The sequence below is a fragment of the Moschus berezovskii genome, chromosome 20 (assembly GCF_049115385.1).
Source record: "Moschus berezovskii isolate FMDL1 chromosome 20, NW_MosBer_1.0, whole genome shotgun sequence".
NCBI lineage: Eukaryota > Metazoa > Chordata > Mammalia > Artiodactyla > Moschidae > Moschus > Moschus berezovskii.
This window is the reverse complement of record NC_142479.1, coordinates 14,020,259-14,092,347: the sequence shown is the minus strand read 5'-3', so window position 1 is coordinate 14,092,347 and position 72,089 is coordinate 14,020,259.

Genomic DNA, 72,089 nt, shown 5'->3' with positions numbered 1-72,089 from the left:
TTCATGGGCAGTACATACTCTCAGCTGGTTATATATAGTCACAATACAAAATCAAAATTCTTCTAAGATATTTTGCAGCACAGTGTTTTGCATATAGCAAGAACTCAACACTACGAACAGAGCTAGTGGAGGTGATGGAATTACAGTTGAGCTATTTCAAATCCTGAAAGATGATGCTGTGAAAGTGCTGCACTCAATATGCCAGCAAATTTGGAAAACTCAGCAGTGGCCACAGGACTGGAAAAGGTCAGTCTTCATTCCAATCTCAAAGAATGGCAATGCCAAAGAATGATCAAACTACCGCACAATTGCACTTATCTCACACGCTAGTCAAGTCATGCTCAAATTTCTCCAAGCCAGGTTTCAGCAATATGTGAACAGTGAACTTCCAGGTATTTAAGCAGGTTTTAGAAAAGTCAGAAGCACCAGAGATCAAATTGCCAACATCCGCTGGATCATGGAGAAAGCAAGAGAGTTCCAGAAAAACATCTATTTCTGCTTCATTGACTATGCCAAAGCCTTTGACTGTGTGGATCACAATAAACTGTGGAACATTCTGAAAGAGATGGGAATACCAGACCACCTGACCTGCCTCTTGAGAAACCTGTATGCAGGTCAGGAAGCAACAGCCAGAACGGTACATGGAACAACAGACTGGTTCCAAATAGGAAAAGGAGTACGTCAAGGCTGTATATTGTCACTTTGCTTATTTAACTTATATGCAGAGTATATCATGAGGAACGCTGGGCTGGAAGAAGCACAGGCTGGAATCAAGATTGCCGGGAGAAATATCAATAATCTCAGATATGCAGATGACACTACCCTTATGGTAGAAAGTGAAGAGGAACTCAAAAGCCTCTTGATGAAAGTGAAAGAGGAGAGTGAAAAGGTTGGCTTGAAGCTCAACATTCAGAAAACAAAGATCATGGCATCTATTCCCATCACTTCATGGGGAATAGATGGAAAAAGAGTGGAAACAGCGTCAGAGTTTATTTTTTTCGGCTCCAAAATCACTGCAGATGCTAATTGCAGTCATGAAATTAAAAGACGCTTGCTCCTTGGAAGGAAAGTTATGACCAACCTAGACAGTATATTAAAAAGCAGAGACATTACTTTCCCAACAAAGGTCCATCTAGTCAAGTCTATGGTTTTTCCCGTGGTCATGTATGGATGTGAGAGTTGGACTGTGAAGAAAGCTGATCACCGAAGAATTGATGCTTTTGAACTGTGGTGCTGGAGAAGACTCTTGAGAGTCCCTTGGACTGCAAAGAGATCCAACCAGTCCATTCTAAAGGAGATCAATCCTGAGTGTTCATTGGAAGGACTTATGTTCAAGCTGAAACTGCAATACTTTGGCCACCTCATGTGATGAGTTGACTCACTGGAAAAGACTGTGATGCTGGGAAGGATTGGGGGCGGGAAGAGAAGGGGACACCAGAGAATGAGATGGCTGGATGGCATCACCGGCTCGATGGAGATGAGTTTGAGTGAACTCCAGGAGTTGGTGATCGACTGGAGGCCTGGGGTGCTGTGATTCATGAGTTCGCAAAGTGTCAGCCAGAACTGAACTGAACTTAATTGAAGAACTCAATAACTACTTACTGTTAAATTAATAAATAATAATCCTTTATGGTTTACCATGACTGCTAACAAGGTTTACTTCAGGAATTCTTATTCTATATGGAAGAAGACTTAGGAAGAGGAGGAAGGGAGGGAGAAGGAAAAGCAATCTTTGTATCTTATTTAAGGAGAAAATTGGATTCTAATTCCAGTCATAATAACATACTGCTGTTTGAATACGATCAGGTTATTCTTACATCTTGAATCCCTGCAATTTTGTGAACTGTGTCCCTGTAAATATTCTTTGGATTTTGAGATCATTGGTCATAATGAAAGAAATACTTCATTTTATTAAATTATTGATGAAAAGTTTGAAGACAGGCTAAAACTTTTATTCCAGTTGTAAAAGTAATGCATATTTGCTGCAGATAAAATAACTTAAAGCCCAAGTATACAGAGACAGATGTATGAAAGCATTAATTATAAATTATAATTTATGAAAGGGAAAATTTCACACCCTAAATTTTGCAGCTCCAGAACCCTTAAGGGTATATCATTATTTTCTTTTTAGTTAATTATGGTTGGTAGTGAGAGACATGATTTTGACTGTACTTTAGACTAGTAAGGTTTTGAGTGGTTCTATTGTTAGCACTCTGAGAATTTCTTTCCTTCAACACACACACACACACACACACGTAAAGACTGATTGAATATAAAAGGTTGCCTTTCCTGGAGATCCATTAATTTCTCTCCAACAAGGCAAACACATGAATCTATTTATTCTAAGTGCTTGAACTTTGTGAGAAAATAAACAGGACGACTAAACTAATGTTCATGGAGAAAGGTTAATTTACCAAGTTCAAGTGATAGCAATTCTTGGTTTTTTTTTTTTCTTTCATAGATGTGACTCCTGAATAATTTGAAGCAGAATGTTGGATAGACTACTACTCTCTGTTTGCTTTTCCCCCTGGGCATTTCTGTTCCTGTCTTCTGAAGGCATTCCCTGAAATAAGCATGCCAGTTGTTTTCACTCACAGGAAGGGAGCTTCCTCTGCAATTATACCAATTGGTCTATTGACAGGCAAATAAGTGAAATGTTTATACCCTGAGAGGAAGCCCTTGCATTGTTCTCAAAATTACAGGCCTTCAGATCATTACTGAATGTCTGGCTCTGGAAAATTCGCAGAGATAGACTAATAATAAGGGAAAGAGAACATAACAGGTTTCAGTAAACAGCTGTATTTGTGGCATTGTGTCATAATGGAAACATCAATCCTGTTTTTTGTGGAAACTACTGAAAATCTTAACCATAATATTGTCTTCTACTCAACTGCCAAGTTGGCTTATAACTTATTCTTTTGAAAAGCTAAAATATAAATTCATAGCACCATACGGAGTACAACCTGAAGATGAAGTTGTAAACAATTTTCAAGGTTCATTTAATACAAAAACTGATGTATTCAGTCTTCAAACCATCAATTCTGAGGTTGGATTATGAGCAGTGCTCAGATGTGATAAATAAATGAGATGGAAGAGAACTCCAGTACCCAGCCTAATATTGGACACATAATAAACAACTATAACATTTATTTATTTAAAGATTCTAAATGTGAGATATCACAGTTAATTCAAAATTTGGCCATTTGTGCAACAAAAATTTCTGAATCACAAACTATTTGAGAGATTCTTCTCTTATTTCTTGTGTATGAAAAATAATTTGGAATAAACTTTAATGTTGTTTATGCTTGGAAATACAGTTTTCTTTCTTTTCTTTTCCAATCAAAAATTTTCAATCTAATCAGGCCAAAGACAAGTTCAACATTATAGTGTTGATAGTAATTATAATAAGCAGTCTCTAATGACTTCATCTAAATATCTTGCTTTTAAAATCACTAATATCTTTGCCTTTTTTTCAAATAAAATCTATCTCCAAAATTTCATCTAATACATACCTTAGTTGCCTCCTGCTGAATCCAGCTTTGCCTTTCCTCCTGTATTTTAGACTTCGAGCAAATCAGTACTTCAGCATTATAGTTCACCATTTGTCCTTCCTCCATATTCACCCCTGATCTGTACTTTATTCTTTATACTACAGCTTAAATACTTTGCACACGTTCCTTGCTCTCCAAATTTAAAAGGTTTGATCACTTCAAATTCATGTTTATCTACTCTTATGCAGAGTGATTTCATTAGTCCCCAAGTTTTATAAATTATACCCTTTAAACACTTCTCTGATATATTTCCCACCTTCGACATGCTCTATCTCTGCTCTAATTTTGTTCCATACTGGTTTATATTCTTCTGCATTTCCTTATTTTTCATTGTTCATCTGTTAAAGTGACAAGGTTTAGAAAAAGGAAAGAGATATATTAAAACCAAAACAACATTTTTAGGGACATGTGGGAAACTATCAAAGTGTCTAATGAATAATATGTAACAAGAAGTTATAAAATATTTGATTAGAAAGAATATTTCAAGAAATAATGGATGAAATGTTCTCAGATTTTTCAAAATGACACATATTTGTAGGCTGAAAATTCAATAAATAAATCATGAACAGAATAAGTTAAAATGTGCTTAAACTTCTTCATATAAAATAAACTGGTTGAAAAACCAAGGTGAAAAAAAAAAAGAAAGAAAAGAGACAAAAATTAAAATGATAGTAGATTTTAACTCAGAAATCACGGTGTTTGTAAAATGGTGGGAAATTTTAAGAAAACAAATAATGTTTTTTAAAATGGGTAAAATAAATTTCTACCCTAAAATCTATATTCAGATTAAAAAAAAAAAAAAACTTTTCACAAATAAAATGAAAATTAAGACATTATCACATGAAGAAAAAAAATAAGAAAGTATGATGTCAGAGACATCTTCTACAAGAGAAAAAAAAAAAAAAAAAGTACGTTAACAAGGCCAGGAAAGACGGCATATTACACAGAAATTTTCATGTTTGAGGGGAAAAATTGCCATCAGAGAAGGTAAACGTTTCAGTAAATACAAAATCTTCATTTTCTTGTTTAGTGTAAAGAAAAAAAAAGTGGTTGAATTTGTTGTTCTAAGCCGACACACACACACACACAATTTATTGCTTTTGTATGTGGATCCAATCATGCCATTCACAAACTTAATTAAACTCCAATAGCTTTTTTCTATTAGATGAAACCCTTTAGACTATCACCCATTCCCTTCATAGATAAATATCAATGTAAACCTACTAGAATGCAAGCTCCATGTTAGTGAACAGTTTTACATTATTGTTCACTGCCATATTTCCAGTGCTTGAAAGAATGCCTTTATATTATGTAGTCTGTAGTATCGGTAAGAATGAATACTTCCAGCTACCTTTCCTTCTAGGTTGCTAATGCTGATTGTTCACATGGCCTACTCATACCCACTGCCTTTTATTCTTTGATATTCTCCAACTCACCTTAAAATTCCAAGTTTTAATATTAATCATTTATGTGGAATTCTCCCCACCTTTTTCAGTAACACTTATACAAAGTTTTCCTCCCCAAATATTCTGTGTATACATGAATTATCCTACTTAAACATTTCACTTGACATATTTCAAGTACTGTTTTGCATGACCAGCTATTTTCAAATGTTAATTAAAATCTAGATACATAATAATAATTCAACAAATATTTTTTGAATGGAAGAATAAATATGCATGGTTTCAGAAATCTATGAAAATATGGAGGATCCTGCTGTGATTTATGTCGGAGAGTGTTTCGCCGATGTTCTCCTCTAGGAGTTTTATAGTTTCTGGTCTTACATTTAGATCTTTAATCCATTTTGAGTTTATTTTTGTGTATGGTGTTAGGGAGTGTTCTAGTTTCATTCTTTTACAAGTGGTTGACCAGTTTTCCCAGCACCACTTGTTAAAGAGATTGTCTTTTCTCCATTGAATATTCTTGCCTCCCGTGTCAAAGATAAGGTGTCCATAGGTGAGAATTGCATTGAAACATGTATATTATCATATGTGAAACGAATCACCAGTCCAGGTTCAATGCATGATACAGGATGCTCGGGGTTGGTGTACTGTGATGAACCAGAGGGATGGGATGGGGAGAGAGGTGGGAGGGGGGTTCAAGATGGGGAACACACGTACACCCGGGGCAGATTCATGTCAATGTATGGCAAAACCAATACAATAAAGTAAAGTAATTAGCCTCCAATTAAAATAAATTAAAAAAAAAGAAGTCTATAAAAATAATTATTTTTAAAAAAAATATTTGAGTGAAAATAGAAAAATGTAGGTATGGTTCTTATTTAAGGGAAAGCACAAAATATATTTATAAAAATTATATAAAATCCCCCCCCAAAAAAAAAAAATCTTTACTTATTTTGACTCTTGAATGTCCTATGATAGATTTAGGCAGAGGGAGAATACAGCACTGACATTTAAAAAGAATGATAGGGAAATAATTTAGCAAATATTTCTAAATAGGCTCTATTCCAAAAGCTATTTTCTAAATGAATCATATAGTGTTTGAAAGATATTTCTTAAAGGAAGAGAAGATGGGAGGGAGGAAGAAAATATAATGGCTATATTGTCAGATCATTTCATTAAATATAATTTAATCTAAAATATGCCTGAGATGACAAATGTGGTTCTGCTGAAAAATTAAAATTGTGTATTCCTCCTACAGCCTGTATATTGTCTACTACCTAGAGAAATGTTCTGTGACTGAAGTTGTATATTGTAAATGGCACTCTACAGATTTGGATTTGCTCTGAAATGCAGAATAAATGGGAAATAGAAAACCAATAATCCATAATTATCAAGAAGGTGAAGGGGAGTAGAGACTTAAAATTTTCCATCCACATGGGCACACATTTACCTACATTGGGTTCAGAGTGCATCTGACTATTCTATTACCATTTTAGTCGCTACACCCCACTAAAATAGGATAAAATGGTTTAGAATTCCTCCTAACTCTTGGTGGGGGATTTAAAGCAAAAAAATCCAGAGAGCATGTTCCAACCCAATTTTTATATGTTCTCTTTCATAATAGCTTTTGCTGGATGTGGTAAAAACATATAGAGGGTTTTATTTGATTACTAGGATTGTTCGTCAATTTTGAACTGTGTTAATTATGCTTGGGTTCTGTTGTGATAATAAGAGTCACTCACTGAAAGAAAATTGTGTCTGCTTTTTCTGCAGGTTTGTAATTGGGTTAATCAAGTATATAGAGAATTTTTAAATAGTTCTCAAATAAGGGTACCAAATCAAGAGATACTTGATAACAAATTTACATTAAATATGTTCTTTCTACTTCTTTATTTTGTGTGCTCTTTTATTTTTATATCTGAATTCATTCTTGTGACTGTACTTACTTCATTTAATGAGACAACTGTAATACTTGCACTCTACTCTCTCCTTTTTTAAAGAAGATTGGTCAGGGAAGAATCAAGATGGAAGAATAGAAGGATGCAGAATTTGCTTCTCTTCACAAATACATTAAGAACACATTTACAAATTTGGAACAATTTTCATAGAGCACCTGCTGAACACTAGTGGAAGACTTCAAACACCTTAAATGACAAGAGAAATCCCTTCACAACAGGGTAAGACAAAAGGAAGAAGAATCAAAGAAGGAACCAACAAACCCTGGTGGGAAGCTGAGGGTCCCCACTTCCAGAAAACTCACACACAGTGGGAAAATCAACTGGGACTGAAAAGGACTTTCAGGGGATCAAAGGAGAATACAGCAGCCTGTAGAAGGCAGGACAAGTAAGAACTGCATACATGTCTTTGCCACAGCACTGTGGACTCCAGCCTTTGTCCTGAGTCACCTGTTGTGAAGGAGGACTGGATGCTAGAAAGTGGGGCTTGGAGCACAGACCCAGGCAGGGGATAGACAGCAATTGGCTTCAGAAAACCTGAAGCCACAGCAGTAAGGAGTTCCACAACCAGAAAAGTCTGTGGAAAAACATTGGGATTCCATAGAAGCAAGGAGTCATTGTTGAGTAGCACACAAAAGGTAGAGCTGATATTACAAATCCTTCCCCAACCAGCCAGTTTCTTTGGCAATCACAGGTTGTGCTCCCTTCTTAGCAGTGGTCCACTTGCCCCACAAGCCTGTGTCTCCTCTGCCCTGAGAGCACTCCGGGGGTCCTCAGTGTTGCCCATCCCTAAACCTATATGGGAATTAGCCCTAGGTGTCCTTGCCTAGGATGAGAGTTCTCCAATGCTGGTGAGGGCTGAGTGTTAAAGCATGGGATTGGAAGAACTGATCCAGGAAAATGAGCTCTATTGGCTGCAAGGATAGAACAGTGCGAGGAGGGGATGCATGGCTGGGGATGCCTCAAGAACTGCCTGGAAAGCAGATGCCACTGTCCAGAGGTATGTGGAGGGTGGGGTCATCACTAACCTTACACACCAGGTCCTGCCTCCTTGGTCACTGGGAGGAATTTCCACCAGAGCGAGCCGCCACACTTGATTACAACTGCCTACCAGTCCCCATCTCAATAGCCAACTCACACTTATCCTGGTCTGAGTAAGTAAACATGCTGCAAGCAGCCTCTGCTTTTGTTACATCTCACCTAGACATGGAACAGATGCTTAAGGGTAGCAGAGAGAGGTGGGGTAAAAACCAAAGCTGAGCCTGGGGCATGCAACTACGGAAGAGGAGTAGAAATCTGTCCATGCAGTTGCACAAGCTGGGTGTTAAATCTCCAAGTCTGGCTTAGTAAATCCCACATATGTTGAATATCTGAATAAATAATGAGCATTCCCACAATTGAGAACAGTCTAGCTTCCAAAGCAGTGGACTTAGTGAACAGATACACACGGGAAATGGGTCAGATCAGAGAATGAGACGTTCCCACATTGCCCATAACAGGTCCAGAGACTTGCCTAGAGTTATTGGATGGCTTACTGGGGAGGCAGGGATTGACTCTGGCTCACAGTGGAAGCAAGAACACTGACAATGGAGGCCAGAGGAAAATGTTTTTACAACTTTTTTTTTTTTTTTTGCTTGTTTCATTTTGTTCAGTTGTTGATGGCATTATTTATATTATATTTATCTTCATATTTTAATATACATTTATTTATGTTATTTATTTTCTATTTTTACTTTATTTTTTTACTGTTTCTGTTTTGTTTTCATGTTTTTGTTCTTTGTTTCTTATTTATTTCATTTTTATGTGGATTGGTTTTTATATGCATATTTTATTTTCTTCTTTTGTTGCTTACTTTCAGTTTTTAGTTTTCTTTACTTTTTTTTTTTTTTTTCTGGTTTTTGTTAGTTTAGTCCTTGTTGCCTGTTCCCATTTTTAAAATTGCTTGTTTATATGGATTTTTTTGTTTATTCTTTTTTTTTTTTGCTGTTGTCACATGCTTATTTGTTTTATCCTTTCTGTGTGATCATGTTGCTGTTTTTGCTGCTATTCGTTTGCTGATGTTTTCTTTGTTTGTCCTGGGTGAAATCTGTCTCTTTTCTTTTACTTTTCTTTTATTTTTCCTGCCACCGGGTGCAGGTTATGTGTACTTGAGTCCCCAGTGAGAGGTCAGGCTTGGGCGTCCAGGGTGGGAGTGCTGTTACAGGACATTGGACTGGCAGAGATTTTCTGGACTAGGGAGTATTAATTAGTGCATGTGCTCCCAGAAGTATTCATACCAGCACAAAGACCCTGCTCCACACAACTACTGGCAGGTTTCCGTGCTGGGTACCTCTTGACAAACCACCAGCAAGACAGGAACAGACCCCCGTCAATCAGCACACAGGTTGCCTAACGTCATATTAAGCTCACAGGCCCCCAAACAAACCACCCGATGTGTCCCTGCCTTTCAGAGGGAAATACTCAGCTGTGCTTACCAGAGATCAGGTATTTCTGAAGGTATATCAAGTCCCTCCTATCAGGAAGTTTACAGAGACCCCAGGAGCAACTTCATTTTCTCAGGGAAGACAATTGAAGTAAGAGGAAATATGACCTTGTACCTTAGGAAAGCAGAGCATACTAATAGCCTAACATAATAAGTTAGACAAAATTAGAAGAAATTATAGTCGAAGACATCTCTAACATGGGAAAGGAAATAGTCAATGAAATCCAAGAGGTACAGAGGGCCCCACACATAATAATGCAAGGAGAAACATGCCGAAACATGTATTAATCAAACTAACAAAAAATTAAATAAAAATAAAAATATTAAAAGTAGCAAGGAAAAGCCAACAAATAAACTACGAGGGAAAACCCATTTGGCTATCAGCTGATTTAATGATCTTAGACGTACTGAATGGATACAAAAATAAGACCCATATATATGCCACACGTAAGAGACACATTTTGGACCTAGGTACACACACAGAATGAAAGACAGGGGATCGAAATAATATTTGATGCAAGTAGAAATCAAAAGAAAAGTGAAGTAGCAATGCCATAAATGAGTGATATATATCAGAAAAGATCTTAAAATAATTGACAAGGAAGGTTACTACATAATTAATGATCATGATATCAATCCAAGAAGAAGATAAAGCAATTTAAAATATTTATGCACCCAATATAGGAGGAATTCAATACATAAAATAAATAGTAACAACTATAAAAAGGCAAATTGATATAACACGATAATAATGGGGATTTTAACACATCATTTACACTACTGAATATGTCATCCGAAAGGAAAATAAATGGGAAAACACAAGTTTTACATGTCATAATTAACCAGGTGCCTCAAGTGATAAAGAATTTGTTTGCTAATGCAGGAAACCAATGTTCAAACCCTGGCTTGGGAAGATTCCCTGAAGTAGGAAATGGCAACCCACTGCAGTATTCTTGCCTGGAAAATGGGCAGACTACACTCTCTGGGGTCTCACACATTCTTATAAGACTGAGCACACATGAGCATGCCCACACCAAATAGACTTAATTGATATTTTAAGATATTTCTCCCAAAAGTGACAGAATACATTTTGTTCTCAAGTGCTATGGAACATTCTTCAGGAGAGCTGACATCTTGGGTCACAAGTCAAACTGCATTTAATTTAAGAAATTTGAAATTGTTTCAAGTATCTTTTCTTTCTGCAATGCCATGACAATAGAACTCAATTCGGGGTGGGGGGGCGTAAAAAATGCAAGTACATAGAGGTCAAACAATACAATGCTAAATAACCAAGAGATCACTAAAGAAATGAAGGAAGTAATAAAAAAAGAAGAAGGAAAGAAAATACTTAGAAGCAAATGACTATGAAAAAAAAAAAAAAGGTACAAAATCTAAGTGATGAAGCAAAAGGAGTTGTGCTAGGGAAGTTTCAGTTCAGTTCAGTTCAATTCAGTCTCTCAGTCATGTCCAACTCTTTGCGACTCCATGAATCATAGCACATCAGGCCTCCCTGTCTATCACCAACTCCCGGAGTTTACTCAAACTCATGTCCATCCAGTAGGTGATGCCATCCAGCCATCTCATTCTCTGTCTTCCCTTTCTCTTCCCACCCCAATCCTTCCCAGCATCAGAATCTTTTCCAGTGAGTCAACTCGTCCCATGAGGTGGCCAAAGTATTGGAGTTTCAGCTTTAGCATAAGTCCTTCCAATGAACACCCTGATTGATCTCCTTTAGAATGGACTGGTTGGAACTCCTTGCAGTCCAAGGGTCTCTCAAGAGTCTTCTCCAGCAGCACAGTTCAAAAGCATCAATTCTTGGGCGATCAGCTTTCTTCACAGTCCAACTCTCACATCCATACATGACCAGTGGAAAAACCATAGCTTTGACTAGACGGACCTTTGTTGGTAAAGTAATGTCTCTGCTTTTTAATATGTTATCTAGGTTGGTCATAACTTTCCTTCCAAGGAGTAAGAGTCTTTTAATTTCATATCTGCAATCAGCATCCGCAGTGATTTTGGAGCCCCAAAAAATAAAGTCTGACACTGTTTCCATTGTTTTCCCATCTATTTCACATGAAGTGAAGGGACCAGATGCCATGATCTTTTTTTCTGAATGTTGAGCTTCAAGGCAACCTTTCACTCTCCTCTTTCACTTTCATCAAGAGGCTTTTGAGTTCCTCTTCACTTTCTGCCTTAAGGGTGGTGTCATCTGCATATCTGAGGTGATTGATATTTCTCCCAGCAATCTTGATTCCAGCTTGTTCTTCTTCCAGCCCAGTGTTCCTCATGATGTACTCTGCATATAAGTTAAATAAGCAGGGTGACAATATACAACCTTGACATACTCCTTTTCCTATTTGGAACTAGTCTGTTGTTCCATGTCCAGTTCTGACTGTTGCTTCCTGACCTGCATACAGGTTTCTCAAGAGGCAGGTCAGGTGCTCTGGTATTCCAATCTCTTTCAGAATTATCCACAGTTTAGAGTAACATAATATTATGTCAAGAAACATTTCAAATAAACAACCTAACCTCAAATTAAAAGACTCTTACTCCTTGGAAGGAAAATTATGACCAACCTAGATAGCGTATTAAAAAGCAGAAACATTACTTTGCCAACCAAGGACCATCTAGTCAAGGCTATGGTTTTTCCCGTTGTCAAGTATGGATGTGAGAGTTGTACTGTGGAGAAAGCTGATCGACGAAGAATTGGTGCTTTTGAACTGTGGTGCTGGAGAAGACTCTTGAGAGTCCCTTGGCCTGCAAGGAGATCCAGCCAGTACATTCTAAAGGAGATCAGTCCTGCGTGTTCATTGGAAGGACTGATGCTAAAGGTGAAACTCCAATACTTTTGCCACCTCATGTGACGAGTTGACTCACTGGAAAATAGTCTGATGCTGGGAAGGATTGGGGGAGGGAGGAGACAGGGACGACATAGAATGAGATGGCTAGATGCCAGTACCAACTTGATGGACATGATTTAGAGTGAACTCTGGGAGTTGGTGATGGACAGGGAGGCCTGGCGTGCTGTGATTCATGGGGTCGCAAAGAGTCAGACAGGACTGAGTGACTAAACTGAACTGAGCTGAACCGAACCTCAAATCTAAGGTAACTAGAAAAAAAAAAAAAAAAGAACCAATTAAACCCAAAATTAATAGAAGAAAAGAAATCATAAAGATGAGAGCAGAAACAAATGAAATAGAAATAAAGAAAACAATACAAATATCAATAAAATGAAAAACTGGTACTTTGAAAAGACAAATAATATTCATAAACTAATAGTGTTGTTATTGTTTAGTTGATAATCATGCTTGACTCTGCCACCCCATGGACTGCAGCACACCAGGCTTCCCTGTCTTTCACTATCTCCTGGAGTTTGTTCAAACTCATGTACATTAAGTCGATGCTGCCATCCAGTCATCTCATGTTCTATCACCTCCTTGTCTTCCTGTCCTCAATCTTTCCCAGCATCATGGCCTTTTCCAATGAGTTGGTTCTTCACATTACATGGCAAAAATATTGGAACTTCAGATTCAGCAGCAGTTCTTTCTTAATATTCCTGGTTGGTTTTCCATAGGATTGACTGGTTTGATCCCCTTGCAGTCCAAATGGCTCTAAAGAGTTTTCTCGAGCACAATTCAAAAGCATCAGTTCTTCAGTGCTCAGTCTTCTTTATGGTCCAACTCTAGTATCTTGTACATGACTCCTGGAAACACCAGAGATTTGACTATACAGACTTTTGTCAGCACAATGATGTTTCTGCTTTTTAATGCATTGTCTGGGTTGTCATAGCTTTTCCGACAAGGAGTAATAAGCATCTTTTAATTTTGTGGCTGCAGTAACTGTCTGCAGTGGTTTTGGAGCCCAAGAAAATAAAATCTGTCATTATTTCCACTTTTCCTCATCTATTTGCCATGAAGTGATGGGTGTTCATTGGAAGGACTGATATTGAGGCTGAAACTCCAATACTTTGGCTACCTCATGCGAAGAGTTGACTCATTGGAAAAGACCCTGAGGCTGGGAGGGATTGTGGGCAGGAGGAAAAAGGGACAACAGAGGATGAAATGGCTGGATGGCATTACTGACTTGATGCACATGAGTTTGGGTGAACTCTGGGAGGCCTGGCATGCTGTGATTCATGGGGTCACAAAGAGTCGGACATGACTGAGTGGCTGAACTGAACTGAACTGATGGGACACGATGTCATCACCTTAGTTTTTTGAATGCTGTTTACAGCCAGATTTTTCTCTGAAAAATCTGTCTCCTCTCTCAGCCTCATCAAGAGACTCTTAAGTTCCTCCTCTGCAATTTTAATATTTTCTGCCCTTAGTGTGGTATCATCAGCATATCTGAGGTTGCTGATATTTCACTGGCAATCTTAATTATAGTTTGTGACTCATCCAGGGTGGTATTTCACATGCTGTACTCTGCATAGAATTAAATAAGCTGCATAATTTAAATATACTATATTATTATGTTCCTTTCCCACTTTTGAACCTGTCTGTTGCTCCGTGTTCACTTTTAACTGTTGCTTTTTACCTACATATTGGTTTCTCTGGAGGCAGGTAAGGTGGTCTGATGTCCCTATGTCTTTAAGAATTTTCAATAGTTTGCTATGATCCACACAACCGGACAGTGTGTGTATGTAGTGTGATCCGTTAGTGTAGCCGAAGAAATGGAAGTAGATGTTTTTTTCTGGAACTCTCTTGCTTTTTCTGTGAACCAACAGATGTTGACAGTTTGATCTCTGTTTCTGTTATCTTTTCTAAGACGAGCTTGTACATCAGGAAGTTCTCAGTTCACATGTTGCTGAAATCTAGCTGTAACGATTTTAAGCACTTGGTGATGGACAGGGAGGCCTGGAGTGCTGTGATTCATGGGGTTGCAAAGAGTCAGACATGACTGAGCGACTGAACTAACTAACTAACTAATGCTAGCATGTGAAATCAGTGTAATTGTACAGTAGTTTAAATATTCTTTGGCATCGCCTTTCTTTGGGATTGGAATGGAAACTGACTTTTTCCAGTCCTGTGACCACTGTTCAGTTTTCCAAATTTGCTGACATATTGAATGTAGCACTTTAACAGCAACATCTCTTCAGTTCAGTTGCTCAGTCAAGTCTGACTTCTTGCGACCCCGTGAACTGCAGCATGCCAGGCCTCCCTGTCCATCACCAACTCCCGGAGTACATCCAAACTCATGTCCATTGAGACGGTGATGCCACTCAACCATCTCATCTTTTGTCGTCCCCTTCTCTTCCTGCCCTCAATCTTCCCTAACATCAGGGTCTTTTCAAATTAGTCAGCTCTTCACATCAGGTGGCCAAAATATTGGAGTTTCAGTTCAAACATCAGTGCTTCCAGGACTGATCTCCTTTAGGATGGACTGGCTGGATCTCCTTGCAATCCAAGACTCTCTAGAGTCTTCTCAAACACCACAGTTCAAAAAGATCAATTCTTCGGTGCTCAGCTTTCTTCACAGTCCAACTGTCGCATCCATATATGACCACTGGAAAAACCATAGCCTTGATTAGACAGACCTTTGTTGACAAAGTAATGTCTCTGCTTTTTAATATGCTGTCTAGGTTGGTCAAAAATTTCCTTCCAAGGTGTAAGAGTCTTTAAATTTCATGGCTGCAATCAGCATCTGCAGTGATTTTGGAGCCCAACAAATAAAGTCTGACACTGTTTCCACTGTTTCTCCATTTATTTGCCATGAAGAAATGGGACCGGATGCCATGATCTTAATTTTCTGAACGATGAGTTTTAAACCAACTTTTTCACTCTCTTTCACTTTCATCAAGAGGCACTTTAATTCATCTTCATTTTCTGCTACAAGGGTGGTGTCATCTGCATATCTGAGGTTATTGATATTTCTTGTGGCAATCTTGATTCCACCTTGTGCTTCTTCCTACTCAGTGTTTCTCATGATGTACTCTGCATAGAAGTTAAATAAAGCAGGGTGACAATATATAGTCTTGATGTACTCCTTTTCTAATTTGGAACCAGTCTGTTGTTCCATGTCCACTTCTAACTGTTGTTTCCTGACCTGAATACAGGTTTCTTAAGAGGCAGATCAGGTGGTCTGGTATTCCCTTCTCTTTCAGAATTCTCCACAGTTTATTGTGATCCACACAGTCAAAGGCTTTGGCATAGTCAATAAAGCAGAAATAGATGTTTTTCTGGAACTCTCTTGCTTTTTCCATGATCCAGTGGATGTTGGCAATGTGAAATCTGGTTCCTCTACCTTTTCTAAAACCAACTTGAACAACTGGAAGTTCACGGTTCACATATTGCTGAAGCCTGGCTTGGAGAATTTTGAGCATTACTTTACCAGCATGTGAGATGAGTGCAATTGTGCAGTAGTTTGAGCATTTTTTGGCATTTCCTTTCTTTTGGATTGGAATGAAGACTGACCTTTTCCAGTCCTGTGGTCACTGCTGAGTTTTCCAAATTTGCTGGCATAATGAGTGCAGCACTTTCACAGCATCATCTTTCAGGATTTGAAATAGATCAACTGGAATTCCATCACCTCCACTAGCTTTGTTCATAGTGATGCTTCCTCTTGACTTCACATTCCAGGATGTCAGGCTCTAGGTGAGTGATCACACCATCATGATAATCTGGTTCATGCAGATCTTTTTTGTACAGTTCTTCTGTGTATTTTTGCCATCACTTTTTAATATCTTCTGCTTTGGTTAGGTCCATATAATTTCTGTCCTTTATTGAACCCATCTTTTCCTGAGATGTTCTCTTGGTATCTCTAATTTTCTTGCAGAGATCTCTATTGTTTCCCCTTCTATGGCTTTCCTCTATTTGTTTGCATTGATCATTGGGAATGCTTTCTAATCTCTCCTTGCTATTCTTTGGAACTCTGCATTCAGGGGGGATATCTTTCCTTTTCTCCTTTGCTTTTGGCTTCTCTTCTTTTCGCAGCTACTTGTAAGGCCTCCTCAGACAGCCATTTTGCCTTTTTGCATTTCTTTTTCTTGGGGATGGTCTTGATCCCTGTCTCCTGTACAATATTATGAACCTTCTTTCACAGTTCATCAGGCACTCTATCATATATAGCCCCCTATTGAATTTGAATTTCTCTTTGCCAAATTCAGACTTCAATTGAAGAAAGTGTTGAAAACCACATTTGTTAGAATTGTGAATAGCTAAAGTGAAATTGCACCACCTCCAATATCTTTGTTTGTAGTAATATTCCCTAAGGCCCACTTGACTTCACACTCCAGGATTTTCTGGCTCTATATGAGTTACCACATAATCATGGTTATCCAGGTCATTAAGACTTTTTATATTAAGAAGAAGAGAGATTGCCAACAAAGGCCCATCTAGTCAAGCCTATGTTTTTTCCAGTAGTCATGTATGTGTGTGAGAGTTGGACTATAAAGAAAGCTGAGAACTGACAAATTTTTGCTTTTGAATGGTGGTTTTGGAGAAGACTATTGAGAGTGCCTTGGACTGCAAGTAGATACATCCTAAAGAAAATCAGTCCTGAATATTTATTGGACTGACTGATATTGAAGCTGAAACTCCAACACTTTGACCAACTGATGTGAAGAACTGACTCATTTGAAAAGACCCTGATTCTGGGAAAGATTGAAGGTGGGAGGAGAAGGGGACAACAGAGGATAAGATGGCTGGATGGCATCACCGACTCAATGGACATGTGTTTGAGTTAACTCAGGGAGTTGGTGATGGACAGGGAGGCCTGGCATGCTGAACTGAACTAAACTAAAGATCTTTTTTTGTATATTTCTTCTGTGTATTCTTGCACATTTTCTTATTCTCTTCTGCTTATGTTAGGTCCTTGCTCTTTCTGTCCTTTATTGTGCCCATCTTTGCATGAAATAATCCTTTGATATCTCTAATCTTTTTGAGTAAGTGTCTAGTCTTTCCCCTTCTTTTGATTTCATATTTTTACTCTATTTTTCACTTAAGAAGGCTTTCCTATCTCCTTGGTTCTTAATATTGTATAGGAGGCAGTGACCAAAATCATCCTAAAGGAAAAATAAATCTAAAAAAGCAAAGTGGTTGCCTGAATAAAAAATAGCTACCAAAAGAAAAGAAGCAAAAAGCAATGGAGAAAAAGAAAGATATTTTGAACTAACTGCAGATTTCTAGAGAACAGCAAGGAGAGATAAGAAAATCTATAGTGAGAATTATTTTAAAAAATAATAATAAGGGGTTTGGGAGAGGACTCAAATTAATAAAATTAGAAGTGGAGAGGGAGAAGGTATAGTAAACACCACAGAAATGTAAAGGATAATAAAGACTACCACAAGCAAGTGTATATCTGAAAAAAATGATAATTTGGAAGAAATGAACTAATTCTTAGTATAGTACCGTCTTCCAAGACTGAACCAGGAAGAAATAGAAATATTAACAGACTAATAAAAAGCAATGAAATGAAATAACAATTAAAAATCTTTCAAAAAACAAAAGTTTGGAAACAATGACTTTGTAGGCAAATTCTATCAAACATCTGGAGAAGAGTTAACACCTATCTTTCTCAAACTATTACAAATCATTGCAGAGGTTAGAACTCTCCCAAACTCATTCAAATCGACCATCACCCTGATACCATTACCAGACAAATATACCACACAGAAAGAAAATTACAGATCAATATCACTGATGAACATAGACACAAAATTCCTCAACATAATACAAGCAAATCGAATCCAATGACACATGGAAAGAATCATACACCATGATGGCGATTTATCCCTGGGATCAAAGAATTCTTCAATATATGCAAATCAATCAGTGTGATACATTATATTAACAAATTGAAAAATAAAAATGATATGATCATCTCAATAGATGCAGAAAAGCTTTTGACTAAATTTAAGCTATCTCAACATAATAAAGACATATAAAACAAACCCACAGAAAACATTATTAATGATGAAAAACTGAAAGTATTTCCTCTAAGATCAGGAAGAAAAGAAGAACGTAAAGTCTTTCCACAATTATTCAATACAGTCTTGGAAGTCCTAGCTAGGAAGTCAGAGAAGAAAAAGAAATGAAATGCATTCAAATCGGAAAAGAAGAAGGTGCTAACTACAAATTGACGCTTGCCTGTCAACTACAAATTTGCACTAGAAAAGAGTATTTGCCAGGACTGAACAGCAATAACTGGGTTTTGTCACCTGCCCCTGCAGAAGCTGAACCATATATTGCTGAAGCTGCTGACCTTCATCACCCCGTGAGGGAATTCAGGGTGGTTTGAGGCACTCTATGCTCTGGGGAGGGATCTGATGGAACAGGTCTTTAGAGAGATATTGTCAGGAACTGATTTCATGATTCAAATCCTTGCATCTCTTCATATCTAGACAATCACTAAATCACTACTTGGTGACATCAGCTCCTTGTTACTTTCAGGAAACCTTTTGTAAAGTAAGTGCTTGATTACACTGAACTCCCCCTTCACCAAAATATTATGCATTGACCTTCCCTGACTGCCTTTTTGGAGCAGTCTCTCACAGTTATCTAATATGTCGTCTCCAAGACTGCAATCCTCATTTTGCTCCAAATAAAATTTAACTTGTAACTGTCAAGTTGTGCATCTTTTATAGTCAATAAAGTAAAAAAGTGGTACTGTTTGCGGGTGATATGATATTATACATAGAAAATTCTAAGAATGATATCAGTAATTACTAAAGGTAATCAATGAATTTAGTAAAGTTACAGGATACAAAATTAATACATAGGAATCTTTTTGGTTCCTAAACAATAACAGTGAAAGATCAGAAAAAGAAATTAAGGAAATAATCCCATTTACCATTGCAATAAAATGAATAAACCTATTCAAGAGACAAGAGCTGTACTCAGAAAACTATAAGTTACTGATAACATTTGAAATCAAAAACAATACTAACATATGAAGGGATATACCATGCCGTTGGATTGAATTATCAATATTGTGAAAATAACTATACTCTCCAATAAAATCCCTATCAAATTAACAATGGTTTGTTTCACAGAATTAGAACAGCAGCAACAAAAACTCCAGTTACTTTGGAAACAAAATATTCTGAATAGTCAAAGCAATTGTGAGAAAGAAAAACTGAGTGGTATGAATCAAATTTCTTTACTTCTGACTATACTACAAAGTTACAGTATGGTACTGGCTGAAAAACAGAAATACAGGTAGATGGGACAAGATAGAATTACTAGAGATAAACCCACACACTATGGTCACCTAAAAAAAGACAAAAAAGGGCAAAGTTTACAATGGAGAAAAGACAACTCTCTTCAATAAGTGGTGCAGGGAAAATTAGACAGCTACATTTAAAAGAATGAAATTACAGAACCACCTAACAACATACACAAAAATAAATTCATAATGCACTATAGAACTGAATGTAATATTCAGTTCAGTTCAGTTCAGTCCGTGTCTGACTCATTTCAACTTCATGAATCACAGCACGCCACGCCTCCTTGTCCATCACCAACTCCCTGAGTTCACACAAACTCATATCCATCAAGTCGATGATACCATCCAGCCATCTCATTCTCTGTTGTCCCCTTCTCCTCCCGCCCCCAATCCTTCCCAGCATCAGAGCCTTTTCCAGTGAGTAAACTCTTTGCATGAGGTGGCCAAAGTATTGCAGTTTCAGTTTTAGCATCAGTCCTTCCAATGAACACCCAGGATTGATCTCCTTTAGAATGGACTGGTTGGATCTCCTTGCAGTCCAAGGGACTCTCAAGAGTCTTCTCCAGCACCACAGTTCAAAAGCATCAATTCTTCAGCGATCAGCTTTCTTAAAAGTCCAACTCTCACATCCACACATGACCACTGGAAAAGCCATAGCCTTGACTAGACGGACCTTTGTTGGCAAAGTAATGTCTCTGTTTTTTAATATACTATCTAGATTGGTCAAAACTTTCCTTCCAAGGAATAAGCGTCTTTTAATTTCATGGCTCAAAGCATCAACAGTGATTTTGGAGCACCCCCCAAAAAAGTCTGACACTCTTTCCACTGTTTCCCCATCTATTTCCCATGAAGTGATGGGACCAGATACCATGATCTTTGTTTTCTGAATGTTGAGTTTCAAGCCAACCTTTTCACTCTCCTCTTTCACTTTCATCAAGAGGCTTTTGAGTTCCTCTTCACTTTCTGTCATAAGGGTGGTGTCATCTGCATATCTGAGGTGATTGGTATTTCTCCCGGCAATCTTGATTCCAGGTTGTGCTTCTTCTAGCCCAGCGTTCCTCATGATGTACTCTGCATATAAGTTAAATAAGCAGGGTGACAATATACAGCCTTGACGTACTCCTTTTCCTATTTGGAAACAGTCTGTTGTTCCATGTCCAGTTCTGACTCTTGCTTCCTGACTTGCATACAGGTTTCTCTAGAGTCAGGTCAGGTGGTCTGGTATTCCCATTTCTTTCAGAATGTTCCACAGTTTATTGTGATCCACACAGTCAAAGGCTTTGGCATAGTCAATGAGGCAGAAATAGATGTTTTTCTGGAACTCTCATGCTTTCTCCATGATCCAGCGGATATTGGCAATTTGATCTCTGGTTCCTCTGCCTTTTCTAAAACCTGCTTGAACAGCTGGGAGTTCACAGCTCACATATTGCTGAAGCCTGGCTTGGAGAATTTTGAGCATTATTTTACTAGCATAAAACTCTTAGAGGAAAGCGTAGGGGGAATACTATTTGCAACAAATTACAGCAAGATCTTTTCAAATTTAACTTTAAAACTTTCCTTTTACACAGCAATCAAAACAATAAATAGGATGACAAAACAACCATCAGAATGGGAGTAATTATTTGCAAATGAAATAGCTGACAAATAATTAATTTGCAAAATATACAAAAAGCTTATGCAGATAAATATTTTTTAAAAAATACATGTAACCCAATATTCATTGCCGCATGATTCATAGTAGCCAATACAGTGAAGTCACTTAAATATTCATCAACAGGAGAATCAACAAAGATGTGGCACATATATACAATGGAATATTACTCAGTCATAAAAAGGAATGAAGTCGGGTCATTTGCAGAGATGTGGATGGATCTAGAAAATATACAGAGTGAAGTAATTCATAAACAGACAACAAATGCAACATATTATTACATATATATGGAGTCTAGAAAAACGGTATAGATGATATTATCTGCAAAGCAGAACTAGAGGCACAGATTTACAGAACAAAATGTATGGATATAAAAGAGATAGGAGGTTGGGTGGAATTGGGAAATTGGGATTGACACATATACACCATTAATCAGTTCAGTTCAGTTTAGTTCAGTCGCTCAGTCATGTCCGACTCTCCACGACCCCATGAATCACAGCACCCCAGGTCTCCCTTAACATCACCAACTCCCGGAGTTCACTCAAACTCATGTCCACAGAGTCAGTGATGCCATCCAGACATCTCATTCTCTGTCGTCCCCTTCTCCTCTCGCCCCCAACCTTTCCCAGCATCAGAGTCTTTTCCAGGGAGTCAACTCGTCGCATGAGGTGGCCAAAGTATTGCAGTTTCAGCTTTAGCATCAGTCCCTCCAATGAACACCCAGGATCGATCTCCCTTAGAATGGACTTGTTGGATCTCCTTGCGGTACAAAGGACTCTCAAGAGTCTTCTCCAACACCACAGTTGAAAAACATCGATTCTTCGGCGATCAGCTTTCTTCACAGTCCAACTCTCACATCCATACATGACCACGGGAAAAACAGTAGCCTTGACTAGATGGACCTTTGTTGGTAAAGTAATGTCTCTGCTTTTTAATATATTATCAAGTTTGGTCATAACTTTCCATCCAAGGAGTAAGCGTCTTTTAATTTCATGGCTGCAATCAGCATCTGCAGCGATTTTGGAGCCCAAAAAAACAAAGTCTGACACTGTGTCCACTGTTTTTCCATTTATTTCCCATGAAGTGATGGGACCAGATGCCATGAACAACAGACTGGTTCCAAATAGGAAAAGGAGTGTGTCAAGGCTGTATATTGTCCCCTTGCTTATTTAACTTATATGCAGAGTACATCATGAGGAACACTGGGCTGGAAGAAGCACAAGCTGGAATCAAGATTGCTGGGAGAAATATCAATAATCTCAGATATGCTGATGACACTACTCTTATGGCAGAAAGTGAAGAGGAACTCAAAAGCCTCTTGATGAAAGTGAAAGAGGAGAGTGAAAAGGTTGGCTTGAAACTTAACATTCAGAAAACAAAGACACTATTAATACCACGTATAAAATAGATAAATAATAAGAGCATACTCTATAGCATAAGGAACTCTACTTAATTCATTGTGGAGATGTGAATGAGAAAGAAAGTGAAATTCTCTTAGTCGTGTCTGACACTTTGCAACTCCATGAACGTTATATTTCATGGAATTCTCCAAGCCAGAATGCTGGAATTTGGTAGCTGTTCCACTGGAGATCTTCCAAACCCAGGGATCGAACCCAGGTCTCTCACTTTGCAGGCAGATTCATCACCATCTGAACCAACAGGGAAACCATGACCTAAATGGGAAGAAAGTATAAAATGGTGGGAATAAATGTATATGTATGGTCTATTCATTTTGCTGTTAAATAGAAACTAACACATAAGCGTAGAACAATTATACTTCAATAAAAATTAATTTTAAAAAGCTGGTGAATCTAAGATAAATGTGAAGAATATTGCTTTTTCATGAACATGTATTGATACAGCAAGAAAATTTAGTTAAAAACAATTTTTCTTGATAAGAAATTTACAAATGGGAGCCTAATTAATAAATTTCATTTTTATTCTTCTGACTTTTGCCATGCTACCTTGAACATTTTTACTTCAGATGACCTTGCACTTTCTTTGCAACTGACACTCAACTATGTGTGTTTTTGTGCATTTTTTATAGTAGGAAGCAAAGTATTAAAAATTAATAAAAATTACAGGAAAAAGGGCACTCAAATAACAGCAACAAGTAAAATGTACCTTTTTTTCATCCTCTTGTTGGAGACTCAAAAGGGAACTGAGATTGCTTTAAAAATATGAGATTTTATGTTTTCTGATAGTTACTTTAACTACTGATGATTAAGATAGCAAATTAGAACGACAGGTGGGTAATGGATTTCAAAACAAAACAACCAAGAAAAAATTGTATGGCCATTCACAAGGAGAAATTTACTTTTAGAAATCTGTGCTACGGAAATATGAATGTGTTCACAATTAAGTATAAGGATGTTTATTGTGACAATTATTGGGGAAAATTGGAAGCACCTTATGTCAAAACATAAAGACTAGTTTAACAAAGTATATTATACCCAATCTATTAAATTCCATTCCCTCTCACAAGGGAAATAGTGTTGAAAATGTTTAATCATGTGAGAAATGGAAATCAATAAGTGAAAAGAACAAAAAAAGTTTCAAAGTGATTTGTATACAAAGATCAAACATAGAGCCTCTTGATGAAGGCGATAGAGGAGAGTGAAAAAGCTCGCTTAAAACTCAACATTCAAAAAAACTAAGATCATTGCATCTGGCCCCAGCACTTCATGCCAAAAATTGGGGAAACAATGGAAATAGTGAAAGACTTTATTTTTGGGGGCTCAAAAAGTACTGTGGATAGTGACTGCAGCCAAGAAATTAAAAGATGCTTGCTCCTTGGAAAAAGCAATGACAAACCTAGACAGTATATTAAAAAGCAAAGACATTTATTTGCTGACAAACATCCATAAAGTAAAAATTATGGTTTCCCCAGTAGTCATGCATGGATGTGAGTGTTTGACCATAAACAAGGCTGAGCACTGAAGAACTGATGCTTTTGAACTGTGGTGCTGGGGAAGACTCTTGAGAGTACCTTGGACAGCAAGAAGATCAAACCAGTCAATTTTAAAGGAAATCAACCCTGAATATTCATTGGAAGGACTCATGCTGAAGCTGAAACTTCAATAATTTGGCCATCTGATGAGAAGTGCTGACTCATTGGAAAAGACCTTGATGATGGGAAAGAGTGAAGGCAGGAGGAGAAGGGGAAGACATAGGATGAGATGGTTGGATGGCATCACCAACCTAATGGACATGAGTTTGAGCAAAATCCAGGAGATGGTGAAGGATAGGGAAACTTGGTGTTCTGCATCCATGGAGACAAAAAGAGTTAGACAAGACTGAGTGATTGAACAGCAATAACAATTACACATACCACACACATATATACATACATATGTCATGTTATAAAATGTTAATGGGTCTTCATCTAATAAAGGGCAAAAAAGTTAAAAAAAAAAATACAAATAAAGAAGATAGAATGAATCTGTTTACTTTTCCCTATTGTTTTTATCTGGTGTCCCCTGAGTGACCACAGAGACTGCCGCAAACCCAGACAACACTAAATGTACAGTGAAATCTAGAGGAGAAATATCTATTCTCCTTGTCTTTATAATTCTTTGATCTTGGGCACATGACTTTCTATACAGCCTTCCTAAATTGAACATCAGCAGATATAAATCAGAGTATTTACCTAAGGGTGATAAGTAGAAGGAATGGGGAGCAATGTGATCTGATTAGACTTTGGAGAAAAACAATATTTATCTCAAATTGCTTGATGAATATCATGCTTTCCCTTTCCTTCTACTTTAGACTTAAAATACCTATAAACTGGTTCACCACTTGTAAAAGAATGAAATTAGAACACTCCCCAACACCATACCAAAAATAAACTCAAAATGGATTAAAGATCTAGATGTAAGATCAGAAACTATAAAACTCCTAGAGGAGAACATAGGCAAAACACCCCCCTACATAAATCACAGCAGGATCCTCCATGACACACCTCCCAGAATATTGGAAATAAAAGCAAAAATAAACAAATGGGACCTAACTAAAATTAAAAGCTTCTGCACAGCAAAGGAAACCATAAGCAAGGTGAAAAGACAACCTTCAGAATGGGAGAAAATAATAACAAATGAAGCAACTGAGAAAGAATTAATCTGAAAAATATACAATCAACTCCGGCAGATCAATTCCAGAAAATGAACGATCCAGTAAAAAAAAATGGGCCAAACAGCTAAACAGGCATTTCTCCAAAGAAGACATACAGATGGCTATCAAACACATGAAATGATGTTCAACAGCACTCATAATCAGAGAAATGCAAATCAAAACCACCATGAGGTACCTTTTCACGCCAGTCAGAAGCTTCTATCCAAAAGTCTACAAGCAATAAATGCTGGAGAGAATGTGGAGAAAAGGGAATCCTCTTACACTATTGGTGGGAATGCAAACTAGTACAGCCACTATGGAGAACAGTGTGGAGATTCCTTAAAAAACCGGAAGTAGAACTGCCATACGACCCAGCAATCCCACTCCTGGGCATACACACCGAGGAAACCAGAATTGAAAGAGATACATGTACTCCAATGTTCATCGCAGCACTGTTTATAATAGCCAGGACATAGAAGCAACCTAGATGTCCATCTGCAGACTAATGGATAAGAAAGCTTTGGTACATATACACAATGGAGCATTACTCAGCTATTAAAAAGAATACATTTGAATCAGTTCTAATGAGGTTGATGAAACTAAAGCCTATTATACAGAGTGAAGTAAGCCAGAAAGAAAAACACCAATACAGTATACTAACGCATATATATGGAATTTAGAAAGATGATAATGATAACCCTGTATACGAGACAGCAAAAGAGACGCAGATGTATAGAACAGTCTTTTGGACTCTGTGGGAGAGGGCGAGGGTGGGATGATTTGGGAGAATGGCATTGAAACATGTATATTATCATATGTGAAACAAATCGCCAGTCCAGGTTCAAGACATGATACAGGATGCTCGGGGCTGGTGTACTGGGATGAACCAGAGGGATGGGATGGGGAGGCAGGTGGGAGGAGTTTCAAGATAGGGAACACATGTACACCTGGGGCAGATTCATGTCAATGTATGGCAAAATCAATACAATATTATAAAGTAATTAGCCTCCAAATAAATAAATTAATTAAAAAATAGTCTACATGCAATAAATGTTGGAGAGAGTGTGGAGAAAAGGGAACCCTCTTACACTGTTGGTGGGAATGCAAACTAGTACAGCCACTATGGAGAACAGTGTGGAGATTCCTCAAAAAACTGGAAATAGAACTGCCATATGATCCAGCAATCGCACTCCTGGGCATACACACTGAGGAAACCAGAATTGAAAGAGACACATGTACTCCAATGTTCATTGCAGCACTGTTTATAATAGCCAGGACATGGAAGCAACCTAGATGTCCATCTGCAGATGAATGGATAAGAAAGCTTTGGTACATATACACAATGGAGTATTTTTCAGCCATCAAAAATAATTCATTTGAATCAGTTCTAACGAGGTGGATGAAATTGGAGCCAATTATACAGAGTGAAGTAAGCCAGAAAGAAAAACACCAATACAGTATACTAACGTATATATATGGAATATAGAAAGATGGTAACCTTAACCCTGTATACAAGACTGCAAAAGAGACATAGGTATATAGAAAAGTCTTTGAGACTCTGTGGGAAAGGGTGAAGGTGGGATGATTGGGGAGAACGGCATTGTAGCATGTATATTATCATATGTGAAATGAATCACCAGTCCAGGTTTGACGCATGATACAGGATGCTTAGGGCTGGTGCATGGGGATGACCTGGAGGGAGGATATGGGGAAGAGGGAGGTGGAAGGGGGATTCAAGAAAGGGAACACATGTACCCCCAGGGCATACTCGTGTCAATGTATGGCAAAACCAACCAATATATTAATGTAAGGTAATTTGCCTCCAATAAAATAAATAAAAAATTTTAAAAAATGAATAAGTAAAAGATTGAAAAACAAAAAAACCCAAAAGATTAAGTAAACCATGTAATGTGAAAAAAAAAATCATGTCATTAATGCAGAAAAAACATTTTATAAAAGCAAAGTAATGAAGCAAGTCAGCAAACCAGGTGTACAATCGAAAATCCTCAGTCTCATAAAAGGTATCTTTGAAAAACCTATGAGACTGATAAGCAGGTTTTAGAAAAGGCAGAGGCACCAGAGATCAAATTGCCAACATCCGCTGGATCATGGAGAAAGCAAGAGAGTTCCAGAAAAACATCTATTTCTGCTTCATTGACTATGCCAAAGCCTTTGACTGTGTGGATCACAATAAACTGTGGAACATTCTGAAAGAAAAGGGAATCCCAGACGACCTGACCTGCCCCTTGAGAAACCTGTATGCAGGTCAGAAAGCAACAGTCAGAACTGTACATGGAACAACAGACTGGTTCCAAATAGGAAAAGGAGTACGTCAAAGTTGTATATTGTCACCTTGCTTATTTAACTTATATGCAGAGTACATCATGAGGAACGCTGGGTTGGAGAAGCCCAACCTGGAATCAAGATTGCTGGGAGAAATATCAATAATCTCAGATATGCAGATGACACTACCCTTATGGCAGAAAGTGAAGAGGAACTCAAAAGCCTCTTGTTGAAAGTGAAAGAGGAGAGTGAAAAGGTTGGCTTGAAGCTCCACATTCAGAAAACAAAGATCATAGCATCTGGTCCCATCACTTCACTGGAAATAGATGGAAAAACCGTGGAAACAGTGTCAAACTTTATTTTTTGGGGCTCCAAAATCACTGCAGATGCTGATTGCAGCCATGAAATTAAAAGACGCTTACTCCTTGGAGGGAAAGTTATGACCAACCTTGATAATATATTGAAAAGCAGAGACACTACTTTACCAACAAAGGTCCGTCTAGTCAAGGCTACTGTTTTTCCCGTGATCATGTATGGATGTGAGAGTTGGACTGTGAAGAAAGCTGATCGCAGAAGAATTGATGCTTTTGAACTGTGTTGTTGGAGAAGACTCTTGAGAGTGAGTCCCTTGTACCGCAAGGAGATCCAACAAGTTCATTCTAAAGAGATCAATCCTAGGTGTTCATTGGAAGGACTGATGCTAAAACTGAAACTCCAATACTTTCGCCACCTCATGGGCAGAATTTACTCACCGGAAAAGACTCTGATGCTGGAAGGGATTGGGGGCAGGAGGAGAAGGGGACAACAGAGAATGAGATGGCTGGATGGCATCACCGACTCTGTGGACATGAGTTTGAGTGAACTCTGGGATTTTTTGATGGACAGGGAGGCCTGGCATTCTGTGATTCATGAGAGTCGGACACGACTGAGCGACTGAACTGAACTGAACTGAATAGTATATGTAATAGTGAAATATTTAACTTCTTGCTCATAACAATGGGAAACATGACAAAGATTTTCACTCACCACTTCTAATTTTTTTTAAATTAGAGGATAATTACTTTACAATATTGTGATGATTTTTGCCATACATCAAGATGATTCAGCCATAGGTACACATATGTCCTTTCCTTCTTAAGCTTCCCTCCCACAACCCTCCCCATCCCATCCCTCTAGGCTGTCACAGAGTACCAGCTTTTGGTTCCATATGTCAAACAGCAAATTCCCACTGGTTATCTGTTTTAAATATGGTAATGTATATATTTTAATGCCACTTTCTCGAATCATCCCACCTTCTCCCTCCCCCACCATATCCAAAATTCTGTTCTTTATCTGCATCTCCATTGCTGCCCTGTAGATAGGTTCATCAGTACCATCTTTCTAGATTCCATATATATGCGTTAATATATGATATTTGTCTTTCTCTTTCTGACTAACTCCACTCTTTATAGTAAACTCTAGGTTTGCTCACCTCATTAGAACTGACTCATATGCATTCTTTTTTATGTTGTCATTATTCAGTCGTGTCCGACTCTTTGCGACCCCATGGCCTGCAGCATTCCAGGTCTCCCTGTCCCTCACCATCACCTGGAGTTTGCCCGAATTCATGCTCATTGCATTGGTGTTACTGTCCAGCCATCTCATCCTCTGATACCCTCTTCTCCTTCTGCCCTTAATCTTTCCCAGCATCAGAGACTTTTCCAATGAGTTGTCTCTTCACATCAAATGAACAAAATACTGGTGCTTTAACTTCAACATCAGTCCTTCCAGTAAATATTCAGGGTTGATCTCCCTTAAGATTGATTGGTTTGATACCCTTGCTGTCCAAGGGACTTCGGAATAAAAGATATTTTGAAGTAAAAGGGTACTTTATCTCCAATCTACTCAAAAGGTCCATGATAAATTTCATTCACTTATTTATAGAAAAAAATATAAAGCAAATGGGGGAAAATTCAGACAAATAGTAAAGCTGAGTAAAGACTATATACAGAAGCTTCTTGTACTATTTCTGGTATTTTACCATAAGATTGAAATATATCATAATACAAATTGCAAGCAAATACATATATATATATATATATATACTACTAATTACAGATAATCATCCTTAAGTTTTAAAGGGCAAATTTTTCTACCAATAGATATGATAACAAATGACAGTATTGGTATATACATACATATATCTATCTATCTATCTATCTATCTGCTTTATTTTTGGAAAAATGTGCTTTATAATATGCAAGTTTTAAACTCACTAAGATGGATATATATTTTACTTGGCATATATAAATTACTATTAATTAATTTCTTTGGTATCTACTATCATAGCTTTAGGAGAAGGCAGTGGCACCCCACTCCAGTGTTCTTGCCTGGAGAATCGCAGGGACTGGGGAGCCTGGTGGGTTGCTGTCTATGGGGTCGCACAGAGTCGGACACGACTGCAGTGACTTAGCAGAAGCATCATAGCTTTAAGTAGAATAATGTGCACATGGGTACTTAACAAATAACATTGCACATTTTTTTATTAAAAAGCTAAGGATTCAGGAATTTAAGAGATTGGTTCCATTTAGCATCCTAAATTAAAAAAATATATATATGTTTTCAATTTCCTAAGTAAACTGACAGTTTAAAAGTTTTGCAGAGGTTTGAATGTGAGAATGAAAATTCCTCACTGCATATTGAAATGGCTTATTTTAGAATGCACATTTCATATTGTGGAAATAAAAGTCTAACAAAATCTCTTGGGAGTATTATGCTAAAAAAAGAAATGCTATAGCTCTGACATATTCCACTTCACTAAACATAACTTTGAAATGTAACAGTTATACTAGAATTTTAATTTATTAACAGAATCTGCCATATCAACGGTAGAATAATGTAAATTAAATAAACTAATAGACTTAAATCCAAATCCAGGCTTTACTGACGGTCCAATTGATTGTTCAAGCTGATGGATTTCAACAACTTTTTCTATAAGAGGAAAACAATTAGCAAATTTGAGCTGCGTTTTTCTTTATGTTCCTCCTGGCACAGTTATTTATGAAAGAACTTCTGCCTTGTTTTGAATGTTCTTCTATATCAACCTGGTGATCATTGTCAGGATTAACACATAATATTACAAATATCAAAAAGCAAGCAAGCAAACAAAATTATAGGCAAGCAAAGAAATCAAAATTATTGGTAAACATAGCTGACTTTCCTTTTCTTCTTGAATTTTCTAACATGTTTGAAATTTGAGGAATATTTTGAAAGAATGTCTGATGTATGTCTCAACATGGAAAAGAAATATTCAATGCATTAATATCACAAATAGGGGAAGGTAAATAATGTAAAGAGAAATAAAGTTTCTTAATTACATTCAAAGATGCAAAATGATGAAATTGCTAGACTTTCATAGGTTATATATAGATTACATAGAACAATGACCAAAACTGTATATAAAATAAAAAAAAAAAAATCAAGCAGAAGGAGGGAAAAAAATGAAGATACAATAAAATTTAAATGACAAAACTACAGAAAGAAACTAATTAAATAAAATCCTTCTTCCCTGAAAACTGTAAAATTGGCATATACTAGCAAAGTTGATAAAGAAAAAACCCAATTTATCAATATCAGAGATGAAGTAGGAATTATCATTATAATACACACTACTACTGAATATCAGTCAAAGTAGTCTGCCATATTAACAGGCTAAAGAGAAGAAACACATGGTCATATCAATCTATACACAAGTCATTGGACATAAACTCAACATCAACTCATTAAAAAACAAAAAGATTAAAACATTAGAAAAGAACAAAATAGTTAAGGAAGTAGAAATAAATCTGCACACATAGATTTAACCATACAAATTTGCTTTTTTTTTTTTTTTACAATTTGTTAAAAAGCACACACTACTATAGTCCTCTGAATATCAATCAGAGTAGTCTGCCATATTAATAGGCTATAGAGAAGAAGCACATGACATATCAATTCATACACAAGACACTGGACATAAATTCAACATCAATTCATGATAAAAATTCTCAGAAATATAATAACAAAAGAAACTTACTCAATTTGATACAAAAATCTAAAAAACAACAAAACTAACAAACAAAGCACCTACAAATATTATTCTTAATAATCTAAAACTGAATACTTACCCAGTAAGACAAGAAAGAAAAAATTTAGTTTTTCTACTCTTTATTTTTTTCTTTAACTCAATATAGTGGTACAATTTGTAAACAACGTTGTAAGTCAAAATAAAGAAATGAAGACCATGCGGTTCAGATAGGAAGCAATAAGATTCTCACATTTTGCAGATGGCATGACTGTCTACATGGAAAATTCCAAGATATTTACAAAAGAAATAAAAAACAAAACAAAAATTTAAAACTAAAATGTAATTTTTGCAAGGTTGCAGGATATAAGATATATACAAAAGTCATTTTCTTTCTATATACAATCAGTGAAGACATCAGTAACAAAATTAAAAACCCAATGCAATTACGATTGCTGAAAAATAAAAAAAGTAAATTTAGATGTGAATCAGACAAATTATGTGTAGTGTTTGGAAGCTGAAACTATCATAGATCTAAGGAAAGTTATATACACTTCATATTTGTGAAACTGAAAACTATGTTTTAAATATTGATATACAGGCTTACTGAAATTAATATTAAAGTTGAAACATGAATTATTAAATATACTATAGCACTTTTATGGAAAATGAAATAGAATAATAGCTAAAATAAATTTTCAGAAAAATAATAATATGAGAAGAATTACTCTACATTATTCAAAGTCATCATATAGCTATAAAAATGAAATTTGATTAATTGGAAGAAAAATAAACACATAAACCAATGGAGCTGAAGACTGAGCTAGAAATACATCCACACAAATATGTTTGATTTTTGACAAAGGTGGGAAATTAATTGAATATCCATGGTGTGGGGGTGAGACTAGTCTTCAATCTTCACACTCATAAGGAATGAAACTTAATTTATAACTTAAAACTATGAAGCTTTTGAAAAAAAGTAAATCATGCTTAAGTTCTAGGGCTAAGCAAATATTTCTTAAATTTGACACCAAATTCACAGTCCATAAAGGAAAAGTTAACAAATCAGACTTAAACAAAATACACACTTTCAATCTGCAAAATTCCCTTTTAGGGATAGGAAAAACCAGACTACTTTCAGGGGAAAAAATATTTCAAAGCTGGCTCTAACTAACATCTAGGTTATTAAAAGAAACAAAGAAGCAAACAGGAATAAATTACAATTTCAATAATAAAGACAAAACAAATTCAATTAGAAACTAGGAAAAAAACACATGAGGTATTTTATATGAGGATATAAATATGACAAATTATTATAGGACAAATTACCAATATCAGCATCATTCGAAATGTGAAAAAACCATTTTTTCAAAGAAGGCTTTCAATGATCAAAGAGTGCAAGAAAAGTGAATATCACTAATCATTAAGAAAATATAAATCAAAATCACACTGAGATATAATCTCATACCTGTTAAGATGGCTATTATAAAAAGTCAAGAGATAATGATATTGATGAAAATATGACATAAGGAGAACCATCATGGAGCATATAATGTTAAAGCCACGATGGAAAATAGCATAACCATTATTCAAAAAATTAGGATCTCATAGTTGAATCTGCTGTGGAAAATTCTGAAAGAGATGGGACTACCAGACCACCTGACCTATCTCTTGAGAAATCTGTATGCAGGTCAGAAGCAAGAGTTAGATCTGGACGTGGAACAACAGACTGGTTCCAAACAGGAAAAGGAGTACGTCAAGGCTGTATTTTGTCACCCTGCTTGTTTAACTTATATGCAGAGTACATCATGAGGAACGCTAGGCTGGAAGAAGCACAAACTGAAATCAAGACTGCTGGGAGAAATATCAATAACCTCAGATATGCAGATGACACCACCCTTATGGCAGAAAGAGAAGAAGAACTAAAGAGCCTCTTGATGAAACTGAAAGAGGAGAGTAAAGAAGTTGGCTTAAAGCTCAAGATTCAGAAAACAAAGATCATGGCATTGGGTCCCGTCACTTAGATGGGAAATAGATGGGAAAACAGTGGAAATAGTCTAGTCAAGGCTATGGTTTTTCCCGTGGTCATGTATGGATGTGAGAGTTGGACTGTGAAGAAAGCTGATCGCCGAAGAATTGATGCTTTTGAACTGTGGTTTTGGAGAAGACTCTTGAGAGTCTCTTGGACTGCAAGGAGATCCAACCAACCATCCTAAAGGAGATCAGTCCTGGTGTTCATTGTAAGGACTGATGTTGGAGCTGAAACTCCAATGTTTTGGCCACCTGATGTGAAGAGCTGACTCATCTGAAAAGACCCTGATACTGGGAAAGATTGAAGGCGGGAGGAGAAGGGGATGACAGAGGATGAGATGGTTGGATAACTTCACTGACTCAATGGAAATGATTTTTGAGTAACGTCTGAGAGTTGGTGATGGACAGGGAAGACTGGAGTGCTGTAGTCCATGGGGTCACAAAGAGTTGGACACAACTGAGTGACTGAACTGAACTGATGTTCATTGTAGCAATATTCACAAAGCCAAGAGGTGAATCAACCATCATTCATTCATTCCATCTGGTGGAACTCCAACAGATAGAATTCATCTGTTGATAATTGATGATGAACTATCATTTATCAACAGATGAATCGATAAAATAGCATGTGAAGCACATAGGCACACACTGAATAATACTTTCTAATTCATAGAAAAGAATGGCCATTTTGTCACTTACATCAACATGGATGGCACTTGAGGACATTATGATGAATGAAATGTCATGCAAAGAAAGACAAAAGCTCTGTGATCTCACTTTCATGTGGAAAAAAAAAAAGGTGAAGTCATAGAATCAAAGAATAGAATCATTGTTGCCATGGCATAGACTGGGACAGTGGAGATAATGCAGATGTGAGTCAGAAACTATAAACTTCCAGTTATCAGAGAAATAAATATGGGTATTTTATGTATAACATGGTGACTATAGTTAATAATGCTGCATAGTATACTTGAAAGTTGCTAGAAAAGTAGATTTTAAACGTTCTCAGCAGAATGAAAATGGCAAAAACAAAAGGTAATTTAAAAAGATGAAAAATGTAACTAGTCTCACTGTGATAATCACTACTCAGTGTATACCTATATTAAATCATTATAATCTACACAATGTTATATAGAGATTATATCTCAATAAACTTGGAAAAAATTTATGATGCATCTACACCACAGAACATTATTCATCAATAAAAAGGAATAAACTATGAATCTTCAAAGAAGTGTGCTAAATTAAAAATCCAGTTCCAAAAGGTTACATACTAAATGATTTCACATATAAAACATAGTTGAAATAGGGATTGAAGAGAGAGTGGTTGAAACTGAGGAGATTACAGCTATAAAATAGCAACTTGTGGAATCCTTATAGTGATGAAATTGTTCTGCATATTTACTGTGTCAAAGACAATATTGTTTTAATGATTAGTTCAGTTCAGTTGCTCAGTCATGTCCGACTATTTGTGACCCCATGAAGCACAGCAGGCCAGGGATCCCTGTCCATCACCAACTCCCAGAGTTCACTAAAACTCATGTCCATCGAGTCGGTGATGCCATCTAACCATCTCATTCTCTGTCGTCCCCTGCCCCCAAACCCTCCCAGCATCAGAATCTTTTCCAGTGAGTCAACTGGTTGCATGAGGTGGCCAAAGTATTGGAGTTTCAGCTTTAGCATCAGTCCTTCCAATGAACACCCGGGATTGATCTCCTTTAGAATGGACTGGTTAGATCTCCTTGCAGTCCAAGGGACTTTCAAGAGTCATCACCAGCACCACAGTTCGAAAGTATCAATTATTCGGTGATCAGCTTTCTTCACAGTCCAACACTCACATCGATACATGACCACCGGAAAAATCAAAACCTTGACTAGACGGACCTTTGCTGGAAAAGTAATGTCTCTGCGTTTTAATATACTGTCTAGGTTGGTCATAACTTTCCTTCCCAGGAGGAAGCGTCTTTTAATTTCATGGCTGCAATCAGCATCTGCAGTGATTTTGGAGCCCCCAAAATTAAAGTCTGACACTGTTTCCACTGTTTTTCCATCTATTTCACATGAAGTGATGGGACCAGATGCCATGATCTTCGTTTTCTGAATGTTGAGCTTCAAGCCAACCTTTTCAGTGTCCTCTTTCACTTTCATCAAGAGGCTTTTTAGTTCCTCTTCACTTTCTGCCATAGGGGTTGAGTCATCTAACTAGTGTTTTAGATGAGCGCAATTGTGCGGTAGTTTGAGCATTCTTTGGCATTGCCTTTCTTTCTGATTGGAATGAAGACTGACCTTTTCCAGTCCTGTGGCCACTGCTGAGTTTTCCAAATTTGCTGGCATAGTGAGTGCAGCACTTTCACAGCATCATCTTTCAGGATTTGAAATAGCTCAACTGGATTTCCATCACTTCCACTAGCTTTGTTCGTAGTGATGCTTTCTAAGGCCCACTTGACTTCACATTGCAAGACATCTGGCTCTAGGTCAGTGATCACGCCATCACGATTATCTTGGCCGTGAAGATCTTTTTTGTACAGTTCTTCTGTGTATTCTTGCCACCTCTTCTTAATACCTTCTGCCTCTGTTGGGTCCATATCATTTTTATCCTTTATCAAAACCGTCTTGGCATGAAATATTTCCTTGGTATTTCTAATTTTCTTGAAGATATCTCTTGTTTTTCCTATTCTGTTGTTTTCCTCTATTTCTTTGCATTGATCGCTGAGGAAGGCTTTCTTATCTCTCCTTGCTATTCTTTGGAACTCTGCATTCAGATGCTTATATCTTCCCTTTTCTCCTTTGCTTTTCACTTCTCTTCTTTTCACAATGATTTGGAAGGTCTCCTCAGACAGCCATTTTGCTTTTTTGTGTTTCTTTTCCATGGAGATGGTCTTGGTCCCTGTCTCCTGTACAATGTCACAAACTTCCGTCCATAGTTCATCAGGCACTCTATCTATCAGATCTAGTCCCTTAAATCTATTTCTGACTTCCCCTGTATAATTATAATGGATTTGATTCAGGTCATATCTGAATGGTCTAGTGGTTTTCCCTACTTTCTTCAATTTAAGTCTGAATTTGGCAATAACTAGTTCATGATCTGAGCCATAGTCAGCTCCTGGTGTTGTTGTTGCTAACTCTATAGAGCTTATCCATCTTTGACTGAAAGAATAGACTCAATCTGATTTCGGTGTTGACCATCTGGTGATGTCCATGTGTAGAGTCTTCTCTTGTGTTGTTGGAAGAGGGTGTTTGCTATGACCACTATGTTCTCTTGGCAAAACTCTATTAGCCTTTGCCCTGTTTCATTCCATGCTCCAAAGCCAAATTTGCCTGTTACTCCAGGTGTTTCTTGACTTCCTACTTTTGCATTCCAGTCCCCTATAATGTAAAGGACATATTTTTTGGGTGTTAGTTCTAAAAGGTCTTGTCGGTCTTCATAGAACCATGCAACTTCGGCTTCTTCAGCATTACTGGTTGGGGCATAGGCTTGGATTACATGATATTGAATGGCTTGCCTTGGGATTGAGCAGAAATCATTCTGTCATTTTTGAAATTGCATCCAAGTACTGGATTTCGGACTCTTTTGTTGACCATGATGGCTACTCAATTTCTTCTAAGGGATTCCTGCCCACAGTAGTAGATATAATGGTCATCTGATTTAAATTCACCCATTCCAGTCCATTTTAGTTCACTGATTCCTGGAATGTCTACGTTCACTCTTGCCATCTCCTGTTTGACCACTTGAAATTTGCCTTGATTCATGGACCTATCATTCCACGTTCCTATGCAATATTGCTCTTTACAGCATCGGACCTTGCTTTTACATAATTTTGTAAGGTGGTAAAACTGAGAAATGGGTAAATGGGACGTTTCTGTATTATTTCTTACAAGTGTTCAGTTCAGTTCAGTTCAGTCGCTCAGTCGTGTCCGACTGTCTACAAATTTAAATTTGTCTCACAAATTTTTTTTAAAGTTCATTGAAAGAAGACCTCTTAAATATCAAACATGTTAGAGCAAAACTGCACTTAGTAAATAAGGGAGAAAAATTAAGTAAAACCTAAAGTTTGATTTCTGGATTAAGTAATTGACTTTTTCTTATGTGACTTGATGTTTTGCTTGTTTTTAAGTTTGTGTAGATTAACATTTTGTTAACAAACTCAAATGCACACATACAACATATATCGATTTGAAAATGAGCAGGAGTAGTTTTTTTGTTTGTTTGCTTTGATTTTTGTTTGCTTTGTTTTACTACAAAGTCTGGATTATAATATTTTTTTACTGTGACTGTGGCACAGTATCTGGCCTGAAAGCAGCATTGTTCTGTTAAGCAACAATCATACTGACTGAAAAATCACTGTCAAGACACATTCTCCTCCACAAAATCTCTGACTCAAGTGTCCTCACATTGTGACATGGAGCAGGTAATAAAGAAGTATCGGGGTCCAGCCTCGATATGGCCCAGGGTATCCTCGGGATGAACGGCGTCGGCGTTAGAGAGAGAGAGAAAGAGAGAGAGAGAGAGACAGGGGCTGATGATTCCTTGGTTTACGCTGGAAACCAATAAAACACCAGCATGGGGTTTGCTCTGTTTACGTAGGCCGCAGGCGCCCTCTCAAATCACTGGAGGCACCCCACCAGGGCACCCCCTCGAGTGAGTCTTAGAAGCCCAGGCAGATAAGTAAACGCAGAGGGCCCAGCGCTCCAAGGATCTCAACCAGAAAAAGGAGAATAGAGAAAAGGATGGAAAGAAAAAGAACGACACGGGGAGACCAATCTTCAGTGAGCAAGGCCCAAAACTTTATTTTCCAGTGTTGCTTTTATACCCTAAGTTATGCGCATAAGAAGCAGAGAAAGGGAGGTATAGAGTTAAGCCAAAATCGCGTGGGGTCAGCAGTCTTGACCTTTATCAGGATCAGGGCTTATTTTTGTGTGTCTCATGATAAAAGTTTTTAGGTGGTTTACATTATCTTCTGGCCAGGGGGCCTGCTAACAGTTTTATGGCCCTCTTCTCCTAACAATAGGTTAGTTAGCAAGTAAAAGACTTTTCTTTTAAGGTGACTTTCCTAAAGTTAGGTGCATAACAAAGTTACATTCCTATAAGGCACTGGTGTAGTGAGCTGCAAGAAAGGAACTTATTAACTTAAGATCTGATGTGGTTCAATTAAAGGCTACTACTTATATTCTCTATATGTGATTAATATATTTCTAAGGATACAATAGATAGAGGAAACTTTGCAGCAAGCATTGATTCAACAATGAAATCTTTTTTAGTACTACTCTAATGATTTTAACTTCTTCAACAGATTCCTGTATATTAGAATATTAGGCTTTCTGTCCTTGCATGGCTGGGAGGCTATAAACAGTCACACTCATAGTTGTAAGAGCCCGGACAAACTTGTCATGCAAGTTAGAAAGCTATCAGAGGGGCTTGGATCGGAACACTCCTATTAAGCCGAGGAGAACTTTTAAACTACAGCTCTGAATTAATGTTTTCAGAGAAAGGTGGTTGGGGGGAAGCCCCCATAAGTATTAGAGGACTTGGTAAGAGGCGTAAGATAGTAAAGCAGTCAGATTCCGGTTTTCTTTAGGGTAGATGCTCAGGTAAGTCCAGGGGGCTCCTCGAGTCCTGATTAGCCTTTGCCGTCAGGCCTCTTCCCCTCTTGACCTTTGCCACGGGTAGGATTTCCCTCGCTGGCTCCTGGCAAAGAAGCATTAGGCTTATGTTGATGTTGTGATTCTTTCAGAAATCTGTATCGAGGAGCCTTTGATATATCTGTTTGTGGCAACAGAGGTCCGTGAAGAAAAAGCACCATATGACAGAACTTCTATTTGATCACCAAAACATTTCAAAATGTTGTTTATGCCTTTAAACTTTAAATAATAAGCAATATCATGGCACTTTTATGTTGTAGAATAATTTGAATTTAGAGAAAAATATTCTATATTTAAATTATCATTAGCTCTAGTAGTAGTGAAAGTATCTCAGTTGTGTTGACTCTTTGTGACCCCATGGTGGAATTCTCCAGTTCAGAATACTGGCGTGGGTAGCTGTTCCCTTCTCCAGGGGATCTTCCCAACACAGGGATAAAACCCAGGTCTCCCACATTGCAAGTGGATTCTTTACCAGCTGAGATACAAGGGAAGCCCATAATTAACTCTAGTGATACTATTTTACAGAATTATTGGATTTACTTCATTTAGTTGGTGTGACCTATGAACACCTGGTTGATTTCAAATAAGAACACTGAGTGTCATAAGTAAGAAGTCTCTTTGTCGATATTAACCTGGAATAATAGGATAAGCACCCTAGCATTTTGTCTGCTAGAATACACCGACTGAGCTGCCTTTCCTTGTATTAAAGAATGTAGACTTAATGTTTCTTGGAGACAATCAAATTATGATAGGTTTTTCACCCTCAACTCCCTTTATGTAATGGGCAGTATGATCTGCTAAGTCCAAGAACTTTTGCTTTTTTTCCCAGTGGATTTGGGAATCAGTGGTAGACAGCACTAAATCTTGTATATGATTTGTTCATATATGATCTGTGTGCTTTTTGGATTTTATTGTTTATTTTGTTGTTAACTGGAGGATGATTGCGTTACATTTTTTTTTTTTTTTTTGCTTTTTCTGTACAATATGAATCAACCATAAGTATACATAGATCTCCTCCTTCTTGAACCTTCTTTCCACCCTCCTCATCCCATTCATCCAGGTGGTTGAAAGCTGAGTTCCATGTTATATAGCAGCTTCCCATGAGCTGTCTAATTTACATAGGGTAGTGTGTATATGTCAGCGTCACTCTCTATTCATCCTGTTCTCTCCTGCCCCTCTTTGTCCACAAGTCAATTCTCCACATTTGTGTCACTATTCCTTTCCTGCAAATAGGTTCATCACTATAATTTTTCTATATTCCATATTTATGCATTAATACATGAATTTTGTTTTTCTTTTTCTGACTTACTTCATTCTGCAAAACAGGCTCTAGAGTCATACACCTCAGTTCAATTGACTCAAATTAGTTCATTCTATGGCTGAGTAATATTCTTTTCTATGTATGTACCAAAAATTCTTTGTCCTTTTATCAGTCAATGGATTTCTAGGTTTCTTCCATGTTGTGGCTATTGTAAATAGTGCTGACATGAACATGTGTATTTTTCTTTCTTTTCTTTTTTTCTTTTTTTGAATTCTGGTGCTCTCAGAGTATATGCCCAGTAGTGAAATTCTTGGGTCATATGAAAGTATGACTTCTACCTTTTTTTAAGGAAAGCATACTGTTCTCCATACAGTCTGTATCAATTTACATTCCAACTAACAGTGCAAGAACTTTCCCTTTTCTCCACATTCTCTCCAGCACTCATTGTTTGTAGTGATTTTCGTGATGGCTATTCTAATGCAAGTAAGATGGTAGGTATTTAGAGAGGGCATCAGAGGTCAGACACACTGAAATCATAATGACAGAAACTAGTCAATCTGATCACCAAGACCACAGCCTTGTCTAACTCAATGAAACTAAGCCATGCCGTGTGGGGTCACCCAAGACAGGAGGGTCATGGTGGAGAGGTCTGACAGATGTTGTCCACTAGAGGAGGGAATGGCAAACCACTTCAGTGTTCTTGCCTTGAGAACCCCATGAACAGTATGAAAAGGCAAAATGGTAGGATAATAAATGAGGAATTCCCCAGGTTGGTAGGTGCCCAATATGCTACTGGAGATCAGTGGAGAAATAAATCCAGAAAGAATAAAGGGATGGAGCCAAGGCAAAAAAAAAAAAAAAAAATCCAGTTGTGATGTGACTCATGATAGAAGCAAGGTCCAATGCTTTAACAGCAATATTGCATAAGAACCTGGAAAGTTAGGTCCATGAATCAAGGCAAATTGGAAGTGGTCAAACAGGAGATGACAAGAGTGAACGTTGACATTCTAGGAATCAGTGAACTAAAATGGACTGGAATGGGTGAACTTAACTCAGAAGACAATTATATCGACTACTGTGGGCAGAAATCCCTTAGAAGAAATTGAGTAGCCATCATGGTCAACAAAAGAGTCTGAAATGCAGTACTTGGATGCAATCTCTGAAAGGACAGAATGATCTCTGTTCCTTTCCAAGGCAAACAGTAATCTAAGCCTATGCGCCAACCAGTAATGCTGAAGAAGCCGAAGTTGAATAGTTCTTTGAAGACCTACAAGACCTTTAACAACTAACACCCAAAAAAGATGTCCTTTTCATTGTAGGGGACTGGAATGCAAAAGTAGGAAGCCGAGAAACACCTGGAATAACAGGCAAATTTGACCTTGGAGCACAGAATGAAGCAGGGCAAAAGCTAATAGAGTTTTGCAAGAGAAAGCACTGGTCACAGAAAACACCCTCTTCCAACCACAAAAGAGAGGACTCTACACATGGACATCACCAGATGGTCAACACTGAAATCAGATTGATTCTATTCTTTGCAGTCAAAGATGGAGAAGCTCTATAGAGTTAGCAACAAAAACACCAGGAGCTGACTGTGGCTCAGATCATGAACTCCTTATTGCCAAATTCAGACATAAACTGAAGAAAGTAGGGAAAACCACTAGACAACTCAGATATGACTTAAATCAAATCCCTTATGATTAGACAGGGGAAGTGAGAAATAGATTTAAGGGACTAGATCTATAGATAGAGTGCCTGATGAACTCTGGACGGAGGTTCATGACATTGTACAGGAGAAAGGGACCAATAACTCCCCAATAGAAAAGAAACACAAAAAAGCAAAATGGCTGTCTGAGGAGGCCTTCCAAATCACTGTGAAAAGAAGAGAAGCGAAAAGCAAAGGAGAAAAGGGAAGATATAAGCATCTGAATGCAGAGTTCCAAAGAAGAGCAAGGAGAGATAAGAAAGCCTTCCTCAGTGATCAATGCAAAGAAATAGAGGACTATAACAAAATAGGAAAAACTAAAGATCTCTTCAAGAAAATTAGAGATACCAAGGGAATATTTCATGCCAAGATGGGTTCAATAAAGAACAGAAATTGTATGGATTAATCAGAAGCAGAAGATATTAAGAAGAGGTGGCAAGAATACACAGAAGAACTGTACAAAAAAGATCTTCACAACCAAGATATTCAAGATGGTGTGATCACTCACCTAGAGTCAGACAACTTGGAACGTGAAGTCAATTGGGCCTTAGAAAGCATCACTACGAACAAAGCTAGTGGAGGTGATGGAATTCCAATTGAGCTATTTCAAATCCTGAAAGATGATGCTGTGAAAGTGCTGCACTCAATATGCCAGCAAATTTGGGAAACTCAGGAGTGACCACAGGACTGGAAAAGGTCAGTCTTCATTCCAATCCCAAATAAAGGTAATGCCAAAGAATGCTCAAACTACCGCACAATTGCACTCATCTCCCAAGCTAGAAAGTCATGATCAAAATTCTCCAAGCCAGGCTTCAGCAATATGTGAACCATGAGCTTCCAGATGTTCAAGCAGGTTTTAGAAAAGGCAGAGGAACCAGAGATCAAATTGCCAACATCCACTGGATCATGGAAAAAGCAAGAGAGTTCCAGAAAAACATCTATTTCTGTTTTATTGACTATGCCAAAGCCTTGGACTCTGTGGATCACAAGAAACTCTGGAAAATTCTGAAAGAGTGGGGAATACCAGACCACCTGACCTGCTTCTTGAGAAACCTATATACAGATCAGGAAGTAACAGTTAGAACTGGACATGGAAGAACAGACTGGTTCCAAATAGGAAAAGATGTACGTCAAGGAATTATATTGTCACCCTGCTTATTGCACTTCTATGCAGAGTACATCATGTGGAACGCTGGGCTGGAAGAAACACAAGCTGGAATCAATTTTTCCGGGAGAAATATTAATAGTATCAAATATGCAGATGACACCACCCCTATGGCAGAAAGTGAAAAGGAACTAAAAAGCCTCTTATGAAAGTGAAAGAGAAGAGTGAAAATGTTGGCTTGAAGCTCAACATTCCGAAAACTAAGATCATGGCATATGGTCCCATCACTTCATTTGAAATAGATGAAGAAACAGTGGAAACAGTGTCAGACTTTATTTTGGGGGGCTCCAAAATCACTGCGGATGCTGATTTCAGCCATGAACTTAAAAGACACTTACTCCTTGGAAGGAAAGTTTTAACCAACCTAGATAGCATATTAAAAGCAGATACATTACTTTGCCAACCAATATCGGTCTAGTCAAGGCTATGGTTTCACCCGTGGTCTTGTATGGATGTAAGAGTTGGACTGTGAAGAGAGCTTATCGCCGAAGAATTGATGCTTTTGAACTGTGGTGCTGGAGAAGACTCTTGAGATTCCCTTGGATTGCCAGGAGATCCAACCAGTCCATTCTAAAGGAGATCAATCCTGGGTGTTCTCTGGAAGGACTGATGTTAAAGCTGAAGCTCCAATACTTTGGCCACCTCATGCGAAGAGCTGACTCACTGGAAAAGACTCTGATGCTGGGAGGGATTGGGAGCAGGAGGAGAAGGGGACGACCGAGAATGAGATGGCTGGATGGCATCACCGACTCGATGGACATGAGTTTGAGTGAACTCTGGGAGTTGGTTCTGGACAGGGAGGTCCAGCATGCTGTGATTCATGGGGTCGCAAAGAGTCAGACACGACTGAGCGACTGAATTGATTTTGTCTAGCTGGAAGTGATACCTCATTGTAGTTTTGATTTACATCTTTCTTACAATGAATGACTGACCATCCTTTCATGTATTTATTGACCATTTGTTTATCTTCTTCAGAAAAATGTCCATTCAGGTTTTCTACTCACTTTTTGATTGGATAGTTTTACTGATATTGAGCTGCATAAGCTGCTAGGTTATTTTAAAATTAATCCTTTGCCAATTGCTTTATTTGTAATTGCTTTAATTACAATTTACAATTTCTTTTATTCTGAGAGTTGTCTTTTCATCTGGATTATAGTTTCCAGTGCTGTACAAAACTTTTAAATTTAATTAAGTCTCATTGGTTAGTTTTCTTTTTAGTTTCATTACTCTAAGATGTGAGTCAAATAGGATCTTGCTGTGATTTATATTAAATAGTATTCTGTTTATACTTTCCTGTAACAGTTTTAGAGCTTTTGGACTTGTGTTTAGGTATTTAATCCATTTTTGGTTTATTTCTTTTTTTTTTTTTTAACTGTTTCAATAATCCATTTTTTTTTTTTTTACAGTTCACAACTTTTATAAATAAAATAAATTAAATGTACAGTGAATAAGTTCTCTGAAATATTTCAATATTTCTGCAGGTATAGTAACATTGTAAAATACATTTCAACTAAAATTCACAAATCTAAAAACCTGTTAGGCATTTTTAGGCGTTTTAAGTTGGAAATGAAGACCAATGTTACATCGTAATATGCCAATTACAAATAGTACTTCAAATAGTAAATACTACAGTTTGTCCCAAACTTTAAAAACTATTCATGAACTCAACACTGAACTATTGATGGCTATGAGAATTGTTTCCTAGCCTTTTTATTTCTATGCATGGTGTTAAGTTCTCTATGTTCATTCTTTTACACCTAGCTGTCCATTTATCCCAGCACCATTTAGTGAAGAGGCTGTATTTTCTTCACTGTATATTTTTACTTACTTTGTCAAAGATAAGGTGCCCATAGATGTTTTTCTCTGGGCTTTCTATCTTATTTCATTAATCTGTATTTGTTTTCTTGCCAGTACCATATTGTGTTGATTACAGTAGCTTGTAGTATAGTCTGAACTCAGGAAGATATTGAAAGATAAAACCTACAATAATCTCAGTAGATTCAGAAAAAAAAAAAAATGTTTTACAAAATTCAACACCCATTTATGATATAAATTCTTCAGAAAATGGGCATAGAAGGGACCTCAGTTCAGTTCAGTTCAGTTCAGTCCCTCAGTCGTGTCCGACTCTTTGCAACTCCATGAATCACAGCACGCCAGGCCTCCCTGTCCATCAAAAAACTCCCGGAGTTCACTCAAACTCATGTCCATCGAGTTGGTGAGGCCATCCAGCCGTCTCATTCTCTGTCGTCCCCGTCTCCTCCCACCCCCTTCTTCAATACAATAATGGACATATATGACAAAACCACAGAAAACACTATCCTCAGTGGTGAAATCCTGAAAGCACTTATTCTAAGATCAGGAACATCAACACCTAAAAATGTGCCCACTCTTGCCACTATTATTCAACATAATTTTGGAAGTCCTACCCCAGCAATCTGAAAAGAAAAGGAATCAAATCGAAAAATGACTAAAATTTTCACTGTTTGCAGATGATATGATACTATACATAGGACATCCTAAGGATGCCATCAGAAAATAGCTAAAGCTGGTTGATGAATTTAGCAAAGTTGAAGGATACAAAATCAATACACAGAAATCCTTGCATTTCTATACACTAACAATGAAGAATCAAAAAGAGAAATTAAGGAAACAGTCATATTTACAGTGTCAGATTTATTTTGGGGGGCTCCAAAATCACTGCAGATGCTGATTGCAGCCATGAAATTAAAAGACACTTATTCCTTGAAAGGAAAGTTATGACCAACCTAGATAACATCTTAAAAAGCAGAGACATTACTTTGCCAACCAAGGTCAGTCTAGTCAAGGCTATGGTTTTTCCAGTGGTCATATATGGATGTTAGAGTTGGACTGTGAAGAGAGCTTATGGCAGAAGAATTGATGCTTTTGAACTGTGGTGCTGGAGAAGACCCTTGAGAGTCCCTTGGACTGCAAGGAGATCCAAACAGTCCATTCTAAAGGAGATCAATCCTGGGTGTTCATTGGAAGGACTGATGCTAAAGCTGAAACTCCAATATGCTGGCCACCTCATGCGATGAGTTGACTCACTGAAAAAGACTCTGATGCAGGAGGAGAAGGGGACGACAGAGAATGAGACGGCTGGATGGCATCACCGACTCGATGGACATGAGCTTGAATGAACTCTAGGAGTTGGTGATGGACAGGGAGGCCTGACGTACTGTGATTTATGGGGTTGCAAAGAGTCGGACACGACTGAGCCACTGAACTGAACTAACTGAAGGAGACATGAGACGTGTATGTAGAAAACTATAAGACACTAATGAAAGAAATCAAAGATGATCCAGACTGGTAGAGAAATAAATAACATTCTTAAATTAGAAAAATAAATATTGAGAAAATGAATATATGACCCAAAACAATCTATAGAATCAATGTAATATCTATCAAATTCAGTTCAGTTCAGTTCAGTTCAGTAGCTCAGTCATTTCCGACTCTCCGCGACCCCATGAATCACAGCACGCCAGGCCTCCCTGTCCATCACCAAATCCCGGAGCTCACTCAAACTCATGTCCACAGAGTCGGTGATGCCATCCAGCCATCTCATTCTCTGTCGTCCTCTTCTCCTCCAGCCCCCAACCTTTCCTAACATCACAGTCTTTTCCAGTGAGTCATCGCATCGCAGGAGGTGGCCAAAGTATTGCAGTTTCAGCTTTAACATCAGTCCTTCCAATGAATACCCAGGGTTAATCTCCTTTAGAATGGACTGGTTGGATCTCCTTGCAGTACAGGGACTCTCAAGAATCTTTTCCAACACCACAGTTCAAAAGCATCAATTCTTTGGCGATCAGCTTTCTTCAAAATCCAACTCTCACATCCATACCTGACCATGGGAAAAACCATAGCCTTGACTAGACGGACCTTTGTTGGCAAAGTAATGTCTCTGCTTTTTAATATACTATCTAGGTTGGTCATAACTTTCCTTCCAAGGAGTAAGAGTCTTTTAATTTCATGGCTGCAATCAGCATCTGCAGTGATTTTGGAGCCCAAAATATAAAGTCTGACACTGTTTCCACTGTTTTTCCATCTATTTCCCATGAAGTGATGGGACCAGATGCCAAGATCTTTGTTTTCTGAATGTTGAGCTTCAAGCCAACCTTTTCACTCTCCTCTTTCACTTTCATCAAGAGGCTTTTGAGTTCCTCTTCACTTTCTGCCTTAAGGGTGGTGTCATCTGCATATCTGAGCTTATTGATATTTCTCCCGGCAATCTTGATTGCAGCTTGTGCCTCTACCAGCCCAGCATTCCTCATGATGCACTCTGCATATAAGTTAAATAAGCAAGGGACAATATACAGCCTTGACGTACTCCTTTTCCTATTTAGAACCAGTCTGTTGTTCCATGTCCAGTTCTGACTGGTGCTTCCTGACCTGCATACAGGTTTCTCAAGAGGCAGGTCAGGTGGTCTGGGATTCCCATCTCTTTCAGATTGTTCCACAGTTTATTGTGATCCACACAGTCAAGTCTTTTTCATAGTCAATGAGGCAGAAATAGATGTTTTTCTGGAACTCTCTTGCTTTCTCCATGATCCAGCGGATGTTGGCAATTTGATCTCTGGTGCCTCTGCCTTTTCTAAAACCTGCTTGAACATCTGGGAGTTCACGGTTCACATATTGCTGAAGCCTGGCTTGGAGAATTTTGATCATGACTTTACTAGCGTGTGAGATGAGTGCAATTGTGCGGTAGTTTGAGCATTCTTTGGCATTGTCTTTCTTTGGGATTGGAAAGAAGACTGACATTTTCCAGTCCTGTGGCCACTGCTGAGTTCTCCAAATTTGCTGGCACATTGAGTGCAGCACTTTCACAGCATTATCTTTCAAGATTTGAAATAGCTCAACTGGAATTCCATCACCTCCCCTAACTTTGTTCGTAGTGATGCTTTCTAAGGCCCACTTGACTTCACATTCGAAGATGTCTGGCTCTAGGTCAGTGATCACATTATCGTGACTATCTTGGTCATGAAGATCTTTTTTGTACAGTTCTTCTGTGTATTCTTGCCACCTCTTCTTAATATCTTCTGCTTCTGTTTGATCCATACGATTTCTGTCCTTTATCGAGCCCATCTTTGCATGAAATGTTCCCTTGGAATCTCTGATTTTCTTGAAGAGATCTCTTGTTTTTCCTATTCTGTGGTTTTCCTCTATTTCTTTGCAATGATCACTGAGGAAGGCTTTCTTATCTCTCCTTGCTCTTCTTTGGAACTCTGCATTCAGATGCTTATATCTTTCCTTTTCTTCTTTGCTTTTCACGTCTCTTCTTTTCACAGCGATTTGAAAGGCCTCCTCAGACAGCCATTTCGCTCTTTTGCATTTCCTTTCCATGGGAATGGTCTTGGTCCCTGTCTCCTGTACAATGTCACGAACCTCCGTTCAGAGTTCATCAGGCACTCTATCTATCAGATCTAGTCCCTTGAATGTATTTCTCACTTCCACTGTATAATCATAAGGGATTTGATTTAGGTCATATCTTAATGGTCTAGTGGTTTTCCCTACACTCTTCAATTTAAGTCTATCAAATTACAGATGTATTTTTCGCAGAACCAGAAGAAAATTTTCAATTATTTGTATGTAAAAACAAAAGATCACTAATAGACAAAGAAGTCGTGAGGAAAAAAAATAAACAAAGAAGCTTTCTGCTCATACAATAAATTAGGAGAAAGAGGCACGATGTTCGGGCAGAAGAACGTGAACTCACCCCTTCTTAAACAAACACCAAAATCACAACTAACTATTAAATAGCTACTGACAAATGATGTTGGAACCCCTGAGTGAAATTTCTGAGCGCCCAGTCACCATGTGGCTCCCCAGCCTGGGGTTCTGTCAATGATAGCAGGAGCCTCCCAGAAACTCTGACTTTGTAAGCAGTAGGGAGAAGGCAATGGCAAGCCACTCTAGTACTCTTGCCTAGAAAATCCCATGGATGGAGGAGCCCAGTAGGCTGCAGTCCGTGGGGTCGCTATGGGTCGGACACAACTGAGCGACTTCACTTTCACTTTTCACTTTCACACATTAGAGAAGGAGACAGCAACCCACTCCAATGTTCTTGCCTGGAGAATCCCAGGGACGGGGGAGCCTGGTGGGCTTCCGTCTATGGGGTCACACAGAGTCGGACACGACTGAAGTGACTTAGCAGCAGTAGCAGCAGCAGGGTTTGACTGCAGGAATTCCACAAGACTATGATAACCTGAAACTATACTCTTAGAGCGCATACAAAGGGTCTAGTACAAAACAGGAGGGCGGGGGTTGGGGGGGAGCAATGACCTCATAAGAAACTGAGTCTGCTTTCCTGCTGGTATTGGCAGGATTCCTGCGGAGGCAGGGATTGGCTATGCCTCACTGTGGGAAAAGGAATAATAGGAGCAGAGGCTCTAGTGAGTACTAATTAGGGGTCCCAGAAGAAGATATTTGAAAAGGTAATAGTTGAAAATCCCCTTAACGTGGGGAAATTAACAGTCATCCAAGTCCAGGATATAGAAAGCCCCAAGAAGGGTTGTCATTTTCTTCTCCAAGGGGTTTTCAAAACAGAGATTGAACTCATCTCCTCCATTGACAGATGGATTCTTTATGGCAGAGTCAATAAAGAAGACAAAGTAATTCATATAGCAAATAGAACTCTACTCAAAAGGAAACAAGACAAAAAAAAAAAAGAGTTAAACTTAGGTCATACTCATTTGATATTTATAAAGTGTCAAACAATATGTAATGTTTCTTTACATATGCTCTCAATTAATTTGTACCATAATACGGTCATATGTCTATAATTCAGAATTTTATAGCTAAGAAATTGAGAAACAGAGAAATTAAATAATTGTGAAAATCTGATATCTGCACTATGATCTTAGATATATATAAATCTAATATTGTTACCACAAACCATACTGCCAGTGGAAGATCTAATAGAAGAGAAACGAGTTTGGAGGGAGGATGCATGTTGTGGGTGACAATATGATAGGAAATGTTAAAGCAATATATATATATATAATATAATTTATATAGTATATAATATTATAATATATAATGTACATACATGTTTATTCTTAGCTGTGGATAGAATTTATAAAGCCCATTTAAAAAATCTCACAAAATATAAAATTATGGCATCATTTGGGTTTATGGGCCCTATATAAGTTATTTCCACTATGATATAGTATTTAAAGATTCCCCAGTAGTGCCATGGTTCTCAACAGGAAGCAATTAAGCTGAGAGGTCTTGAAAATTTTGGAGACTTTTTGATAGTCACAACTGTGGAGATGTTACTGAAATATTGAGAGTACATGCCAGTTCAGTTGAGTTCAGTCTCTCAGTCCTGTCCGACTCTTTGTGACCCCATGGAATGTAGCACACCAGGCTTCCCTGTCCATCATCAACTCCTGGAGCTTGCTCAAATTCATGTTCACCGAGTCAGTGATGCCATTTAATGAACTCATCCTCTGTCTTCACCTTCTTCTCCTGCCTTCAATCTTTCCCAGCATCAGGGTCTTTTCCAATGAGTCAGTTCTTCATATCAAATGGCCAAAGTATGAGAGATTCAGCTTCAGCATAAGTCGTTCCAAGGAATATTCAGGATTGATTTCCTCTAAAATTGATTGGATGGATCTCCTTGCAGTCCAAGTGACTATCAAGAGTCTTCTCCAACAACACAGTTCAAAAGCAACAATTCTATGGCACTCAGCTTTTTTATGGTTCAACTCTCACATGCATGGCTACTGGAAAAACCATAGCATTGATTACTTTGCCCTTGTTGGCAAAGTAACACCTCTGCTTTTTAATATGCTAAGTTGTCAGAGATTTTCTTCCAAGGAGCAAGCATCTTTTAATTTCTTGGCTGTAGTCACGATCTGCAGTGATTTTGGAGCCCAAGAAAATTAGCTCTCTGTTTCCACTGTTATCCCATCTATTTGTCATGAAGTGGTGGGACCAGATGCCATGATCTGAGTTTTTTGAACACTCAGTTTCAAGCCAGGTTTTTCACACTCCTCTTTCACTTTCATCTAGAGTCTCTTCAGTTCCTCGTCAATTTCTGCAATAAGTGTGGTGTCATCTGCAAATCTAAGTTAACTGACATTTCACCTGGCAATCTTGATTTCAACTTGTGGTTCATCTAGTCCAGTATTTCACAATTTGCACTCTGCATAGAAGTTAAATAAGCAGGTTGACAACATACAGCCTTGAGGTACTCCTTTCCTAATTTGGAGCCAGTTTGTTGTTCCACATCTGGTTCTAACTGTTGCTTCTTGACCTATACACAGATTCCTCAGGAGGCAGGTCAGGTGGCCTGATATACCCATCTCTTTAAGAATTTTCCAGAGTTTGTTGTGATCCACACAGTCAAAGGCTTTGGCGTAGTCAATAAAGCAGAAGTAGATGCTTTTCTGGAATTCCCTTGCTTCTTTTATGATCCAATGGATGTTGGCAATTTGATCTCTGGTTCCTCTGCCTTTTCTAAATCTAGCTTGAACATCTGGAATTTCTTATTTCATATACTGTTGATGCTTAGCTTGCAGAATTCTGAGAATTACTTTGCTAGCCTGTGAGATGAGTTCAATTGTGTGGTAGTTTGAACATTCTTTGGCATTGCTTTTCTTTAGGATTGGAATGGAAACTGACCCTTGCCAGCCCTGTGGACACTGCTGAGCTTTCCAATTTACTGGTATATTGAGTGCAGTACTTTCACACAATCACCTTTTAGGATTTGAAATACCTCTACTAGAATTCAATCTAGCTTTGTTTGTAGTGATGCTTCTTAAGGCCCACTTGACTTCACATTCCAGGATGTTTGACTCTAGGTGAGTGATCACACCATCGTGATTATCTCAGTCATGAAGATCTTTTTTGTATAGTTCTGTGTATTCTTGCCACTTCTTTTTAATATATTTTGCTTCTGTTAGGTCCATACAGTTTCCATCCTTATTTGTTCCTATCTTTGCATGAAATATTTCCATGATATCTTTCATTTCCTTGAAGAAATCTCTAGTCTTTCCCTTTTTATTGTTTTCCTCTATTTCTTTGCATTGATCGCTGAGGAAGGCTTTCTTAGCTCTCCTTGCTATTCTTTGGAACTCTGCATTCAAATGCTTATTATATCTTTCCTTTTCTCCTTTGCCTTTAGCTTCTCTTCCTTTCTCAGCTATTTGTAAGGCCTCCTCAGATAATCGTTTTGCCTTTTTGCATTTCTTGTTCTTGGGGATGTTCTTAATTTCTGCCTCCTGTACGATGTCATGAACCTCTGTCCATAGATCTTCAGGTACTCTATCAAATCTAACCCCTTAAATCTATTTGTCACTTCCACTGTTAAATCATAAAGGATTTAATTCAGTTCACACCTGAATGGTCTAGTGATTTTCCTTATTTTCTTCAGTTTAAGTATGAATTTTGCAATAAAGAGTTTGTGATCTGAGTCACAGTCAGCTCCTGGTCTTGTTTTTGCTGACAGTTAGAGCTTCTCCATCTTTGGCTGCAAAGAATAAAATCAGTCTGATTTTGGTATAGACCATCTGGTGATGTCCATATGTAGAGTTGTCTCTTGTTTTCTTGGAAGAGGTTGTTTCTTATGACCAGTGCATTCTCTTGGCAAAACTCTGTTAGCCTTTGCCCCATTTCATTTTGTATTCCATGGCCAAACTTGCCTGTTATTCCAGGTATCTCTTACCTTCCTACTTTCGCATTCAAGTCCCGTATGATGAAAATAATATCTTTGTGTGTGTGTGTGTTAGTTCTAGAAGGTCTTGTAAGTCTTCATAAAATCATTCAGCTTCAGCTTCTTCGTCATTAGTGGTTGAGACATAGACCTGGATTAATGTAATATTGAATTATTAGCCTTAGAAAAGAATAGAGATCATTCTGGTGTTTTTGAGATTTCACCCAAGTACTGCCTTTTGGACTCATTTGGTCACTCTGAGAACTATTCCAGTTCTTCTAAGTGGTTCTTGACCACAGTAGTAGATATAATGATCATCTGAATTAAATTATCCCATTCCAGTGCAGTTCACTGATTCCTAAAATTTCAATGTTCAGTGTTGCCATCTCCTGTTTGACCACTTCCAGTTTGCCTGGATTCATGGACTAACACTGCAGGTTCCTATGCAATACTGTTCCTTATAGCATCAAACTTTTCTTCTGTCACCAGTCATATTCACAACTGGGCATCTTTTCATTTTATATCTGTCTCTTCATTCTTTCTGGACATGAACTCTAATGTCCTTAATCCTATTAATTGGTTATTTCTTCACTCTTCTCCAAAAGCATATTAGGCACATAGCGACATGGGGAGTTCATCTTTCAGTATCATATTTTTTGACTTTTCTTACTGTTCATGGGTTTCTCAAGGCAAGAATATTGAAGTGGCTTGTTATTCCTTTGTCCAGTGGACCACATTTTGTCAAAACTGCCCACTATGACCCATCCATTTTGGGTGGCCCTACACAGCTTCATTAAGTTAGACAAGACAGTGGTCCATGCGACCAGTTTGGTTAGGTTTCTGTGATTATGATTTTCATTTGGTGTGCCCTCTGATGGATAAGGATAAGAGGCTTATTGAAGCTTCTGATGGTGGAGACTTACTGTGGGGAAAAGATAGTCAAGTCGATTACAAATTTATGAAATTACATGCGTCATAATAAAGGCAAAGGAGAAAGGATAAATTAAACCCATTTGAATGCAGAGTTCCAAAGAATAGCAAGGAAAGATAAGAAAGTCTTCCTCAGTGATTAGTGAAAAGAAATAGAGGAAAACAATAGAATCAGAAAAACTATAGATCTTTTCAAGAAAATTAGAGATACCAAGGGAATATTTCATGCAAAGGTGAGCACAAAAAAGGACATAAATAGTATGGACCTGACAAAAGCAGAAGATACTAAGAACAGGTGGCAAGAATACACAGAAGAAATATACAAAAAATATCTTCATGACCCAGATAACCACGATGGTTTGATCACTCTACTAGAGCTACATTCTGGAATGAGAAGTCAAGATGGCCTTAAGGAGCATCACTATGAACAAAGCTAGTGGCAGTGATGAAATTCCAGTTGACCTCTTTCAAATTGCAAAAGATTATGCTCTGAAAGTGCTGCACTAAATATGCCAGGAAGTCCAAAAAACTCACCAGTGGCCACAGAACTGGAAAAGTTCCGTTTTTATTCCAATCCCAAAGAAAGGCAAGACCAAAGAATGTTCGAAGTGCCACACAATTGCACTCATCTCACAGGCTATCAAAGTAATGCTGAAAATTCTCCAAGCCAGGCTTCAAAAGTACATGAACTGTGAACTTACAGATATTCAAGTTGAATTTAGAAAAGGCAGAGGAACCAGAGATCAAACTGCCAACATCCACTGGATCATCGAAAAAGCAAGAGAGTTTCAGAAAAACATCTACTTTTGCTTTATTGACTTTGCCAAAGTCTTTGACTGTGTGGGTCACAACAAACTGTGAAAGTTCTTAAACAGATAGGAATACCAGACCACCTGACCTGTCTCCTGAGAAATTTGTAAGCAGATCAAGGAGCAACAGTTAGACATGGGCATGGAATAATAGACTGGCTCCAAATCGAGAAAGGAGTACATCAAGTCTGTATATTTACATCCCATTTATTTAACTTCTATGAAGAGTACATCATGAGAAATGCCACGCAGGATGAGGCACAAGCTGGAATAAAGATTGCCTGGAGAAATATCAGTAACCTCAGATATACAGATGACACCACTCCTATGGCAGAAAGAGGAGAAGAAAGAAAGAACCTCAAGTAAAAAAGGAGAGTGAAAATGTTGACTTAAAACTCAGCATGCATAAAACTAAGGTCATGGCCTCCAAGGGGACGATAGAGGATGAGATGGTTGAATGGCAGCACTGACGTGATGGACATGAGTGTTAGGAACCTTCAGGAGTTGGTGTTGGACAGGGAAACCTGGTGTACTGCAGTCCTTGGGGTCACAAAGAGTAGGACAAGACTGAATAACTGAATTCAACTGATAATAATAGAGATTAAAATTAAAAAAAATTACTTATATACTGTAGATAATTAGCAATATTTTTTTAACTAGCAAACTGAGAATATCTATATTTGCCTTGATTATTCTACATTCATAATCTTATCCTATATTGTTTTCAAATTTGTGAGAGGTAATATAATGTAGAAATTATAAAAAAATGTTTTACATCCAAGTTCAGTTCAGTTCAGTTCAGTCGCTCAGTCGTGTCCGACTCTCCGCGACCCCATGAATCACAGCACGCCAGGCCTCCCTGTCCATCACCAACTCCCGGAGTACACTCAAACTCATGTCCACAGAGTCGGTGATGCCATCCAGCCATCTCATTCTCCGTCGTCCCCTTCTCCTCCCGCCCCCAACCTTTCCCAGCATCAGAGTCTTTTCCAGTGAGTCAACTCGTCTCATGAGGTGGCCAAAGTATTGGAGTTTCAGCTTTAGCATCAGTCCCTCCAATGAACATCCAGGATTGATCTCCTTTAGAATGGACTGGTTGGATCTCCTTGCAGTATAAGGGACTCTCAAGAGTCTTCTCCAACACCACAGTTCAAAAGCATCGATTCTTCGGCGATCAGCTTTCTTCACAGTCCAACTCTCACATCCATACATGACCACGGGAAAAACCATTGCCTTGACTAGACGGACCTTGGTTGGCAAAGTAATGTCTCTGCTTTTTAATATGCTATCTAGGTTGGTCATAACTTTCCTTCCAAGGAGCAAGCGTCTTTTAATTTCATGGCTGCAATCAGCATCTGCAGTGATTTTGGAGCCCAAAAAAACAAAGTCTGACACTGTTTCCACTGTTTTTCCATCCATTTCCCATGAAGTGATGGGACCAGATGCCATGATCTTTGTTTTCTGAATGTTGAGCTTCAAGCCAACCTTTTCACTCTCCTCTTTCACTTTCATCAAGAGGCTTTTGAGTTCCTCTTCACTTTCTGCCATAAGGGTAGTGTCATCTGCATATCTGAGGTTATTGATATTTCTCCCAGCAATCTTGATTCCAGCTTGTGCTTCTTCCAGCCCAGCGTTCCTCATGATGTACTCTGCATATAAGTTAAATAAGCAAGGTGACAATATACAACCTTGACGCACTCCTTTTCCTATTTGGAACCAGTCTGTTGTTCCATGACCGGTTCTAACTGTTGCTTCCTGACCTGCATACAGGTTTCTCAAGAGGCAGGTCAGGTGGTCTGGGATTCCCATCTCTTTCAGAATGTTCCACAGTTTATTGTGATCCACACAGTCAAAGGCTTTGGCATAGTCAATGAAGCAGAAATAGATGTTTTCCTGGAACTCTCTTGCTTTCTCCATGATCCAGCGGATGTTGGCAATTTGATCTCTGGTGCCTCTGCCTTTTCTAAAACCTGCTTGAACATCTGGGAGTTCACGGTTTACATACTGCTGAAGCCTGGCTTAGAGAATTTTGAGCATGACTTTACTAGCGTGTGAGATGAGTGCAATTGTGCGGTAGTTTGAGCATTCTTTGGCATTGCCTTTCTTTGGGATTGGAATGAAGACTGACCTCTTCCAGTCCTGTGGCCACCGCTGAGTTTTCCAAATCTGCTGGCATATTGAGTGCAGCACTTTCACAGCATCATCTTTCAAGACTTGAAATAGCTCAACTGGAATTCCATCACCACCACTAGCTTTGTTCGTAGTGATGCTTTCCAAGGCCCACTTGACTTCACATTCCAAGATGTCTGGCTCTAGGTCGGTGATCACATTATCGTGACTATCTTGGTCGTGAAGATCTTTTTTGTACAGTTCTTCTGTGTATTCCTGCCACCTCTTCTTAATATCTTCTGCTTCTGTTAGGTCCATACCATTTCTGTCCTTTATCGAGCCCATCTTTGCATGAAAAGTTCCCTTGGAATCTCTAATTTTCTTGAAGAGGTCTCTTGTTTTTCCTATTCTGTTGTTTTCCTCTATTTCTTTGCATTGATCACTGAGGAAGGCTTTCTTATCTCTCCTTGCTATTCTTTGGAACTCTGCATTCAGATGCTTATATCTTTCCTTTTCTCCTTTGCTTTTCGCCTCTCTTCTTTTCACAGCTATTTGTAAGGCCTCCTCAGACAGCCATTTCGCTCTTTTGCATTTCTTTTCCATGGGGATGGTCTTGGTCCCTGTCTCCTGTACAATGTCACGAACCTCCGTCCAGAGTTCATCAGGCACTCTATCAATCAGATCTAGTCCCTTAAATCTATTTCTCACTTCCACTGCATAATCATAAGGTATTTGATTGAGGTCATATCTGAATGGTCTAGTGGTTTTCCCTACTTTCTTCAATTTAAGTCTGAACTTCGCAATAAGGAGTTCATGATCTGAGACACAGTCAGCTCCTGGTCTTGTTTTCGCTAACTGTATACAGCTTCTCCATCTTTGGTTGCAAAGAATATAATCAATCTGATTTCGGTGTTGACCATCTGGTGATGTCCATGTGTAGAGTCTTCTCTTGTGTTGTTGGAAGAGGGTGTTTGCTATGACCAGTGCATTCTCTTGACAAAACTCTATTAGCCTTTGCCCTGCTTCATTCCGTGCTCCAAGGCCAAATTTGCCAGTTACTCCAGGTGTTTCTTGACTTCCTACTTTTGCATTCCAGTCCCCTATAATGAAAAGGACATCTTTTTTGGGTGTTAGTTCTAAAAGGTCTTGTAGGTCTTCATAGAACCGATTAACTTCGGCTTCTTCAGCATTACTGGTTGGGGCATAGGCCTGGATTACTGTAATATTGAATGGTTTGCCTTGGAAACGAACAGAAATCATCCTGTCATTTTTAAGATTGCATCCAAGTACTGCATTTCGGACTCTTTTGTTTACCATGATGGCTACTCCATTTCTTCTAAGGGATTCCTGCCCACAGTAGTAGATATAATGGTCATCCGAGTTAAATTCACCCATTCCAGTCCATTTTAGTTCACTGATTCCTAGAATGTCGACATTCACTCTTGCCATCTCCTGTTTGACCACTTCCAATTTGCCTTGATTCATGGACCTAACATTCCAGGTTCCTATGCAATATTGCTCTTTACAGCACCGGACCTTGTTTCTATCATTGGTCACATCCACAACTGGGTATTGGTTTTGCTTTTGCTCCATCCCTTTATTCCTTCTATAGTTATTTCTCCACTGAGCTCCAGTAGCATACTGGGCACCTACCGACCTGGGGAATTCCTCATTCATTATCCTATCATTTTGCCCTTTGTTACTGTTCACGGGGTTCTCAAGGCAAGTATACTGAAGTGGTTTGCCATTCCCTTCTCCAGGGGACCACATTCGGCTGTGGTCCATGTGATTAGATCATCTAGTTTCCTGTGATTATGATTTCAGTTTGTCTGCCCTCTGGTGCCCCCTAGCAATACCTACCGTCTTATTTCGGTTTCTCTTACCTTGGTCGTGGAAAATCTCTTCACAGCCGCTCCAGCAAAGTGCAGCTGCTGTACCTTACCTTGGACGAGGGGTATCTCCTCAAGGCCCCCCCTCCTGACCTTGAACGCGGAGTAGCTCCTCTCGGCCCTCCTGCGCCCGCACAGCCACCGCCTGTTGGACGTTGGGTAGCTCCTCTCGGCCGCCGGCCCTGGCCTCAGGCGTGGGGTAGCTCCTCACGGCCGCACCTCTTTGCGTGGCTCGTTTTACATCCAAACTACTCTCTAATCCAGCTCAACAATTTACTGTATGTGTGAACTTAAGGAAACATTATTCTCTTGTCTATTTTCCACATATATGAAATGAAAATAACAAAAAAATATCTCTTTCATAAGATTGATGATGATCTAACTTCATAGTGTGTCTTAGAAGAGTTTCTGGTGTACAGTATGTGCTGTATAAAAGCTTTTTGTCCTTCAGTTCAGTTCAGTCACTCAGTCGTGTCCGACTCTCTGCGACCCCATGAATCACAGCACGCCAGGCCTCCCTGTCCATCACCAACCCCCGGAGCTCACTCAAACTCATGTCCACAGAGTCGGTGATGCCATCCAGCTCTCTCATTCTCTGTCATCCCCGTCTCCTCCCACCACTAATCTTTCCTAGCATCAGACTCTTTTCCAGTGAGTCAACTCGTCGCATGAGGTGGCCAAAGTATTGCAGTTTCAGCTTTAGCATCAGTCCTTCCAATGAACACCCAGGATTGATCTCCTTTAGAATGGACTGGTTGGATCTCCTTGCAGTCCAAGGGACTCTCAAGAGTCTTCTTCAGCACCACAGTTCAAAAGCATCAATTCTTCGGCGATGTATACAAAGAAATGTATAAAATGAGATTAATCATATTGTCTTTAATAGAATAAAAAGGAAGAAAATAGCAAAAAGTATTAAGTTCTATATAATTATAGTTATGAAAAGGTGAATTTTATCTATTTTTATCATAAAATATAAAACAGATATAACTATTATGCAAATATGCATCTGCTGATATGAAACTCTTACCAGCATACATGCTTAAAATAAAACATGAAATTGTGGAATAGACCACAGATATACTTCAATTTGTGGAATGTTTCAAGAATCTATCCATATATCATTTATATTTAAGGTAAATAGTACATTTTTCTGAGAAACCACAAGAAAATCTTATCAGTATTTTTAGAGTGAAGATCTGGGTATCTGGTTTGTGAATGAGCCTTTGTTTCACTATATATTCTTTTGCTTTATTTGAACTTATATTACACACACACATATATATATAGACTTTAAATAAGCAAAATGATTGATAAAATAACAGCAAAATGTTTTTATTTATGGTCCAAATTTGTGTAGATTCAAGTATTAATTGGGAAGTAATGAAGTCAATATTATTCACAGCAGTATTGTGATAAATTAATAGCATGAATACAATGTTTAGGGGTTTGTCAAATTTGAGTTTCTTAAAATCTATAAAACAATTTTGTTCTTCTAGCCTTTCATAACAAGGGTTGCTGCAGAAAAGTTTTTCAAATAACATTAAGAGCTTCATGGTGTATTAATAGAAATATGGATTCTATAGATGATTGAGACAAACAAACGGTTCAGAGGCCAAAATGGTTTAATAAGAGAATGTGCTTTAGGAATTCAATTATTGAACAGTAATAAAAAAGAAAAACCTACACATTACTATTATTACATTAAAATGCTCTTATAAACTTAAATATAAATGAATATTTAATTCATTAATCAAGATGCAAGTTATAATTATTATTTAAAATGTGGTCTAAAACTTTTCAAATATATATATATATACATTTCTCAGCTGTATGTAGAAACAGAGAGTAATTTATTAGGTACTGTGTAGAACCTTAACTCACTACTTTCTCTTGGAAATATCTTCACTTGAGCAAGAAAGAGCTGGGAATTTTCAAGACTTTCTGAATAAACTCTTAGGTTGACAATAGTGTATTTATGATTGGGTATTCCAAAAGAGCATAAATTCAAATTTTATTTACACATTTAACAATCAGTTTATTTTACACTGAGTTTACATGTATCCCATTTGCAAGTCAACGTGAGTAAGTTTTTAAAAAACAATAACATATTCCTCATAGCAAGTTGGATTTTTTTCTTTTCTGATAAACATGGTTATAAAATCCTCTGGAAACTTTCTGAATATATTTTGAAGCGAAATTTAAAACATAAAAATTCTTCATAAGTATATTTATGCATTTACATCTAAATGGTAAAGGTAAATTGAGAAGAATGATTTTTTTTTTTCCTACTGCCAGCTTGCATGCTCAGTCACTAAGTCATATCTGATTCTTTGTGACCGAATGGCCTGAAGCCCACTGGGTTCCTCTGTCTGTGGGATTTTCCAGACAAGAATACTGCAGTGGGTTGCCACTATTTAAATATAAATACTAGATAATGGAGGTTAATTGAGAAAGTTATTTGAAACGTAAGTAACTTATGACCTGGGATTCCCCTATGACTTAGCAGTAAAGAATCCACTTGCAGGAAGCACAGGATATACCAGTTCAATCACTGCACTGGTAAGATCCCCTGGAAAAGAAAATGGTAACTTGCTCCAGTATTGCTGCCTGAAAAATATCATGAATAGAGAGGAGCCTGGTGGCTACAGTCTGAAGGGTCTTATCAAGTTAGATATCACTAAGTGGCTGAACATACAACATATGAGTTAAGACATTTTTTGTTAGTAAAAAACAGAGATAAAATTCCATTCTCAAGTTAACCAACATAAAATAGTATTTCCTCTATTACTGAAAGTCCAGAGAGTCAGATTAAATTGTTTGCAAGAATGTTTCTTTGGAAACTACATGTTTTATTAGTTTAATATCATTATTTTTCATTAACATGTTTATCTTGAGATATAGACTGAAATGATGAATGTATCTACTACCATGGGCAAGAATCCCATAAAAGAAATGGTGTAGCTCTCAGTCAACAAATGACTGAAAGGAAGTATGTGGGTGCAATCTCAAAAACAACAGAATGATCTCAGTTCATTTCCAAGACAAATCAATCAAGATAAAAGTAATCCAAGTCTATGCCACAACCACTAATGCCAAAAAAGCTGAAGCTGAATGAGTCTATGAAGACATACAAGATCTTCTAGAATTAACATCCTAAAAAGATATCCTTTTCATCATAGGTGACTGGAATGTAAAAGTAGGAAGTCAAGACATACCTGGAATGATAAGCAACTTTAGCCTTGGAGCACAAAATGAAGCAGGGCAAAAACTAACAAAATTGTGCTAAGAGAAAACACTGCTCATAGAAAACACCCTCTCCCAACAACACAAGAAATAACTCTACACAAGAGCATCATCAGATGGTCAACACCAAAATCAGACTGATAATATTCTCTGCAGCTGAAGATGGAGAAACTCTATTAGTCAGCAAAAGCAATACCTGGAGTTGACAGTGACTCAGATCATGAGCTCCTTATAACAAAATTCAGGCTTAAGTTGAAGAACATAGGGAAAACTAGTAGGCCATTAAGTAAGATGTGGGTCACTGGAGAAGTGAAGGGCAAATCACTTCAGTATTCTTGCTTTGAGAACCCCATGAACAGTATGAAAAGGCAAAAAGATAGGACGCTGAAAGATGAACTCCCCAGTCAGTAGGTGCCCAATGTTCTGCTGGAGATCAGTGGAGAAATAACTCCAGAAAGAATGAGGAGATGGAGGCAAAGCGAAAACAATACCCAGTTGTGGATGTGACTGACTGGTGATAGAAGCAAGGTCCAATGCTATAAATAACAATGTTGCATAGGAACCTAGAATGTTAGGTCCATGAATCAAGACAAAATGGAAGTGGTCAAACAGAAGATGGCATGAGTGAACGTTGACATTTTAGGAATCAGCGAACTAAAATGGACTAGAATGGGTGAATTTAACTCAGATGACCATCATATCTACTACTGTGGGCAAGAATCCCTTAGAAGAAATGGAGTAGCCATCATAGTAAAAAGAAAAAAAAGAGTGTGAAAGGAAGTACTTGGATGAAATCTCAAAACTGACAGAATGATCTTTGTTTCCAAGGCAAGCCATTTAATATCACGGTAAACCAAATATATGCCCCAACCAGTATTGCTGAAGAAGCTGAAGTTGAATGGTTCTATGAAGACTTACAAGACTTTCTAGAACTAACACCCCAAAAAGTTGTCCTTTTCATTATAAGGGACTGGAATGCAAAAGTAAGAAGTCAAGAAACACCTGGAATAACAGGCAAATTTGACCTTGAAGTACAGAATGAAGGAGGGCAAAGGCTAACCACAAAGAGAGAACTTTGCAAAGAGACCACACTGGTCACAGCAAACACCCTCTTCCAACAACACAAGAGAAGACTTGTGTTGACCACCACCAGATGGTCAACACTGATATCCGACTGATAACATTCTTTGCATCTAAAGATGGAGAAACTCTATACAGTCAGCACAACAAGGCCAGGAGATGACTGTGATGCAAATCATGAAATACTTATTGCCAAATTCAGACTTAAATGGAAGAAAGTAGGGAAAACCACTAAACCATTCAGGTATGACCTAAAACAAACCCCTTACAATGAAACAGTAGAAGTGAAAAATGGATTCAAGAGGTTAGATCTGATAGACAGAGTGCCTGTTGAACTATGGATGAAGTTTCATGACATTGCACAGGAGACAGGGATCAAGGCCATCCCAAGAAAAAGAAATGAAAAAAAGCAAAATGGCTGTCTGAGGAGGCCTTCCAAATCGCTGTGAAAAGAAGAGAAGTGAAGAGCAACGGAGAAAAACAAAGATATATGCATCTGAATACAGAACTCCAAATAAAAGCAAAGAGAGAAAAGAAAGCCTTCCTCAGTGATCAATGCAAAGAAATACTGGGGAAAAAAATAGAATGGGAAAGACTAGAGATCTCCTCAAGAAAATTAGACAAACCGAGGGAACATTTAATGCAAAGATGGGCTCAATAAAGGGCAGAAATGATATGGACCTAACAGAAGCAGAAGATATTAAGAAGAGGTGTCAAGAACACACAGAAGAACTATACAAAATAGTTCTTCATGACCCAGATAATCATGATGGTACGATCGCTCACCAAGAGCCAGACATCCTGGAATGCAAAGTCAAGTGGGCCTTAGGAAGCATCATTACGAACAAAGCTAGTGGAGGTGATGGAATTCCAGTTGAGCTATTTCAAATCCTGAAAGATGATGCTGTGAAAGTGCTGCAGTCAATACGCCAGTAAATTTGCAAAACTCAGCAGTGGCCACAGGACTGGAAAATGTCAGTTTTCATTCCAATCCCAAAGAAAGGCAGTGCCAAAAAATGCTCAAAATACCTTACAATTGCAGTCATGTAACACACTAGTAAAGTAATGCTCAAAATTCTCCAAGCTAGGTTTCAACAATGTATGACCTGTGAAATTCAAAATGATCAAGCTGGCTTTAGTAAAGGCAGAGGAACCAGGGATCAAATTGCCAACATCCGCTGAATGATCGAAAAAGAATGAGAGTTCCAGAATAGCATCTATTTCTGCTTTATTTACTATGACAAAGTCATTGACTGTGTGGATCACCACAAACTCTGGAAAATTCTTACAAAGATGGGAATACCAGAGCATATAACTGCCTCTTGAGAAATCTGTATGCAGGTCAGGAAGCAACAGTTAGAACTGGACATGGAACAACAGACTGGGTCCAAATAGGAAAAGGAATACTTGAGGCTGTATATTTTCACCCTGGTTATTTAACTTATATACAGAGTACATCATGAGAAATGCTGGGCTGTAGGAAACACAGGCTGGAATCAAGATTGCCGCAAGAAATATCAATAATCTCAGATATGCGGATGACACTACCCTTATGGCAGAAAGTGAAGAGAAACTCAAAAGCCTCTTGATGAAAGTGAAAGAGGAGAGTGAAAACGTTGGCTTAAAGCTCAACATTCAGAAAACTAAGATCATGGCATCCAGGTCCATCACTTCATGGCAGATAGATGGGGAAACAGTGGAAACAGTGGCTGACTATTTTTCTGGGCTCCAAAATCACTGCAGATGGTGTCTGCAGCCATTAAATTAAAAGACTCCTTGGAAGAAACATTATTACCAACGTAGACAGCACGTTAAAAAGCAGAGACGTTACTTTGCCAGCAAAAGTCAGTTTAGTCAAAGCTATGGTTTTTCCAGTAGTCATGAATGGATGTGAGAGTTGGGTTTTAAAGGAAGCTGAGCACTGAAGAATTGTTGCATTTGAACTGTGGTGCTTGAGAAGACTTTCAAGTCCCTTCAACTTCAAGAAGATCCAACCAGTCCATCCTAAAGGAGATAAGGCCTGAGTGTTAATTGGAAGGACTGATGTTGAAGCTGAAACGCTAATACTTGGGCCACCTGATGTGAAGAACTGACTTATTTGAAAAGACCCTGTTACTGGGAAAGATTGAAGGCAGGAGGAGAAGGGAACGTCAGAGGATGAGATGGTTGGATGTCATCACTGACTCAAAGGACATGCGTTTGTGTAAACCCTGGGAGTTGATGATGGACAGGGAGGCCTAGTGTGCTGTATTCCACGGGGTTGCAAAGGGTCATACACAACTGAGGGACTGAAGTGAATGGCAGAGAGGGAAGAGGAACTAAAGAGCTTCTTGATAACGGTGAAAGAGGAATAAAAAGCTGACTTGAACCTCAGCGTTCGAGAAACTAAGATCATGAGACCCAGTTACTTTACTTCAGGGCCAATAAATGGGGGAAAAGTGGAAACAATAACAGATTTTAGTTATTAATTTTTTGAGGGTGGGGCATCAAAATTACTGTGGTTAGTGACCACAAAGTTAAAAGACACCTGCTCTTGGAAGGAAAGCTATGATAAACCTGCACAGTATATTAGAAAGAAGGGATATTGCCAAGAAAATCCAAATAATCAAATCTGTGTTATTTTCAGTAGTCATTTACAGATGTGAGAATTGAACCATAAAGAACCCTAACACCAAAGAATGGATGTTTTCTAATTGTTGTGCTGTTGAAGACTCTTGAGAGTCTCTTAGACAGCAAGGAGATCAAACCAGTCAATCCTAAAAGAGATCAACCCTATTCATTGAAAGGACTGATACTGAAACACCAATACTTTGACCACTTGAAAACAATAACAAACAAATAGGACCTTATTAAAGTTAAAAAAATATGTACCATGAAGAAAGCTGTAAGCAAGGTGAAAAGGCAGGTTCAGAATGAGAAAAAAAATAGCAAACAAAACATTTGACAATGAATTAGCCCCCAAAATATACAAGCGGCTCCTGCAACTCAATTCCAGATAAATTAAAAACCCAATCAAAAAGTAAGCCATAGAACTAAACAGACATTTCTACAAGGAAGGCATTCAAATGGCTAAGAAACACATGAAACGATGCTCAACATTTGTCATTATCAGAGAAATGCAAATCGAAACCACAATGTGGTATCATCTCATGCCCATCAGAATGGCCATCATAAAAAATCTACAAACAATAAATGGTTGAGAAGGTGTGGAGAAAAGGGAACCCTGTTATACTCTTGGTGGGGAAGCAAAGTAGTACAGACACTATGGAGAACAGTGTGGAGATTCGTTAAAAAACTGGGAATAGACCTGCCATGCAACCCAGGAATCCAACTTTTGAGCATACTCCCCGGGGAAACCAGAATTGAAAGACACACATGTACCCCAATGTTCACTGCAGCACTGTTTGCCATAGTTAGAACATGGAAGCAATCTAAAAGCAATCTAAATGTCCATTGGCAAATGAATAGATAAGGAAATGGTGGTACATATACACAATGGAATATTACTCAGCTATAAAAAGAACACATCTGAGTCAATTCTAATGAGGTGGATGAAAGTGGAACCTATTATACAGAGTGAGGTAAGTCAGAAAGAGAAACACCAATGCAGCATATTAACACTCATATATGGAATTTAGAAAGACAGTAACAGCAATCCTATATGTAAGACAACAAAAGAGACACAGATATAAAGAACAGACTTTTGAGCCATGTGGGAAAAGGGATGATTTGAGATGGGTGTGATGATTTGAGGAACAGCATTGAAACATGTGTATAACCATGTATAAAACAGATGAGCAGTGTAAGTTCAATGCGTGAAGCAGGCGCTCTGGGATAACCCAGAGGGATGGTGTGGAGAGGAAGGTTAGAGGGGGTTTCAGGATGGGGAGACACATGTGCACTTGTGGGTGATTCATATTGATATATGAAAAACATCACCACAATATTGTAAACAAATTATCCTCCAATTAAAATAAATTGACTAAAAAAAAAAAAAAAAAAAACCCTGATGCTGGGAAAGATTGAGGGCAAGAGGAGAAGAGGGTGACAGAACATGGGGGATTGCATGGCCTCACCAACACGAAGGACACGAGTTTAAGTGAACTCCAGGAGATAGTGAAGGGCAGGGAAGCCTGGTGTGCTGTAGTTCGTGAGGATATGACCTAATGACTAACCACAAGACAAATAGATTCACTTATAAGAAGTAATAGATTTTGTGTATCTTTCACTCAGTTTCTCATGTGCTATCATTTTGTAAAACTATGCTGCAATATTATAACTAGGGTCCTGGCATTGATACAGTCAATGTGTGGAACATTTCTATCACCACAGGCATAACTAGTGTCATCGTTTATAGCCATACCCAAATATACTGCTAATATACAAATATTTCACCTTCCACCTACCTCATTATCTCCTGGCAACCGCAAGTAGGTTCTTCATTCCTATAACATTGTCATCTCAAAAATACCATGCAAATTAATCATATTAATGTAAATGAATCATATGACTTCTTTTTCCATTCATAATAATTTTCCAGAGAATCATTAAAGTTTTTGTTGTGCATTCATTTTTTTTTTTTTTTTGAATATTTTCTTTATGTGTGTGTGGTATGGATGTAGCACATTTTTTTTTTTTTTTTTAATGATTCACCTGTTGAAAAGCAACTATATTGTTCCCAGTTTGGGCTATTATGAATAAAACTGCTACTGTGTATAGGCTTTTGGATAGACATAAATCATTATTTCTTTTGGACAAATGCTCCAGGATTAAATTCCTGGATTGTACGTTAGATGCACATTTTTGTTTTTTGTTTTTGTTTTAAAGTAACTGATATCCTGATTGCCTTGGTTAGTATTTATTTGACCTGTGTTATAGTATGGGTTTCTTCCTGTCCAATATGTCCTTCCTCATCTCCTTTCTCATGTCTCAGACCTGCATCATGGTCTAAAAGATCTTTTGTCATTCTCTGTATCCTTTATTTTTCTAGAAGTTTGCCCATATTTCTCTTGCAGAATTAATTTGGTTTTAATGTCTCCTTCTAAAACAGACACGTGCATTTTGCTAAGTCACTTCAGTAGTGTCCGACTGTTTGCAATCTTATGGACTGGAGAGCACCAGACTGCTCTGTCCATTGGATACAACAGGCAAGGAAACTGGAGATGGATGCCATGCTCTTCTCCAGGGGATCTTCCCGGCCCAGTGACTGAACCTGTGTCTCTTATGTGTCTTGTACTGGCAAGTGGGTTCTTTACAACTACCACCACATGTAAGCCCCCAAAACGGAAACAGTTCAGTCGCTCAGTCGTGTCCGACTCTTTGTGACCCCATGAATCACAGCACGCCAGGCCTCCCTGTCCATCACCAAATCCTGGAGTTCACTCAAACTCATGTCCATCAAGCTGGTGATGCCATCCAGCCATCTCATTCTCTGTTGTCCCCGTCTCCTCCCACCCCCAATCCTTCCCAGCATCAGAGTATTTTCCAGTGAGTCAACTCGTCGCATGAGGTGGCCAAAGTATTGGAGTTTCAGTTTCAGCATCAGTCCTTCCAATGAAAACCCAGGATTGATCTCCTCTAGAATGGACTGTTTGGATCTCCTTGCAGTCCAAGGGACTCTCAAGAGTCTTCTCCAACACCACAGTTCAAAAGCATCAATTCTTCGGCGATCAGCTTTCTTCACAGTCCAACTCTCACATCCATACATGACCACGGGAAAAACCATAGCCTTGACTAGACGGACCTTGGCTGGCAAAGTAATTTCTCTGCTTTTTAATATGCTATCTGGGTTGGTCATAATTTTCCTTCCAAGGAGTAAGAGCCTTTTAATTTCATGGCTGCAAACAGCATCTGCAGTGATTTTGGAGCCCAAAAATATAAAGTCTGACACTGTTTCCACTGTTTTCCCATCTATTTCCCATGAAGTGATGGGATCAGATGCCATGATCTTTGTTTTCTGAATGTTGAACTTCACGTCAACATTTTCATTCTCCTCTTTCACTTTCATCAAGAGGCTTTTGAGTTTCTCTTCACTTTCTGCCATATGGGTGGTGTCATCTGCATATCTGAGGTTACTGATATTTCTCCCAGCAATCTTGATTCCAGCTTGTGCTTCTTCCAGCCCAGCGTTCCTCATGATGTACTCTGCATATAAGTTAAATAAGCAGGGTGACAATATACAACCTTGATGTACTCCTTTTCCTATTTGGAACCAGTCTGGTTTTCCATGTCCAGTTCTAAATGTTGCTTCCTGACACCTTTAAAATGATTGCATTTATACAAATGCTGGATGAGTGGAGTAAAACATGGTAAATAGTAAAAATGGAAGTATTGTGGGGATTTAGAACAACATTATGAATGTTGTGAAGAAGTAACTTAACTTTGAAGAAAATTGCTTTAAAGAGTCCAGAAAACATTGGATATTATATCTTGCCAAATTTACCTTCATAATATTAGCATTTATATAGAAAATTTAGACATTAGTGTAATTTTAAATATGTCTGAAATCCTTTGAGCTCCTATCATCAGTAAGTAGGTTCTAATCCCTCTACCACTGAATATTGAGTGGTCTCAATGACTTATTTTTTAATAAAGAAAATAAGGCAAAAATGCCCAGGTCATAAAAATCAACAGCACTTTTTCTTGATTATTTCTCTCTTGGGATATGTGCCCGGAGCCTGCGTGTAAGAAATACTGCTATATTGCAGCAACTATGCTGGAGAGACCATGTGGAAATATTACATAGAGATATAAAAAGAAATCCCAGAATTCCCAGATCCCTCATCTCCAAATGAGTCTTCACAGCCCAAGCACCAGCCATTGATTCTAGCTTCTAACTTTCAAGTCACCCCAGCTGATGCCAAGTGAATTAGGGATAAGCAGTCTCCATCAAGGCTCCCCTTATTCCTGAGAAGAGAAAATGCTTTAGTTTTAAGTTACTAAGTTTACAGGGTGGCTTTTTTATGCAATAAATTTTCTGGAATTAGATATTCGGTCTTTCTCTTTTATACTTTGATATTGAAATAATTGGACCCTTTTCCCAGCTCCAGGTAGATGCATAATTTTATTTTATTTTTTGATTCATTCTATTTTAAATGTAAGAAATAAACTTAAGATTTGGGAGCAACTACCTATAAATCAGTCCCCTTAGATCCTCACAGTAGAATGTAATAAAAGTATTTTTTATGTAATATTTCAGCACCAAAAGTAAAACTAGTAAAAGATAATAAATGTAGACTGAAAAATAGATTTAACAAATTCACCAATTTGTAGAAATGTATAACTCAGTACTCAGTTTTATTTAATATAATATTTAAAAAGCAGAATATCAGACTTTGTTATGCTCTTCAAACACTGTAATCAATAATAAATGAAGGACTGTATTATCTCAGTAGGAGACTACAAGTTTCTAATCTAAGAAAAAGCCACACAGCAACAAAGATCCTTTATTTATCAAGCACACAATTATACACCCTCCACAAACCTATAGTAAGAACATTTTCCTTTCTCTCTCTGACTTTTTTTTTCTTTTTTAGCATTTTGAGCATAAGTTGCAAACAAACAAAGAGAAAATATTAATGCCACTGTCTGGGCAGTTTCAAACATATCTGATTTTTTCTCCTTGTAAAACTGACAGCAACTATGTTTGATCAGGGAAAGAACTTAATAAATGTCAGCTTAACTAATTAAGTTTTTTAAAATATTTATTTAAAATATCAATAACCTCAGATATGCAGATGACACCACCCTTATGGCAGAAAGTGAAAAGGAACACAAAGGCCTCTTGATGAAAGTGGAAGAGGAGAGTGAAAAGGTTGGCTTGAAGCTCAACATTCAGAAAACAAAGATCATGGCATCTGGTCCCATCACTTCATGGGAAATAGATGGGGAAACCGTGGAAACAGTGTCAGACTTTATATTTTTGGGCTCCAAAATCACTGAAGATGCTGATTGCAGCCATGAAATTAAAAGACGCTGACTCCTTGGAAGGAAAGTTATGACCAGCCTAGATAGCATATTAAAAAGCAGAGAGATTACTTTGCTAAACAAGGTCCATCTAGTCAGGGCTATGGCTTTTCCTGGGGTCATGTATGGATGTGAGAGTTGGACTGTGAAGAAATCTGATTGCCAAAGAATTGATGTTTTTGAACTGTGGTGTTGGAGAAGACTCTTGAGAGTCCCTTGGACTGCAAGGAGTTCCAACCAGTCCATTCTCAAGGAGATCAATCCTGGGTGTTCATTGGAGGGACTGATGCTAAAGCTGAAACTGCAATACTTTGGCCACCTCATGCGACGAGTTGACTCACTGGAAAAGAGTTTGATGCTGGGAGGGATTGGGGGTAGGAGGAGAAGGGGATGACAGAGAATGAGATGGCTGGATGGCATCACCGACTCAATGAATATGAGTTTGAGTGAACTCCGGGAGTTGGTGATGGACAGGGAGGCCTGACGTGCTGTGGTTCATGGGGTCACAAAGAGTCGGACACGACTGAGTGACTGAACTGGACTGAACTGATTTATTTATTTGGCTGGGTCTGGATCTTCATTTCATCATAAAGCGCATTTCCTTGTGGTGTATGGATTCTAGAGTTGTAGCGTGTGGGTTCTATAGTTATGGCACTTTGTCTTACTTACCTTAAGGTATGTGGGATCTCAGTTTCCTGACCAGGGATTGAACCCACATCACCTGTATTGAAAGGCAGAACTTTAAACAGTCGACCACCAAGGAGTTTCCAATTAATTACGTTTTTATTCTTGGAAATACTTCTTTCTTTATTTCTTTTTCTTTTTTTTTTTTTGTTTTGATGATGAAAATATTTTTAAATATTTCTATTAGTGGGAGCCCCCTGACTGAAACTGCCCACTGGGCCAGGTATCAGAGTAACCGTTTGTGTGATTTATTTTACAACAGGAGGT